General features: G+C 40.4%; 2 protein-coding genes across 3 annotated transcripts in view; one reads left to right on the top strand and one right to left on the bottom strand.

Moving 5' to 3' along the window:
• The first annotated feature begins 27,626 nt into the window (after positions 1-27,626).
• CCNYL1 (cyclin Y like 1) lies at positions 27,627-63,729 on the top strand. Of its 2 annotated transcripts, XM_040228673.1 has the most exons (10): positions 27,628-28,194; positions 39,476-39,550; positions 41,348-41,382; positions 46,715-46,815; positions 49,923-49,958; positions 52,168-52,219; positions 53,061-53,180; positions 57,034-57,200; positions 60,458-60,620; positions 61,988-63,729. In XM_040228673.1, exons 1-10 carry the CDS (start codon positions 27,969-27,971, stop codon positions 62,102-62,104), a joined length of 1,092 nt encoding a protein of 363 aa, XP_040084607.1. In that variant the 5' UTR covers positions 27,628-27,968; the 3' UTR covers positions 62,105-63,729. The 2 variants fall into 2 exon arrangements, with proteins under 2 accessions (XP_040084608.1, XP_040084607.1); XM_040228674.1 differs by lacking the exons at positions 46,715-46,815; positions 52,168-52,219 and having other exon boundaries at positions 27,627-28,194.
• A 5,185-nt stretch (positions 63,730-68,914) lies between these two features.
• Positions 68,915-72,089, bottom strand: part of FZD5 (frizzled class receptor 5) — a 7,287-nt gene continuing 4,112 nt past the window's right edge. The window contains exon 2 of the mRNA XM_040228671.1: positions 68,915-72,089. This exon is cut by the window's right edge and continues 3,221 nt beyond it. The gene's annotated coding sequence lies outside the window, so the exon portion shown is untranslated.

Genomic DNA, 72,089 nt, shown 5'->3' with positions numbered 1-72,089 from the left:
TTGGATTTGAGTTGGAAGAGAAGGAGAAATTAACAGCTGGAAGCGGGATGAATGAGTAGGAGACCTGAGAGAATTCAAGCAAGAAAGGGAGGTTTAGGCTAGATTGAGGAACACCTGGGGGTTAACAAATATGGGCAGAAAGGGAAAGTGTGGTAGTCAGAATAATCCATGCTGACCCCAAGACATCCATGACCATATATGTCACTTTACATGGCAAAAGGGACTCTACAGATGTGAGTTATGGATGTTGAGATGAGAAGATAATCCTGGTTTATCTGGGTGGGTACAATGGGATCACAAGGGTCCTTATCCAGAAGAAGAAGGCAAGAGAGTCAAAAGGAGATCTGATCATGGATACAGAACTTGGAGGGATAGAAAGAAGGGGGCCACGAACCATGGAAGGCAGGCAACCTCCAGAAGTTGAAAATGCAAGGAAATTGATCTCCTCCAGCCTCCCTGGAGGAGGGCATAGCAACCCACTCCAGTATTCTTGCCTGGAGAATCCCATGGTCAGAGGATCCTAGGGGGCTACAGCCTATGGGGTCACAAAGAGTTGGACGTGACTGAAGCAACGTGAGAGTTGGACTGTGAAGAAAACTGAGTGCCAAAGAATTGATGCTTTTGAACTGTGGTTTTGGAGAAGACTCTTGAGAATCCCTTGGACTGCAAGGAGATCCAACCAGTCCATTCTGAAGGAGATCAGCCCTGGGATTTCTTTGGAAGGAATGATGCTAAAGCTGAAACTCCAGTACTTTGGCCACCTGATGTGAAGAGTTGACTCATTGGAAAAGACTCTCATGCTGGCTTGGGGGCAGGAGAAGAAGGGGACGACAGAGGATGAGATGGCTGGATGGCATCACCGACTCGATGGACATGAGTTTGAGTGAACTCCGGGAGTTGGTGATGGATAGGGAGGCCTGGCATGCTACAGTTCATGGGGTTGCAAAGAGTCGGACACGACTGAGTGACTGAACTGAACTGAACTGAAGTGAAGCAGCTAACAGCGGAGTCAGAGAGAATACAGCTCTGCCCACACCTTTGATCTTAGCTCAGGGAGACCCATGTCAGACTCCTAACCTTTACAGCTGCAACCTTTATCAAAGCGTGTTGTTTTAGGCCACTAACTCTGTGGTTATTTGTTACAGCAACAACAGGAAACTAATACAGAAGAGAAGTAACATTAAAGGATTCATGCAAAGCACTTCACACGAATCCTTTAAAAAATATTCACAACATCCTAACAGAACTGGAACTACTCTTACAGTTATTTTACCAGAAGGAAAGTGAGGCTTGGAGAGGCTGTGAAAATGCTATGAGTGTCTCATACATAGTAAACTACAACTTCGCCCCAGGAAGGATTCTGAATGGAGAAAGGGAATTTGCCCATGGGTAGGGAAAAAAGAAAAGGGGCTTCCCAGGTGGCTCAGTGGTAAAGAATTTGCCTGCCAGTGCAGGAGACACAGGAGATGCGGGTTCAGTTCCTGGTTGGGGAAGATCCCCTGGAGTATGAATTGGCAACTCATTCCAGTATTCCTGCCTGGAAAATTCCATGGGCAGAGGAGCCTGGCAGGCTGCAGTCCACGCAGTCCCAAAGAGTCAGCATGACTGAGCACGCATGCAGGCACCCAGGGAAAAAGAAAGGTTTCTCTAAAGAGAGAGAAAGACAGACGGGTGTGTGTGTGGGGCGGGGGGAAGGGGGGGCGGCGATCGGAGGGGCGGGGGGGAAGGAGTATGTCCATGTGGAGGTGTGTCTCTGTATGCATCTTCATACTATTTTACCTAGTCTCTTCAAGGGGGGGATGCTTCATGCCTTTAAAGAAAGTCTTTAGTTCTACTTTGGCTACAGCAGCTAGGCTCAGATGGGTCCCTACCTTGATTGTCATTACCAAAGGGCCTTGCCCCAGTGATTTGATCTAATCACTTTTCTTTCCAAATGTTAAATGTGCGTTTCCTTTTCTTTTAAACAAATCTGTAGAACTATTGAAAATGAAAATTCTTTTTTCACTGTCCTGTACCATGTTAACTTATATGCAGAGTACATCATGAGAAATACTGGGCTGGAGGAAGCACAAGCTGTAATCAAGATTGCCGGGAGAAATATCAATAACCTCAGATATGCAGACCACACCACCTTTATGGCAGAAAGTGAAGAAGAACTAAAGAGCCTCTTGATGAAAGTGAAAGAGGAGAGTGAAAAAGTTGACTGAAAGCTCAACACTCAGAAAACTAAGATCATGGCATCTGGTCCCATCACTTCATGGCAAATAAATGGGGAAACAATGGAAACAGTGCTGACTTTATTTTTCTGGGCTCCAAAATTACTGCAGATGGTGATTGCAGCCATGAAATTAAAATATGCTTACTGTTTGGAAGGAAAGTTATGACCAACCTAGATAGCATATTCAAAAGCAGAGACATTACTTTGCCAATGAAGGTCTGTCTAGTCAAGGCTATGGTTTTTCCAGTGGTCATGTATGGATGTGAGAGTTGGACTATAAAGAAAGCTGAGCGCTGAAGAATTGATGCTATTGAACCGCAGTGTTGGAGAGGACTCTTGAGAGTCCCTTGGACTGCAAGGAGATCCAACCAGTCCATCCTAAAGCAGATCAGTCCTGGGTGTTCATTGGAAGGACTGATGTTGAAGCTGAAATTCCAATACTTTGGCCACCTGATGCAAAGAGCTGACTCATTTGAAAAAACCCTGATGCTGGGAAAGATTGAGGGCAGGAGGAGAAGGGGATGACAGAGGATAAGATGGTTGGATGGCATCACTGACTCAATGGACATGGGTTTGGGTGGAGTTTGGGAGTTGGTGATGAACAGAGAGGCCTGGCGTGCTGCAGTTCATGGGGTTGCAGAGTCGGACACGACTAAGTGACTGAACTGAACTGAACTGAACTGAACTGTACCGTGTTAAAAATGGATCATTGAAATGAAATTTTTATGCTTTGTGAATTATGTGCTGTGCTGTGCTTAGTCGCTCAGTCATGTCTGACTGTTTGCGACCCCATGGACAGTAGCCAGCCAGGCTCTTCTGTCCATGGGGATTCTCCAGGCAAGAATACTGGAATGGGTTACCATGCCCTCCTCCAGAGGATCTTCCCAACCCAGGGATCAAACTCAGGTCTTCCGCATTGCAGGTGGATTCTTACTGTCTGAGCTACCTCAATTAAAAAAAAAAAAATTAGATGACTTAGCTAAGATTCCTAGAAGGAATTAAAGTAAATATTATGAACTTAACCTAAAATTAAAGCTAGAGTCACTTTTTAACCAAAGGTTACATCCTACACAGCATGTCAAATGAAAATTACTCTGGAAAAGTCCATGAATTGCCCAGGATACAGTAATATTCAGTATTAGTTTAGTCTTTACCATTTCTTAATGAATCCAGCACTGCCAGTTCTTCCCACAGGATTGGAGTCCTTCACTGTTTCTATTGTTAGGCAACAGATAAAGTTGTTGGCTTGCATTTCAGGCCTAGGTCATATGAAAACTACAATTTGAATATGCACAGTTGACTTGTCAGAATCTAAAGACATATATATGCAATTTCTCTGTATGATTCAATTCTACTATTTACTTAATACTATGTCATCTAATCCCTTTCCTCACTTCTGTTACTTTATAATTAAATTCTACCCTCTAGTCCTAGTGAACCATAACATTCCTCTGTAGATAATACATGCCCCTCCAAAAAACACAAAATCATAGTTCTTCCACATAGATATACATAACCATAACACTTTCACAGATTTCTTTATAATCATTTCTTCCATGTTTTAAACACAGTTGAGATCATCATGTATAATTTGTTACACATTTTCATTGTTTTTAGTTTTTTGATATAAATCATGCTGCAATGGACAGATATGAACACAGATATTGACCTTTCTGACTGTCCTTTTAATTTTTAGAATTTTTGAAATAGATTTAAATTTTGAAACAATTACAGAAAAGTTTTAAGTACAGTTCAAGAATTTTACTTTATTTAATCATTTGAGAGTCAGTTATCTACCTGATGCCTGAATATTTCTATGTGTGCTTTCCTAAAAATAAGAACATTCTCCCACTTAACCATAAAATAAAAACCCAAGTCCAGAATTTAACTTTGATACACTACTACCATCTAATAATTCATAGTACCCATTCAAGTTGGCCAATTGTTCTAATAACTGCTTTAGAGCAAGTTTCCACTTCAGAGTCAGGTATTATATGCAGCTGTCTCGCTTCTGTCGTGTCCTACATACTGGAATGTTGCTTTAGCCTTTTCTTGATCTCGTGGGCTTGACACTACTGTTTTTGTTAATGCCTCTCATCTCTTTATATGTGTCTACTCTGGATTTTTACGAGATTTCTGAATAAGAACCCATAAGTGCCAAACTCTAAATTTCCCACCTTTTCTCACAACTGTTATTGTCTCTTAAACAAATCCTTTGATTAAAAAAAAAAAAAGTGGGGAAGATTTTAAAGAAAGCTAGTATTTCATCTTTGCGCCACAGACTTGTTGCTCGCAGCCCCTTGCCTTTTGTCTCCCTGTTGTTTTCCTGCTTCTCACACACAAATGTGTGACCCTGGACAGACCCTCCTCTTCAGCCTGAAGCAACGTAAAGAGACTTCATGGTCTTTTCATCAGCTGTGGCTGTCGTTGTTTAGTCGCTAAGTCATGTCCGACTCTTTGAAACCCCATGGACTGTAACCCGCCAGCCTCCTCTGTCCATAGGATTTCCCAGGCAAGAATACTGGAGTGGGTTGTCATTTCCTTCTCCAGAGGATCTTCCTGACCCAGGGATCGAACCTGTGTCTCCTGCATTGGCAGGCAAATGCTTTACCCCTGAGCCACCAGTGAAGACTTTTCATCACCTAGCTAGCCCTTCTGATTTATTTGTATCATTTTTATAAAGTAATAGGGCAAAAATAAAAACTCAAGCAGAGTTTGGGGCTAAAATAATGACCAAATAAGAAGCTCTAATTGAAGGAAGCAGCTCAGTTTCCTAAATGCTCTCTAATTATGTTTTTCATTTATTGTCAAACCAACAGCGACCATAAATTGAAGTGCTATAGTTAGAAGGCACATTTCTGATCAAACAAATCATGAATCTAAGTCAGCCAGTCAAGTCATAGCATGCTCTTTCCCCTTTTTAGTCATAGTAAGCAATAAATGATAAAGACTCACATGCAATAAAGCTGTTATCAGACTGTGAGAAAAAAAATCCCATATATATTAGTGGCTACATTATAGCTTCGCCAAGCTAACAAAGTCAGATGCCTTTTATATGCTGGGATATTTTCCCATCACAAATGAAGTACCATGGAATGTTTGTCTTTCCAAAGATTTGTCACAGTCATTCCTACCATTCCTGCATGAATCACCCTGGCTCGTCTGTTCTGACTGAGAAGATTGCAGCCAATGGTCAATATAATCGAAATGATAAATGTGCAGTTGGCTCGTGTGAAAGCCCATGTGGGTTGATTTCAGGAGTAACGGGGAAGATTTATGGTGAGAAGGCAGTGATATGTGTGGGAATTTCAGCTGCTGTGGAGCTGAGACGCGGAGGGGTCAGAATAAGAGGGTGAAACCTCATTCTGGTCTGAGAGAAGTAAAGTTTAGAAAGAATTGCTGAATCCAGATCATAGCTGCAAAGGGCAACTTGAGTCAAGGAAGGTGTCAGGTCAGTGCTAATCTAGATGCCCCAGGTTTGCCCGGGAGACACCAGAAGGTCTTCAGGCAGCTTCTGCTGTGAGATGAATAATAACTCCCTTTTCTCAGAGGACTCTCTTAAAGCCAATGAGATGATGCTTGACAAAAAGAGCTTACACAAATCTTGGTGATGTCCTATACAACAAGAAACAAATTTTATATCTTTTTTAAAAAGATAATTCCTACCATTACTCTCTGTTGAGGCATCATATAATTAAGGAAAACACATTTTAGTGATCCCCTGTGGCTCAGCTGGTAAAGAATCTGCCTGCGATGTGGGAGATCTGGGTTCCATCCCTGAGTTGGAAAGATCCCCTGGAGAAGGGAACAGCTACCAACTCCAGTATTCTGGCCTGGAGAATTCCATGGACTGTATATAGTCCCTGGTGTTGCAAAGAGTCAGACATGACTGAGCGACTTTCATTTCATTCATTTTAGTGATGTAGCTAAAAATCAGAACCTACTAGTCAATTGCCCTTGAGTTGTGCTTATCTGTATCCAGCCCTCTCAAATTTTTCATCAACAACAAGGAGAACTTGGGTGCAAATAGCAGAATTCTCAGGAGTGAGAGTGGCTACTGGCTACTAGCCACAGACAAGAGGTGTGGGTGAGAGGTGCCCCATTACAGTAGCTTTCATTTTCCTCTTTGGGGCTCTTTGCCTAAGCTCAGGACTAGACTTGCGGTGAGGGAAGAAATGCAAATCATTTCCCTATTATGGTAACTGAGCAACTATAGCATATACTTAACCAATTATGTTTAATTTGGATGAAACTTCACTTTGGAATTTATCATAAGAAAAATCTTGGGAAAAGACACAAATAAGTATGTCTAGTTCTCTTCTGGTCATCATGTTCAGTTTTAAAGAATTACCTTAACCATGGTTTGGTGTTGAGGATGTCTTCAGATGATGCCTAAGAGAACGGTGAATACAGTCCAGAGTAATTTCTTAGCTTTTTTGCCTACTTCAACATACAAAAGTGACATACTTAGAGCATTTCTACCTACTAAAGAATTTAAACTCGATGGACATGAGTCTCAGCAAGCTTTGGGAGTTAGTGATGGACAAGGAAGCCTGATGTGCTGCAGTCCATGGGGTCACAAAGAGTCAGACATGACTGAGCGACTGAACTGAACTGAAAGAATTTAAGGAAATGAAGGTCATGTGATCATACACGAAGAGCTGTGAAAATTGAAAAAGTTAGATGCTCTAACTGTTGTTAATGACAAATCTCTAGTGACTTTCCTCAAAATGAGGGCGATGCACCAGCTGTGTTAATTTAATAATCTTGAGATGATCTTGTCCAGAAAATCTCTTGAGAGATCCAGCTGAGACAACTCTTCCCCTTTTAGAGTTCCAAGAATCCCACAGATCTATAAACCATAGGATTTCTGGATAAGATGCAAAAAAAATTTAAAATACATATAAGCTTGAAAAGGAAATGCTGAGGCATCAGAACAGAAGATAGAAATCAAAACTAGAGCAATATGTGTATGGGATGACATCCAAGCCCCTGGGGCACTGGGGCCAGACACATGTCCTAATGGCTGTGGGCTGGCATCTTAGCAACCATATAGGAATAAAGATCATGATTGAGGGCTCACACCAGGTGGAGAACTGGAACCAAGATTGCTGCTTCAGAGCAGAGTCCTAGACGTCTGGTCCCTCTGTGAAGAGAGTGTTAGACACAACACACCAGTGGCCTCAAGGAAGCTAGTGCCCTTGGCACTTTGTGCATAAAGAGGAGTCTCCACTGAGAAATTAAAACCCCAAGCAGAGATGTAAGATCTGAATTGATATTGTCCATGAGGTATGAGAATCCCAAGCCCAGAAACCAGTATGAAAATGTATCATGAGTGGGATGGAATCTCTGAGAGCTAGACCGGAAGCAAACGCAAATCTTTCTTTGAGGCACTTTTATAATGCAAAGCACGTGGAACATCTGAAGAACCAATGTACCTGCTAAAGACATGCTCACAATTAAAAGTTACAGACTACGTGAGGAAATGATCCACTGTAAGGGAGAGGCAGTCAGTTCAATTCAGTCGCTCAGTCATGTCTGACTCTTTGCAACCCCATAGACTGCAGCATGCCAGCTTCCCTGTCCATCAACTCCCAGAGCTTACTCAAACTCATGTCCATCAAATCAGTGATGCCATCTACCTTTCTCTGACATGAAGTTGATGTCATCCCCTTCTCCTCCCACCTTCAATCTTTCCCAGAATCAGGGGCTTTTCTAATGAGTCAGCTCTTCACATCAGGTGGCCAAAGTACTGGAGTTTCAGCTTCAACATCAGTCCTTCCAATGAATATTCAGGACTGATTTCCTTTAGGATTTACTGGTTGGATCTCCTTGCAGTCCAAGGGACTCTCAAGAGTCTTCTCCAACACCACAGTTCAAAAGCATCAGTTCTTAGGCACTCAGCTTTCTTCATACTCCAACTCTCACATCCATACATGACTACTGGAAAAACCATAGCTTTGACTAGGCAGAACTTTGTTGACAAAGGAGAGAGTCAGGAGACAATAAATGGGAGAATTAGCACTCAAGGAATTTGAGATACAGAGAATAAAATAATCAAGGAAAGAAGATGAGATGATGGATTATTTAGTAAAAGAAATATGTTAGAATATGATATAAGCACACATATTCCTATAAAGTCACTAGGTCATAAGGGATACAAATGGAAGCCAAAGAATTAAGAGTAAATTTGACATATTTTGATCATTATACTTCAGAATAGATTACCTACAAGGATAAAAGAAGCTTAATTATGTGACTCTCATAGAATTATATTAAAATCATCAAATAGGTTTAGTTTAGATTATAATTACATAAGCTTTTCATTGATTTTTGAGTTGGTGTATGAATCAATTTTCTTTCATTTAAATGTTTTTCTAGTTTTTAACTCTTTTCTCACTATCACAAAACAATTCATCTTCATATTTGAGATAAATTCTGAAATATGGGAAAGAGGCAAAAAAAAAACCCCACCACATTCTAATAGTCTCACTACCCTGAAAATATTTGTACTGAACTATAACTTAGCAGGCCCTTGGTTTTATAAATTAAACATTATATCATAAGCATTTGCGCATGTTCTTTAAAGTTGTTATAAATATAGCTTAAAGACTTGCATAATATTTCCTCATGGATATACCATTTATTTTATAATTCTCTTATTATTACCCTATTAGATTGCTTCCAGTTTATTGCTATGACTCTTCAATAAACATTTGTGCATGAATCTTGCTTTATGGGGTTATGTCCTGAGGCTATATCTATGATTTTTTTGGATCAAGGGACCAGTCTTGATTTCATAATTCATGTTTTCAAATGTATTTTTTACATTCAACAAAACTTATTGAATATCTACTGTGTGCCAGATAACCATACACTTAATTACTATGTTTTTTTCCCTAATTGTCAAAATTATCATCTGCACTGTAGAAAATTTGGCAATTGTACACACATGTGCAAGTGTGTGTGTGTGTAAAAGGACAAAGTAGGAAAGAGGATGTATAAGGGAATTCACCTACTTCTTTGCATCTAAGCCAGCAAAGAGAAAACTCCAGTTAGAAGAACATTTGCTCAGTTGCTCAGTCATGTTCAACTCTTTGCAGCCCCGTGAACTGTAGCCCACCAGATTCCTCTGCCCATGGAATTTTCCAGGCAAGAATACTATAATGAGTTGCCATTTCACACTCTAGGGGATCTTCCCCACCCAGGAATCGAACCCAAGCTTCCTGTGTCTCCTACATTGACAGGTGAATTCTTTACCACTGTGCCACCTGGGAAACCCCAATCTTTCGAATATATCTGTACTACAACAGGTAAATTATATTAGTTCCTTCCCAGAATTTCTCCCATCAAAACCCTAGGATTTGATGAAAACTTTTGTAGCTACATTCAAAAATAATATTAGCTTATCAAGATATCTGTTCATCTGAAGCATACACCTATCAGAGCCACATATATAAACTCTAAGCTTTTCATTACATTTCAACTCAGAGAAGCAACACTAACCTAATGTGATAAAATGAATCAAATTTATCCCAGAGCAAGAACTTCCTGAAAAATCCAAATTAAAAAAATTAAGTTGAACCTCTTTCAAATAGGCCAACACCTGAATTTCTGTCTTACACATAGGTAGATATATTGTTTTGCTTGTCTGCTCAGGTTCTGCATTGCAAAGAAAAGAATTTAAAAGTCAGAATGCTAAAATCTGGAAATAAGGTAAAGGATTATGTACATAGAGCAGGGGCAAAAGAATCAAAGGACAGTAAATTCTTATTATTAAATTATCTGCTCCAGTGCTGGATTTTTCTAGTGTTTAATTGGTCAGTTGTGTTTGACTTTTTGGGACGCTATGGATTGTAGCCCAGCAGGTTCCTCTGTCCATGGACTTTCCCAGGCAAGAATACTGGAGTGACTTGCTATTTTCTTCTCCAGAGGACCCTCCCCAGCCAGAGATTAAATTCATGTTTCTTGTGTATCCTGCATTACAGGAGGATTCTTTTTACTCGCTGAGCCATCAGGGAAGCCAGAATTCTTCTAGCATGGAGCTCTAACTTCAAGGGCACTACATGTAGTTATGCATTTGTGCACTGAATATTCCTAGGGGGTGCCATTCACAGTGAGCTCTGGTTGAGGACTCAAGCTCTGTAAGTCTATTTGTGTCTATCTGTCTATGTATCTGGGTTTCCCTGGTGGCTCAGTGGTAAAGAATTCCACCTGCAATGCAGGAGCCACAGCAGACCTGGATTCCATCCCTGGGTCATTAAGATCCCCTGGAGGAGGGCATGGCAACCCACTCCAGTATTCTTGCCTGGAGAATCCCATGAACAGAGGAGCCTGGTGGGCTACAGTCCATGGGGTTGCAAAGAGTCAGACAAGACTGGAGCTACTTAGCATGCACACATCTATGTATCTATCTATATATAAAAACAACATTTTTATATTACTTCAATTTGTGAATATATATTATCTATTAAATATTACAGACTGAGATGACTTCAGAGAGAAGAAATGACAAGGTTTATTGTACGAAGGGACTAATTTCTGAAGAAACAAAGAAAAGTTACAATTCTGCACACAGTTCAGGAAAGTGAAACACCTTTTTGCAAGGGAAGTGTCTTTTTCACAGTGCACCAGGCTGAGCTGGAACCATCACCAAATTTTTGAACAGTGGCTGTCAAAAGCTAAAGCTATGTATCAGAAAGATGGATTCTGTATCTTTATATATGTGATTTTATGTGCTGGGAATGTAGATGCTTGCCCTTTAGGATAGTTTTACGTGGCATAATGAAGTTCCAAATATGCTGCTCATATTGATTACCAAATATTTCTCAAACACCCACTTTGTGCAATATAAGATGTGAAGTTCTATAAGGATTAAAAGCATGAGTAAGATATAGACCTTGAATACATGTAGCTTGGAATTGATTTGGAATATAAGCATATAAGAATACATACAGTAGAAAAGCACAAGATATTTTTAAAAATAGCTTGAGGCTATGAACCTATGTCAGAAGAAATTTAAGAAAATAGAAATTACTGCAATTTAGTACTGAAATATTTCCTCAAACAATGTTCAATGGTAAGGAAGAGGAAGCTCACAATGAATAACAGGAAAAACTACAAGCTGAAGGTTTTCACTCGACAAGAATAGCTTCGCTTATGTCTCTACTCCCCACCTGTGACTTACATCTTTTCAAACCCACTGGCCTAAACAACCAACTCAAAAAATCTGAGAAAGGAGTGGAATCAGGACCCACGAGGGTAGATTCTGACCCTGTGTCTCTCAGCCTAAGCATGCCCATAAAAAGTCTGGTTTGCCTCGAGATTGACGGGTGCTATGGAGCACTGGCTGCTGAAGATGAGAGCCTCTTTACTTTCTGTTTCTGGGGCCAGCACTTTCCTTGCGAGTCAGGTTAAGACTGGGTTTTAAGCACTGAGCAAGTGCCTTCCTTTCTTCATCTGAAAAATGAGCAAACAATGAGCTCCTCAAGGAGAGACAGTTAACACATGAATACCATTTGATACAGTGGCTGGCACACAAGAAGTTCAAAGAAAATATAGCAGGTGCTGAGCAGCTGCTTAGTAAGGAAGAGCTGCTGCTAGACAGATGGAGTTGGAGGCTTGGTTATGTCACCTACAGCTTAGTAGCCCTGGGCGCGTCACTTCAACTCTGTACCTCAGTTTCCCCATGAGGTACTTTGTGGGAAACTGTGAGGAATGAACTTCCCTGGTGGCTGACAGTAAAGAACCTGCCTGTAACGTGGGAGACCCAGGCTCAAACCTTGGATTGGGAAGATCCCGTGGAGGAGGAAATGGCAACCCACTCCAGTATTCTTGCCTGGAAATCCCATGGACAGAGGAGCCTGGAAAGCTACAGTCTATTGGGTCACAAAGAGTCAGATAAGATAGAGCAACTAACACTTATACGTAAAAACATCTAATACATGTACAGTGCCTGACACACCATAAATTCTCAATAAAACTCAGCTATTTATTGCAGTGAGCCCCTGGTGGCTCAGCTGGTAAAGAATCTGTCTGCAATGTAGGAGACACAGGAGACATGAGTTTGATCCCTGGGTCGGGAAGATCTCCTGGAGGAGGAAATGGCAATCCACTCGAGTATTCTTGCCTGGAAAATCTCATGGACAGTGAAGCCTGGCAGGCTACCATACAAAGTGTCGTAAAGCGTAGAATATGTCTGAGTGTGTGCATGCCTGTGTGTGTGTGCACGTGCACACACACACACACACACACATACACAGTAGGAATTAGTAGATTATTTTACCTATCTATCAAGGTTGTTGGAAGGTTAATATAAGGCCATCCATAAAGGTACTTATCAAAGCTTCTAGCTCGTGCTAAGTACTCAATCAGAGTTGCATATTACTTCAGTGATTATTATTACTACAATTATTAGTATTGTACTATATTGAGTACATTGGAGAAGGAAATGGCAACCCATTCCAGTATTCTCCCTGGAGAATTCTATGGACAGAGGAGCCTGGCAGGCTACAGTCCACGGGGTCACAAAAGTTGGACACCACTTAGCTACTAAACCACCACCACTGTATCGAGTAGTATAAAACAGATTTTTACATTTCTAATGATATATTATTCATAATTAATGAATGAATAATTTATTATTCATTCATTAATTAATGAGATGGTTGGATAGCATCACCGGCTCAATGGACATGAGTTTGCGTGGACTCCGGGAGTTGGTAATGGACAGGGAGGCCTTGCATGCTGCGGTTCATGGTGTTGCAAAGAATCAGACACGACTGAGCAACTGAATTGAACTGAATTAGGTGCTATCATAAGTCAGTAAAAAAAAAAAAAAAGGTAGTTTTTCACAAATGGCTAAGAAAAGATATGAATGAAAAGGGTTATAATAATATAGTTAAGGAAAGAACAAAATTGATTTGCCTTCCTGGAAAGGTCTTACTTTACTACCTTCCAGCTCTTTGCAAGATAGATTTTCTGAGTTTTTAATGTTTAGCCATCTGAGTTAAAGATATATTTATTTCCTCCGCAGTAATTCGAGTCAGTCCTCTGGTATTCAGCTAAACTGAACTTGGGTATTTTGGAACGGAATCTGTTGACATGAATATATTTGGCATCACTAGGGAATCTAAAACTACATACAGACGGTGTCATGATCCCTCACACTCAAGATGACCCAGTATCATTATGAAATAGAAGGAGTTGCTAAAAAGTTTCATGCTGTCATTTCTAATACTGAGCATAAAGGTATGCTAGTGTCTGGTTAGCAATGGTAGTTACAAAGATTATAGTTTTGCAAACATATTTAATGATATGTATTAGATACTTTTTGCTATTTTGCTCAAAAAAGTACAAATGGGACTCTGGTAAGATACATGAACAGACATGTAACCGTTTACTCGCCTTCTATCTGATTTTGAGGTGACTGTGTGTGGTAGGAAGAGTTCCCTCGCCTGCTTCCTCCCAAAGGCATATCTGATTCTAACTCAACTTGGAGGAGACGGACGCACACTTGAGATTTTGTTTTGGTCTTGCCTAGATATTTCCAGTCTAGACAATTCCCTGATGGCTAAATTTAACTAAAAAGCTAAGAATTCTGGAAACAAATTCTCCTGGGAAGAATATTTGTGGCTCTGGGTCTTCTGCAATAATGTTTTATTTTTCTAAGTAAAGAAGTAACACGAGGAGGCCCTTAGTGCTGAAGGACCAGACTTTGTCACCTTGCCTTGGTTTCAGGTTTTCATGGGGCCTGTCAGAGGTCAAGACAGGCACAGGCCACTTCCATATTAAATCAAAACAAAATAAAAAAGAAGGAAAAAGAAGGAAAAGAAAAGCAAAACAGAGTTACAAAAGTTGTGATATATTTTGAAAGTCAGTATCTAAGGAGTGAACTGTTTCAACCCACACATGCTCCCGTGTATTTATTCAGTTCAATATAATTATGGCATTCCCAAGATGATTAAAGGAGTTATTAGGGGATTTATTAAAAATATTGATTCATGATACACAACAGATGTGGCCCAGTAATGAGACACAGAGGTAGGTTGAGCAGTTATGTCTTCTTTCTTCAAACCTGCCAATGCTTCTCTGTAACCATAGGTACAACTGGATGGCATTGAGGCTCTTTGTGACAGAGAGGACCAGGGCCAGTGACCCTCCTGGTGTTTCCCTTCCCTACAGGCCCAGGGCATCTGCACTGGTGAATATCCAGCTTATATATCCACCTGTTAATGTCAACTCTCTCCTGTGGTCAAAGAGATTAACCTTCAAGTCTGGGCTGCACAGGCACACTTAAAAATAGAATCTGTTTTTTTTCCAGTTTTATGCGTTTATTGTGCTTTGAGAAAGGTGATCTGTTTGATCCTTTATTTTCAATGAATAACAGTCAAAATGTAGCCAAAATACAATGACAAGTGTACACTGATGGAGTCAACAGGCCTTGGGTGGGAGGCAGTGGAGTATATGGAAAGACTTTGAGCAGGAGGTAACAATAAACACACATATTCTTAAAGGAAGTTACTGATGGGGCCTCTTTCTATGAGAGAGCACCCCTCAATAATGTAAGAGGAGTCTGGAAACTGATGAAAACCTCGTGAGAGTGCTCAGCACACTGATCAAAGTTCAGTCCAACCTGCACTGTTATTGCCCATGCAGCTGTTACCTCTGGTTTGTTAGAAAGGCCCAAAGTTTCCAACTGGGTTGAGTAGCTGTGACTTCACCTGGTGATTGTCCACTTCTGTGAAATTTCATTTGCAGATATCAGAGGTGGCTTCCCTGTCTCCTTTTCCCAGGAGAAACTAGGAATGAGGGAAAGAAGGAGGAGGAAGAGAGACAGAGAGAAGAGTAAGATGGAATCTTAGCAGATGGCAGTTGGTGCCCATGAGCTAAGAGGTTTGAGTTGGTGGAGGGAGCCTGAGGATTGGGATCCTGGGTGTGATACCTGGTGAGCAGGAACAGACATCAGTGAAAGAAGCAACCAGCAACCAGTTGGCCTCAGCCTGGGGGCGGAGAGGCCCCACATTATGACTCTGTAGAGAAGGACTCATGGCAAAATCTGAGGCTGGTTTACAATGACAGTTGATACAGTTTGTCAGATTGGGGAGTGAGGTGCTGGGGGGGTGCAAGGAAGGCTTAGGGCTTGGGGCCAATGTCCGAGAAGCTCCTCCCCGTGCTTCTCATTCCTCTTACTAAGATGCACTGATAAATCATTTTATGAACTCATAAAAGGATTACAAGGACATCCCTGATGGTCCAATGGTTAAGATTTTGCCTTCCAAGACAGGGGGCAATGGTTCTATCCTTAGCGGTTGGAGCAAAGATCCCACAATGCCTAGGGGTCAAAAAACCAAAACATGAAAAGAAGCAATATCACAACAAATTCAATAAAGACTTTAAAAATGGTCCACACACACCCCAAAAAAACTTTAATAAATTTGGAGAAAGAGGCCAGAATGAAGTGGGAGGGTATGACCCCTGTGAAGTCTGAGGACCACAAGGGCCAAGGCTTGGGAGCTTGAATTAGAGAAAAGCAAAGGCCTTTGGGGTCCTGAGGGAGGCTGAGGGGAGAAAGGAGGTCAGAAGAGGCAGCAGGGCCCCACTGGGTCCTAAAGCACCCCGCAGACCTCAGAAAGAACTTCAGATTACACTCTGGGGGAGCAGGAAAGCACTGGAGGACAGTTGGACCTGACCTTTTAACAAAGGTCCTTGGCTCCTGAGTGGAGCCCAGATAAGATGTATCAAAAAGTTTGTAACGCTTTTATTTTTTAGTTTCCTGGGGGCAGCCATGACAAAATACCACAGACTGGGTAGCTTCAATAATGGAAATTGGTTTCCTCACCATTCTGGAGGCTGAAAGTCTAAGATGAAGATGCCAGCAGGTTGGTTTCTTCTGAGAGCTGTGAGGGAAGGATCAGCTCCTGTTCTCTCTCCTTGGCTTACACGTGGCCGGCTTCTCCCAGTGTCGTCCTCCTATGTGTCGGAGTCCAAATTTCCTCTTCTTGAAAAGATCCCAGTCATAATGCATCAGGGGTTACCCTAATGATCTCATCGTGGCTAATCAGCACTCTAAAAACCCTACCTCTAAATATGGTCACGTTTTGAGGTACAGGCAGTTGGGACTTCAACGTACAGATTTTAGGGGGCCAGTTTTATGGAACCGTTAAGCCCATAATGGGCTTCCCTGGTGGTTCAGTGTTAAAGAATCTGCCTGCAATGCAGGATAAGAATATACAACCAGAAGCATTTCTCCCAGTGGTTTTTTTGTTGTTGTTTTTCTTTAATAAGCATTTTACGTGGGCTTCCCAGGTGACGCTAGTGGTAAAGGACCTGTCTGCCAATGCAGGGGATGTCAGAGACATGTAAGTTTGATCACTAGGTCAAGAAGATCCCCTGGAGGAGGGAATGGCAACCCAGGCCAGTATTCTTGTCTGGAGAATCCCATGGACAGAGGAGCCTAGGGGACTACAGTCCATGGGACCACACAGAGTCGGACAGGACTGAAATGACTTAGTATGCATTCACACAAGCCTCTGATCGTGGAAGACTCCGATACATCCAAAATAGTGTCCCTATTAAGTAGCATACATTTATTGTCCTTTTTTTTTTAAAGGTCATCTTCTACCTCAGTGTCAACCCTAGAGGGCCAAATTCTTTGTTTTGTAAATCGATGTATCCCTAGTGCCTAGTCGGAAAGTAGCAGGTCCCCAGTAAATATTCATGAAAGGATGAATGTATATTACGAAGCCATTACAAATTACTCTGCAAAAAACAATGACAGAGAATGATGTTCAAGGTATGTTAAATGAAGAAAGCACACTTTAAAAAGCTGCCTGCTTAGCACGGTTTCATTTTAAAATCATACACATATAATTTATCTTTATTAAAAGAAAGCTTAGAGAACAAAAATAAATAAATCTTGGAGAGATACACAACAAAATACTAATAGTGGGTGGCTCTGGAGGTGAGATTTAGATTTCTCATATATGTGTATTTTCTAATTTCTCTTTAGTGAATATGTATCACCTCTGTAAGAGGAAAAAGACAATACATTTATCCAAAGTTAATAGAACATATTTTCCCATAACTTGTAACTGACCGTTATGTTAAGAGAGAAAAAAAAATACATAATTTCTCCTTTTCACTGGGGAGTGGTAGGAAGTGCCCATTGGTAGGAGTGGTAGAGACTGCCCATTCACTCTCTTGGAGCCCCGTGACTGAGAGCACAGCCCATGGAATCTGCCCAGCCTGAATTCAAGCCCTCATGTGTCACTTTCTAGATCTGTCATCTCCAGCATACTTGCCAATTGTACTGAGTCTCAGTTTCTTGTCTGCACAATGGGCTAACAGCGGTACACACGGGGCTTGGAGCTGCCTTCCATCTCTGGCCCAGGCTGGAATATGATTCTTTTGAGCTCAGTGATTAGACACCAAAGGTCAAGGACCAATCCAAGGATCTGACTCTTCTTTAGTCAAGAACAGGCCAGGCAACATCCAGAGTACCCCATGCATTGCTTCTGGGCCAGGGCAGGAACAGGCAGCAGGAAATAATGAGGCACTTGCTGCAAGTGCCGAAGTTTTAAGGGGACCTCAAAACACTCACTGATCAGGAGAAATGATATTTGGATGGAATATTTTTAATAAATATATGTTTAAAAAATCTATAATGAACAAAATGTCAACAACTTTAATAGAGACAGATGAGCATTACTAATTCCTCCTTTGTTTCAGGCTCCATTACAGCTCAGCATGGCACTGTTCCCAGCCCACAGACTGAAGGTGGGGAATCTTCAATTATTCAAATCATTATTAATTGCTACTTAATTATAATTAATTATCTAAATTGTCCTCAGTCTCAGAACGAGCATTGCTCTTTCTGTGATTGTTTGGCCCTCAGTCAAGGCCCTATAAGGATACCTCTGTGTGTGTGTGTGTGTGTGTTCAGTCACTCAGTTGTGTCTGATTCTTTGTGACTCTAAGGTAGGGAATGTGTATTTTTCTGATCCTATTTATTTCTTTCTCCTCAGTAGATACTTCATCACAATTGCTACCTAGACACAACCTTATCTTGTTGAAGACCCTGAGGGGCAAGTTTCTTCCTATTCTTTTATAGAAACATAAAATGCCAGCAAAGCAGGATTTCTACCTAAAAGAGGGCTAAACAGAATTTGCAGATGTTGCAAACTCCTCCCCTGATGCTTCTGGGGAAGGGCACACAGACCTTGGCATACACCTTGTTTCAAAAACAGGCAATCGCAAACAGCATGTTCATTCCACCTACTTCCCTGGAGAAGGGAAGATCCTTATGAGATAGGATCAGATGGGCCATTGGTCCCAAGTGGACAGTTTCCCTGAAGAGCTTTCATATTACTGTATTATGGGGGTGGTTTGTGGATATTTGTTTCTGCATATCAAACACTTCACAGTATACATTCACATGGAAATCGCTAGTTAAATGTAGCAGCTGTAGAGCTTTCCCGGTGGCTGAGTGGTAAAGAATCCACCTGCCAATGCAAAAGACAGGAGTTTGATCCCTGGCCCCAGAGGATACCACATGCCATGGGGCAACTAAGCCTGTGTGCCACAACTATTGAGCCTGTACTCTATACCACCACAAAGAGAAGCCCGTGCACCACAACGAAGAGTAGCCCTCTTAGCCACGATTATAGAGTGCCTGTGCAGCAATAAAGATCCAGCACAGTCAGAAGTAAGTAAAGGAAAAAATAGTAGCAGCAATAATAATGTTTGGAGTTTTGTTTTCATCAGTGGTTTCATTTACAGGACACTTTTTTTTTTTTTTTTGGCTGAAACCATAGATTCTAAGTTGCTCTGTCAAAGTAATCGCTAGAAAAATAAGATATTCTTAGCATATAAACTTTAGGAAATTTCTCCTACTACTCTTCTCCATTTAATGCACTATATGTTGTTTTCAAGGAAGAATCTGCCTGCAATGCAGGAGACCCAGGTTCGATCCCTGGGTCAGAAAGATCCCCTGGAGAAAGAAATGGATACCCAATCCAATATTCTTGCCTGAAGAATCCCATGGACAGAGGAGACTGGCGGGCTACAGTCCATGGGGTCGCAAGAGTTGGACACTACGGAGCGACTAACCACCACCACCATGTTGATTTCAAGCACATCAGGTGAGACATCACAAGATGAACATAACCTCTGGCAGATTTGTTTCTGCACAAATCTGTGTTCTTTCTAGCTACCGAAAAACTCAGAGACCAAGCAGGGAAAGGAATTGTTTGAATGGCAGGTAGTGCATAAGACTTAGATTTGGTTACAGTATCAGTTTAGCATAATACATTATAAGGTGATGGTCTGGATGGACTTCAGAGGTTGATGAACTTTGGTGAATAAGTTAACTTTGAGTTTTTTTTTTTTCTCTCTCTGATTTAAGGAATGTTGCTCAACATACCCTTCCCTTCCTCCTCCATATTTTCAGATTAATACGCTTTCTAGGGAAGCAAAATACACTGGGATTACATACCTGCATCCAGTAAGAAGTCTGACTCTCCTGAGGCCACCATGACGGATGTCCAGCTGGCTCCAGATGTCCCAGCCTTCATAGACTGGGCCCCTGACAGGAGAGTGAGGAACCCAGCTGACAGCCAGAACAGACACTCCAGCTGTGTGTCCCTGCACGAACCATGTCCAGTTGCTAGATCCACTCCAAATGAGGCCCGAACTGTTCCGGATCAGAGAGGAGTGGTCCCCACTGTGCCCTGCCCATGGGGACCCACAAAATTGTGAGCATTAGAAAATGACTTTTTAAAATAGATTTTTATTGGAGTACAGTTGCTTTACAGTTATGTTAGTTTCTACTGTACAGCAAAGTAAATCAGTTATATGCATACATATATCCGCTCATTTTTGGACTGCCTTCCCATTTAGGTCACCATAGAGCACTGAGTAGATTTCCCTGTGCTATACAGTAGGTTCTCATTAGTTATCTATTTTAGACATAGTAGTGTATATATATCAGTCCCAATCCCCCAATCCATCCCACCACCTCCCCTTCCCCCTTGGTGTCCCTACATTTGTTCTCTATGTCTGTATCTCTATTTTTACCTTGTAAATGTAGTCATCTATACCATTAGAAAATGACTATTGTTTTTAAAAAGTGCTGTAGAGGAACAGAAACTAGAAGCAGAGGCACACACACACACACACAAAATAGAGAAGGCTGAAAAGTAAAGAATAATTGTATCAGTTCTCAAACTGTGATTGCTGGTACTCTCAGTCCAACTCTTTCATTTTTCCAACTTTTATCATTCATTTATTCATTCAAGAAAAAACATATTGAGACTGTTGCAAGCCAGGCATTATACTTCGTGCTGGGGATACCAAAAAGCTGAATAAAATAGCTCTGCCCCGAGGGGAATGGCTAGTTTAATTAGGATGTCAAGCAATTACCATACAAGGGGATACAAGGCTGCTTTAGAGAAGGAACTGATTGCACTGAAGATGGAGAGTTCCGTAGCTTTAATAGTCAGAGAGTACTGCAGAGGAGGTTCTGCTTGAGATAAGCCTCAAAAGAATGAGTAGAGGTTTACCAGATGGCCAAGGTGGGACTGGGCAAATTCTATGACTACAAAGAGCAGTGGATTTATTTTTGGACAGTAGCTTCAGCTGCTCCTGTGGTCTTGATTTTTCCTTGCCTCTCCTGGGCAAAGCATTGATTGCATAACCAGAGTATTACTTTCAGATGAGTATTTGATTTTTTATCTGCATGGTAAGTATGACTGGAAAAACACAGCTCATGGGGTATATGGCCTTACTCAACCTAGGCTTGTCAAACAAATGCCCTACATAAGCTAAACTTACTCACCAGAGGGGACAGGGCTTTAGCCCCCCTCCACACCCCCACCCCCAATGTAACCTGTGTTATTGTTGTTGTTGTTTTTTTTTTCAAGTGTGCTGTCTATTCAAATCTGACTCTTAAGACAAGTTCCCTGCCCCTACCTCCTTCCAGTTTGCTGTCTAAATCCCTTTTGATAGAAAAGTTCTCGAAGTACTTCAGGGTGAATGCCATGCTATGAGGATAAAAAGTGATTATATGAGAAAAATTTCATGTCCTAAAAATCCATGAGCTTTGTTTCTAGCAGACAAACTTCAAACTTTTCCCTACTGCCGAGTTTAACAAAACTCCTTTCTCTGCAGTGTTTCTAACACCAACTTTGTTTCAGGAGGCCGTTGTCAAAAAGGCTAGGAAAAACTGAGGGGAACATGGTGAGCCACTGCAAGAAAACGGTTCTAACTTCAATAAGGCAACTTGGCCAAGAATTCCATTTTAAGAGTATAAAATTAAATGGAAGTGCAGAGAATAAACATCCTAAATACCCTAAGATAACACACAAAGGAAACAAGTGGAAATAGTGAAATTTGGAAATGCTGGAGGGAAAGGAGCGTTGTCATGATTAAGAACAAACAACTGAAAGCATCTAATGTGTGTGTTTTTAAAAAACATTCTGCCTTGTTCTAAGAGGATTTGGCAGTGAGTTATTTCCTGGGTAAGTTATTTCCTGGGGAGGAGCTCTCTTATGAGACTAGTTAAGTATAGACCACATACTGTTACAGTCTTTAGAGCTGGGAGCAGAGCTGGCACCTGGTTTAGAAAACCAGCATCCTGAACAAGGCACTTTCAGAAGACAACGGCTCCTCTACCTTCACTCGGAGGTGATCAGAGGAAGCACTGGTGGGCTGAGAACGATCTTAGATTTCCTATCATACTTAGACAAATGGAACTGGAAGTAAATAAACCATTAAATGGCAGAGAAAAATAATGGCCGCAAAAAGGCAGAAGGAAACCCCTCAACTCTTCTAGAACTGCAGACTTTTCCTAGAACTTGTCTGAGAAAATGCCTCAATATTTCGGATTGTAGCCACAGTGGCTTGTCCAGTGGGCATTCATTGCCCTGATGGTATGGGAAACTAACAACTTTTTCATTTTTTTAGAGTATCATTTCGACTAAATTCCCATTCTCATCTCAACAGACTCACTTGGCAGAAGGAAACCTAGATGGTGTGAGAAGAGAAAGAAGGTGGGAGAACAGTTCAGAAGGAGTAGGGAAGGAAGACAGCTGGAAGAGACCCAGGGTAGTTTATTACAATATGACTCCCAGTACTGTCTAAGGCCCCACTTACTCCAAAATCTGGATTATAATGTTCTGAAGTCGGGAATGAGAGAAGTCAAGTTGTTCCACATGAAATCAGGTATAATAGTAATTCTCAACTTTTTTGTTCACATACGCCACTGAGAATATGATGATAAGGGTAGACTCTACATCCAGAAAAAAAAATGTACCTATTATAAACAAAATCCTCTTCTGTAAGACCAACTAGTTGTAATACTCAGGATAGAATCCAATTACTCACAACACACATATAATATATAACCCTGCTTACTTGACCATTGTAGACTCTTTCTTGCATCTGACCTAGTTTCATTCTACAGTTTTTCTTTCTCCACTTTTTTTTTGTCCTTTTAGCTTAAGAAAAGATCATTACAGAACTCCTTGTATAACTTTTTCAAATATGCTTACAAAAGGCTATGAAATTTTATCATGATCATTCTTGCTTTAAGTTGAAATTTCTCTAATCTTTCCTTACAGATTGTTCCTTACAGAGTGCTTTCAATATCCAGTTTCAATGTAGAGCTCTCCCTTCTGCATTAGTTACTCAGCTATATAATTACATTTTCTGAGCCTCCCTTGCAGCTATGTATGGCCATGGGACTAAGCTTTAAGCCAATGATATGTAAGCACTGTGCTATGTGGATTTCTGAAAAAATCTCCCTTCTCTTCCTCTACCCTACTGTCTAGAATGAAGACACAATAGCTGTAGATAAATAGACATCCTGGGCCATGAGTTTGAGGGGTGATGGATAAGACTGGTTTGTGGACTCTCTTATTAGAAGATAAATTTCATGAGAGCAGGGACCTTGTTTTTCTTGGTCAAAGCAACCTAAACCTGAACCTAAAAAGTGTGGCCTATAGTAAGGGCTCAGGAGTGCGCATGCTATCTCAATTATATCTCACTCTGTGGGACCATGTGGACTGTAACCCGCCAGGCTCCTCTGTCCACAAGACTCTCCAGGCAAGAATACTGGAGTGAGTTGCCATGCCCTCCTCCAGGGGATCTTCCTGACCCAGGGATTGAACCTGCATCTCCTGCATGGGCAGGCAGGTTCTTTACCACTAGCGCAACCTGGGAAGCCCAAGAGTTCAGATGCTGTGCTTAATTGCTCAGTTGTGCCTGACTCTGAGGCTCCATGGACTATAGCATGCCAGGCTCTTCTGTCCACGGGGATTCTCCAGGCAAGAATACTGGAATGGGTTCTTTGCCCCAACCCAGGGATCAAATCCAGGTCTCCCACATTGCAGGCAGATGTTTTACCTTCTGAGTCATCAGGGTATTGAACAGCCATTAAATGAATAAGTTGAATTAATGAATGCGTTTACTCCAGATCCATGTAAAACAGGGAATGTTCATACATCAGTTGGCATATGCAAATGTCAGGTTCTATCACAGAATCAAACTCTAGCTGAATTCAAACGTCATTACTCCTCTGCTTCCCTTTTCTCTCCCAGATTTGCCGCTGCCATAAAAGGATAAGGTTTTTCTCACTGCCCTCCAATGTTCTTTTAAAACAAAATATTCTCAGATCTATTAATACTTTCATAATGGTGCTTCTGAATATTTTTTCTGCTTAGCAAGTTTAAAATTCTTTAATTTTCAAGGTCATGCATATCTATTTTTGTATGTGCCTGATGTTAAATGCAGGCACTATTTTGAAACTTAATCTTGGGCGTTGTCTCAAGTCTATAAGAATCTTCCAAAATGGTAGCTGATGACATTCCTAGGACTTCAGACAATATTATTATTGTCATGGAATGTAGTCACTAGGTCCTAAGGATTTAATGAGATGTTGTTCACTGAAACTGAACTTCCTTGAATCCTTTCCCATTCTACCATGGTTTCCCACATTTCAATATATTGCCTGTTTTTGTATCCAAACCTTACTTATATCTTTTAAACAATTAAATTAAAAATTAATTATCTTTGCTTCCTTGATTTTTGAGGTGACCTTTCCATCCTGGTATTCTTGTAACATAGGAGAATACTCCTTCTGGGTTTTTTTTCCTTTCCTTTTGGTCTCATGTGTGATTAAAGGGTTTGTAAAAGTTCACATGTTTTGCAATTACATGTCATTTCTTAATTTTTTAAACTCTTCCCCCTTCAAAGTTGTTGCTATTTCTTTTTACTATTTGGAGGAACAAATGTTCCCATCATCCACTTTTGTGACATACCTGTTTTATACCTGAGCTCCTTGGTTTTTTGCTCAAATTTATTTTCAACTTTTCCAATTTTGAGGGAAGCTATCATTTGCTTTTTATTAGGTATATCAAGCTTTTCTAATGTTTAAACTTCTTTACACATTATCCTCGCTTTCCTGGAGTAGCTTTCCAAACAGAAGCCTATTATAACAGAGAAAAATAGAGCTCTTTTTTTTCACGTCATCAGATGAGCTCTTCCTAAACCTCTTATCTACCAGAAATGTCTCTATTCTGACAGACCCAGAATAGGCGTCTGCCACCCAGGTCCTGTTTCCTTCCTTGCTTTTCTCTCAATCCAAAGCTAACCTATGCCTGCCCTGGAGTACCATCCATTTCTGCCTTCTTAAGGACCTTGCTCTGTCAATTTTCCTATCTCCTCTTACCTCAAACTCCAAACTTTTTTCTCCATCGGCTCATACCCTTTAACATATAAATATACTCACATTTTTTCCATCTTAAAAAAAATTATTAACTGTACATTTCCTTGTAATGACTGGCACGTCTCTCTTCTCAGCCAAATGTTTGGGAAGAAAATCTTTGTTTCCACTTTATCACCTCCTATTTCTTTCTTTTACTCACTGCTTGCCTTCTAGTTTGCACCCATCCTCAGCCATCCATGTACCAGTCAGTGGTCTTTGTAACTTTCCTGCCCTCTGGACAACACCGGACTCTGTTTCAGTTCAGTTCAGTTCAGTCGCTCAGTCGTGTCCGACTCTTTGCGACCCCATGAACTGCAGCATGCCAGGCCTCCCTGTCCATCACCAACTCCCGAAGTTCACTCAGACTCACGTCCATCGAGTCAGTGATGCCATCCAGCCATCTCATCCTCTGTCGTCCCCTTCTCCTCCTGCCCCCATTCTCTACCAGCATCAGAGTCTTTTCCAATGAGTCAGCTCTTCGCATGAGGACTCTGTTTAGGAAATTACAGACAGAGCTTCTACTGGCCAGGTACTGTGCTGGGTGCTCTGATTCAGAAAAGAGAATCAGATGTGATTTCTACCCTCATGGAACTCAGCTGATCAGCCATTTCTGATTAATACACAGGTCCCTTGATTTCCACTACTCACTTTGGCAGGTTTACTTAAATGCTATTTAAATTTCCCTATTTTTGAAGTTCCCTCTCTCCCTCTCCCTCCCTCCGTCCCTCCTTCCTTTCCTTATTATACACGTCTTCTCAAGGCACTTCTACACCCACAGCTTCAACTACTTTGTATTCCAATGACAATTTTAATATTGTTCTCATTTAACAGTTTTATTTTACATAGGACATGTCATTTACTAAAACCATAGATTCCAAGTTGCTCCATGAAAAATATTATAGTCTTAACTGTCAGCATTAGGGGATTTCCCCAATTACATTTAAAAATGGATTTAGTATGTGTTATTTTCAAAAACATAAGATGGGATATCACAAAATGGACTTAGCCTACAGAAGTTTACATTGAACTTTCAACCTGAGAGCTCTACTTCCATGCTCCCATTAACAGAGCCCCAAATGATCTTCCTCCTCAAACCTCGTCCTCTTTCTGCACTATCTAGGAAAAAGTCACTGTGCTCTTCCTAGTTCCCTAAGTTAGAACCCTAGCAGCCATTTTTGACTCTCTTTTCCCCCTCTTGCTCCATATCTGGTCACCAAATGACCTCAAATCCTTTTCCACCACACCAGTCTCTGCCACTGCATTTAGTTTGGACTCTCACTCCCCTCTTAGATGAATATAAAGTCTCTTAATCGGTCTCGTTTCTTCCATCAATCCTCTTTATTGTCCAGAGTGACCTCACTAGAAACCATCTGATTGTGACTCCCTAACGTCACAACATTCAAAGGCTTTCATGTTTCTGGGGTGGGGGGGAAATCAAGCTCTTTACCCCAGAACCTACTTTGGGGTTAGATAGATCTAGGTTTGAATTTCAGGTTCAAGTACTTGGCAGCAGTGTGACTGACCTCAGACAACTGGACTTTCTAAGCCTTTATTTTCTCTTGTGCCTGACTGAGCTCATCGAGGGCAGGGCTATTGCAGGAACACAGCGCCTAGAAAGTAGGAGGGACTAACCAATGTTGAAAGAAGGGAAAGTATTTTTAAATCCACTTCAAAAAATTGTTCTCCCTTAGAGAAAATCCCTTGCCACTTTCAATCAAATTTGACTTCTACCTTTATTTTCTGATAAGCACTATAAGGTGCCTTTGGGGATCCACACAATCGGAGACCAAATCCTGGCCATACCCCTGAGCAATCATGTGACCTTGGGAGCATATCTTTACCATCATCTTCATTAAATCAAATCCGTGGTACTTCACTTCGTGACTCTCAGTTTTGTATGAGAAAAATCGTGCTTTGTGCTTTATGTTACACATAAAGTAGGGTGAAAGTAGGGAAACCTGGAGACTCGTGCCGTGGAAGAGAGAAACGGCGAGAAAATCGAGCTGCTGAATCCCAGCGTTTCAGAGTTGGGAGGGAGGAGTTCGGTCCCTAATTTACCGATGAGGAAGTGGAGGGGTGACGTGTCCTCAAAACTCATTCAAGACACGGACACAGCTCTTTATTGAAGACCCGGGGGATTGCTATGGTTAAACTGAAGGCGGAAACCAACACTTTCGAAGTCAGTTCGAGAGGAGCATTTAGTTACAAAATACTCAACGATTCGGGTGTAACTAAGTTCGTTGAGCAATGCATCAAATGAGTCAGCTGTCAGACCCGATGAAACCGAGTTGCTAACGGAACTGACTCGTTACTAACAAGCCTTCTATAGAGCCCACTGACTCAGAACAGCTTCGATTCACAAACTCCCTCAACGCTTCCCGAAGGACCGGAAAGCTCCGAGTGCCGCACGATGAATGGAAACGGGAGTCCAGGGCGCGACACTCGAGGGGCGGAGCAGCCGCGGGGCGGGGCGGGGCATTGTGAGTCACGTGCCTGCTCTCTAAGGCGGGCACTGGGAGGAAACTCTGTGTGTGATTGGTTCCTCCTAACCAGGTGACCGAAGGACGCGTTCCGGTTGGCAAGGGCCAGCCAGGCGAGCGCCTTTCAGTCGGGAGGCGGCGGCGGAAGGAGGAGGAGCTCCGACCGCGCTCTCTCCCAGCAGTGGCTGCGCGTCTCAGCGCTTGTCGGGTCCCCACCCCTTTTAAATAAGCCGGGCTGGTCGCCGCCTTCACAGACTAGTTGACTCCAGGGAGGCGGCGGCGGCGAGACAGCGGGGGTGCGGCCGGGGCCGGAGCCCTGCCCCGGGCCCGGCGGCGGGGCGGACAGGCGAGAGGCAGGCGAGGCCGCGTCTACATGCGCGGCGCAGCCCCGGCATAGCCCGGGGCTGCCCGTGCGAGCCGCGCCATTGTTGGGGGAGGGGGCGGCTTCTGAGCTCGGCGGAGTCGGGGGCCGAGCGGAGGCGACGGCAGCGAGGAGCGGAGGCGCCCCATGGGGAACACGCTGACCTGTTGCGTGTCCCCCAATGCCAGCCCCAGGTTGGGCCGGCGCGCGGGGCCGGCGGAGCCAGACTACGAGTCTGAGGTCTACGAGGCGGCGGCCGGAGACGCGGTGGCAGTAGCACCGGCGCCGGCTGCCGTGGAACCCACCGAGTTGGATTTCGGAGCGGGTGAAGGCCACCACCTGCAGCACATCAGCGACCGGGAGATGCCCGAAGGTAAGAAAGCGGCCGGCGCGCCTAGCCCCTCGCGGGGCCGGCACCGTCTGCTCTCGGGCTTACCTCTGGCCTCCGCCGACCCCCGGGTCCCCCTGGAGGGAGCCGCCGCCTAGGGCTCCTTCCTGCCTGGAGTTGGCTCTCTCGGGGCTGGGCACCGGGGACGGAGGCTGGCCCTGCCTGGCGTCCCCACCCCTTATTCTTTCCCCGTCGCGTCCGGCCAGTCAGTCTCTCTCCCTCTTCTCTACCCGAACGCCCAATTCTTCCCCCATTCCCATTTCGCAACCCAACCCGAGACCCTCAAGTCTGAGGCCCCTCCTGTTCGTGATTCTATTTAACATCTCGTGGGACTTTGTAAAGACTTTCTGATGTATTCTCTCTTTTCTCAATGAAAACTTAAATACTTCCAACTTCGGCGATATCCATCCCATCTCGCTATCCTTACCTATCCAGATGGTACCTAAGTGAAGGAACGCGGAAAGGATCTAGATACACTTCCACTTGTTAGGATAGTTGATACTCGGGACAGTTAAGACAGATTTTAGGATTTGTTATTTAAAATCAAAACTGAGATCGACAGTTAGTGTGGCGTTAAGTAAAATTCTGTCTAGAGTTGTTCTGATTGAAGCGACCTTATTCTAACTGTAACCTGAACACGATAGGAAAGAAAAAGGTGAGAGTGGGGCTTAAAATAACTGTAAACGGAGTGAAACGTTACTGCAACGGCTGCAGGGAATAATTTTCTTGTTTGTTTTTACCGAAAGACGACCCCACGGAGCTCTGATTAACAGTCCTACTTTGACACAAAAATGTCTTCAGTTCCCCAGCTTTAACCACTTGCATGTTGCCTCTTCTAAGGGAGGGATGGGGGTGGTTCCTGAGACTGTTGGTCAAAAGTTTCAAAGGAGAAAAAAGAAATTCAGACTTTATTTGTAATACAAAGATTTGGCAGTTAAGATGGCAGATCCTGCAGAAAAGTTGTCTCCATGGCTACCTCTCCTTCCAACCCCCTTCTGCCAGTGGAATCCTATTCAACTTTCAGAATGTTCAGGTAAAATTCTGAAGAGGAAATGACTGGGGGTGGGGGTGGGTTGTCATGGAGCAGAGGAGAGGAAATGTTTGATTTTTTTCCTCTAAAATTTTGAAACTGGACTGCTCTAGCTTTTTTAAAAAAAAAAAAAGATTCTGAATAACACTGTGGCTCATTAATAAAGACTGTGTTCTTTAAAGTAGAAAACATTGTGTTGTGAAGATGTTAAAGCCCCATTGGCCCAATTGTTTCATTTAAATGCCAGAGAGTATTTCTTTATTTCATAGAGAAAATGTCTTATAGCTTTTCTATTTAAATTTTATTTGGGTTTACTTAATTTCTTTCAAAGTTAAAATAAGCCTGTGAACTCACCCATATGATGGATATGGCTTTGTAAGTGAAAAGTACTCCCTTTTCAGACACTGTCAGATACTAGTCAGATACTGTGAAAGAATAAATTATGTAAATTAATTGTAGCTTTAAAAACAAAACTTGTGCATACTTGTGAAAACTGCTCAGTTTGTTGCTATAAGGTAAGCCTCTAAGTGATTTTAAAAAATAGTAGTAGGCTAGTGTAGTTGGACTTTTGTATAATTCTTTTAAGATTTACAACATATTTTTGGGTGTATTTCACTTGACCCTTCCATCTATAAATAAGACCTGTGAATATTCTCCCTGTGTTGCCAATGAAGAAGCCGAGACTTAGAGATCTGAAATAACTGTAACATAGCTACTGAACAGAAGAGACAGACTTGAGAGTGGTAGATACAGCAAATTCAGTTGTTGGGTGCTCAAAAAAAACTGGAATGCACTTTTTATTTTATAATTTATCTGTAAGATAGGCCTATCTCAACTTCAGTTTTGATTATTTCCATTTGAGTTTATTGTTCACAACTCAGAAGCAACATTTGCCTCTCCATTCTATATACATTTATTACAATGGATAGGAATAAAAGAAGTCATGAAATAGCCTAAATTTACCAGTCAGGTAAACATGTTGGTATATTTTAAAGAGTTTGTTCTGCTGACCTCGAATTGAAGCTGAGAATGCCCTGGACAGAGGGACATTCGGAGAAACTGATAAGCAGGTAGGTAAGGTATGAAGCATTTAGTGAGGAGGGGTGCTAAGTCGGGAACTAGAAAAAGAGAGTTCATGAGTACAGAATTTACCTTTTTGTGTTTGACATGATTGTTAAAATTTTACTTAAATTTGTCTCTCTCTTTTTTGGCATTCAATAAAGTGATAAGAGAAACCTCAACTTGAGCATTTGCCTATTATTAAGTTTCCATAGAAACAAGGTCAGAACACTAAATGTAAAGTGTAAGCACATTGGAAGTTTGCTCTTAATGTTTTTATTTCAGATAATTTTATATCAGTTTCCCTGGAAACTGAGAAATACATTGATACAAAACATTTTGGCTTTTCTGCAGTGAAGAATTATTTGGTTACTTAGACAAAAATCAAACATAAATGATGCTGTGTCTTGTTCTTCAGAAACCTTTGAGAAGAACATGATTTCTTCAAGCTGTTTCAGTTAACTCCTAAAGAACCTAGTATAAATATCAGATAGACTCAAAAGAATTTTGTTGCTCCCTTGCCTTTAATAGTGTTATCTAATTAGTGTCAATAATAGAAAATAAGATGCTAAGGTCCTATTATCTGATTTTATTATTATGCATCAACTTTTCAAACAGCCTTTATATTCTGCCCTTAGGAATTTTGCTCATTTTCTGGTGCAAGGTGCTCTCTCAAATGATTCCTTCCTTCCATCCTCCAAGGAGTGGATAGGGAAGGAATTGACGGCGTAATGGGGAAAAAACCTCTGAGCAACAAGTCTTTCCTCTTTTCAGTAGCTGTTATAAACACTTTTTTTTTTTTAACTTTTTTGATAACAATAAACATTAGAGGTAAAAGATTTACAAAATCGTGAAAAGTAGTTCACTCATACTCAGAATATCGAGACTTTTTATTAATATTTCGGTGTTGATTCTTCCTGAGCCTTTTGTGTACATATAAACAGAACATTGTGTTTACTGTATGGAATTGTTCTCTGTGTGCCACTTTGTAACTTTTTCTTGTAAAGTGAAGACAGGAAGGAAGCTCCTGGAACCATGCTGACACCTGAAGCACGCTCCAGGATGTATTTCCATGCAGCTGTGCGTAGCTGTACAGTCTGCTTTTTACCGCCTGTTTAATGGTTGGAGCATCATTCATTTACCCACCCTTTATGGTTGTCTTTTATAATCCCATTATATTGCTTTATTCTGGGCACAGACATAAAAAGTGATGTGATGTACTTCCCTGTAGAATTCTGGTAGTACACTTTGTCTTATGACTTAATTCATAGGGTGAGTCATTTTGTAGTTAAGGTATTTTAACATTAAATGTTCTTTCCCCAAATTAAAGTTCCTGTTGATTTTTCACTGAACAGTAGATTTCCTCTCTTAGGTTTTTGAGGTTCTTGGTAACCTGTCGGTATCTTTGATTCTGAGTAACTAAGCTACCATGCTAAGAGATCTGAAATTAATGCTGGTCTTAGGTGACAGACACATCAAAGGACAGCATCAGAAGGAATCTTAGATGATGAAGGAAAATTGGGAGAAGCATAAATGGTCTGGGGTACATTGAAATGGATGATTATTGGGCACCATTTAGGAGCAGGACAAACAGAGGTTATACAGACAAAACCCAAACCCTAAATCTGCTCTTTACTTCCTAGGGGTACCTGGGGGCTGCTGACACAGGAATAATGTTAAGTAGCGAGACACTGAGAAGAAGAAAAATGCTGGTCACGCACGGACTGGGGAGGAGGGCGGTGTTACTGGGGGTGGCTTCCTCAAGTGACCAGTGAGCGTCCTAGGAGTGCGGGGGCCATGTGAGGCCCTCCGAAGGGAGCATGCTTGGTGTAGGCAGAGGACAGGAAGAGGGTGGCTGGCTGAGTGAAAGAATGCCAGGAGTATCAGGGGATTAAGGCCTTATGTGTCTAGTAGGCCTTGACAAGAGAAAATAATGGATTTTAGTCTAATTGTAATGGGAAACCATTGAAAGGTTATATGCAAGGGAATGATAATTCTTAAAGAAGGAGAAGGAGGTATGGGGAGGGGGGCGGGAGAGCAGACCAGCTACTCTAATGTGGGCAGGGGTAAAATGAAGCAGGGAGACCAACTAGGAGGCTGGCGTAGCACTCAGCTGAGGGCCAACAGTGGTTTGAACAAAAAATCAATAAGGGCCTAAAATAGGCTGACTTGAAGAAACTGAGTGAATCTAAAAGTAAGGCTAACAATATGAATGGGACAAGTCACAGAAAAAGAAATGCAGATGGCTTTTAAACATATCCTCACACATACGAGAAATGAAAATACAACTACTGTAGCTTCTGTGGGGAGAAAATTCAGAAACTTGGCACTGCATTCTTTGGTGACACTGAAGAAAGTTACATTCATATATTGCTGGTAGAAATGGGAAATCGGTCAACCCTTTGAAGGGGAAGTTGGCACAGTCTCACTTAATCCAGAGATCCTACTAAAGGAATTCATTCTGAAGGTATAGGCCACATATGTTACATTATCTTCAGTAACAAAATACTGGAAATAATTCAGATGTCCAGTAAGGGACTGGTAAACTAGCACATCCAGACAGTGAAGAATTAGAGAGCTGTGAAAGAGCTCTCTCCACTGTTAATGACTTCATCTCCAGGGGATGTTAACCTGAAAAAAAAATGGGGAGAGAATATACACTAATCTCCATGACAGAAGCAGGAGAAATGATATGTATTTGCTTATTAAAGAAGAAAAAGGAAGAACAGTAGGAGAAATGCCTCCCCTTGTGTACTCTTATCCTCTTTCCTTTAGTGGGTAGCCTGACTCAATGACATGAGTTTGCACAAACTCAGAATCGAGCAGGACTGGGAAGCCTGGCTTGCTGCAGTCCATGGAGTTGCAAAGAGTCAGACACAACTTAGTGACTGAACAACAACAAAGCACTGTTTATTTAAGATACTATTTGGCTGAGGGTGATGAGTGGAGATAAATTTTCCTGTGAAATGCTAAATGTTCACTTTTGGCTTTTAGTTAATTTGTGAAAGCTTTGATGTGTCATTTATTATGCTTTATAAAGTATATCCCCCTCATGGATCGCAGCCTTGTCATGGCAGAGGGGCTTATGTAACTCAGTGAAGCTATGGTGTATACATTGCTCTTGAATTTCATTTGATTCTCATCATGTTCTGAGTTAGGCAGTGTAGAGATTCTTCTCTGAGGTACAGAGTTGTCCAAGGTTTTATTCATTTTTAAAACCTTGATAGATGAGGACTGTAAATTCCAAATACATGATATATAGGAACAGAATTTATTGATGTCATTTTGTGCTCTGCTTTGAAATACTACCTTTTTTCTCACCCCTTTTTAAAAAATTGTTTATTTTTAGAGTATTAAAGTAATAAAACTTTAAGAGTTAAAACAGTAACATTGCATAATGTGAAATGAAATCACCGTAGCTTGCAACCCAGAAAGGTTCTTAAAAGTCCAAGAAGCCTAAGTACTCTTTAGAAATACAGAAAACCAGGTATACTTACCTGTGTATCATCTCTTGGTCATGATTATTACAACACTGATTGAGGATTAAGGTAAGGCAGAACTGAGAACCAAGTTAGAGGCAAGTTCAGAAGCAGTCTGGAAGCCAGAGTGGTCAGAAGCTTGGGAAGCAGGAGCAGCAGAGGGGCCTGCAGGAGCATGCTGTGGGCCCCCTGGTGAGACAGCCTGGTTCAGCATCGGCGGCGAGAACCAGTTGGCTAGGGTGGAAAGTGAGGGCTCGGATGAAACACTGGATGGTCGTAAGACATGAAATGTATTATTAGCCATAAAACTAATAGATTATACTACTAGGGGTGATAGGGCAGTTCAGTAAATGGAGTAAACCTTTAAGTAAACTGGAGCCCAGAATTTGGCCCAGAAAATGCTGACAATCCTGTTTAATTGCAATATATTAAGTGAAGATAGCATATTAAAAAGCATGAGATAAAAAGCAACCTAGACAGCATATTAAAAAGCAGAGACATTACTTTGCCAACAAAGGTCCGTCTAGTCAAGGCTATGGTTTTTCCAGTGGTCATGTATGGATGTGAGAGTTGGACTGTGAAGAAAGCTGAGCACTGAAGAATTGATGCTTTTGAACTGTGTTGTTGGAGAAGACTCTTGAGAGTCCCTTGGACTGCAAGGAGATCCAACCAGTCCATTCTAAAGATCAGTCCTGGGTGTTCTTTGGAAGAACTGATAACTACAGCTGAAACTCCAATACTTTGGCCACCTCATGTGAAGAATTGACTCGTTGGAAAAGACTCTGATGCTGGGAGGAATTGGGGGCAGGAGGAGAAGGGGATGACAGAGGATGAGATGGCTGGATGGCATCACCGACTCGATGGACATGAGTTTGGGTAAACTCTGGGAGTTGGTGATGGACAGGGAGGCCTGGCGTGCTGCAGTCCATGGGTTTGCAAGGAGTCTGACACGACTGAACGACTGAACTGAAGTGAAAAACAACTAAAGAGCCTCTTGATGAAAGTGAAAGAGGAGAGTGAAAAAGTTGGCTTAAAGCTCAACATTCAGAAAACTAAAATCATGGTATCCAGTCCCATTACTTTGTGGCAAATAGATGGGGAAACAGTGGTTGACTTTATTTTTCTGGGCTCCAAAATCACTGCGGATGGTGATTGCAGCCATGAAATTAAAAGACGCTTGCTCCTTGGAAGAAAAGTTATGACCAACCTAGACAGCATATTCAAAAGCAGAGACATTACTTTGCTGACTAAGGTCCGTCTAGTCAAGGCTATGGTTTTTCCAGTGGTCATGTATGGATGTGAGAGTTGGACTATAAAGAAAGCTGAGCGCCGAAGAATTGATGGTTTTGAACTGTGGTGTTGGAGAAAATTCTTGAGAGTTCCTTGGGCTGCAAGGAGATCCAACCGGTCCATCCTAAAGGAGATCAGTCCTGGGTGTTCATTGGAAGGACTGATGTTGAAGCTGAAACTCCAGTACTTTGGCCACCTGATGTGGAGAGCTGACTCCTTTGAAAAGACTCTGATGCTGGGAAAGATTGAGGGCAGGAGGAGAAGGGAACAACAGAGGATGAGACGGTTGGATGGCATCTCCTACACAATGGACATGGGTTTGGGTAGACTCTGGGAGTTGGTGATGGACAGGGAGGTCTGGCGTGCTGAGGTTCATGGGGTCCCAAAGAGTGGAACTTGACTGAGTGACTGAACTGAACTGAACTGAAAGTCAATATGTTGGCATTAGTCTCCTGTCAGATGATTTCTTGGTCACTACCCTCTCTTTGATATTTTCACAGGGAAAAATCATTTACTGACAGTTTGACAGCATAATTTTAACACTTTTAGGCTTCGGTAATACATTTTGTTTGTTCTAAGTTGCTGTTATTTTCACATCTTTAACATCTGCAATTGAGATGGATCTCACAATTGATAGAATGTTAGGTTGGAGGAAAACCAACCTAACAGGAAGGCCCCACCTTCTTCGTTCAGTGACCTGGTATTTTACAGGTTTCCTTCTGGGAGTGTTTATATTAAGACCTGAGCTTAATTTTTTTTAGTCATCCTTTTTCTTCATAAGTCTATCATGCTGTCAATTAAGTTGCAATTTAAATTGGTAATATAAAAGTGATGGGTCTTAAAATATAACTTTAATGATAACCCCTAATCATGAGCTCAAGAATATTTCTCCTGGGTTAAAACATTCTTAAAGATTGCTAAAGAAGTAATTTTAAGAAGAATTCACATATAAAATGCACAGTAATTTCTCAAAATATCTCAACATTACTGTATGTGCTTGTTGTGGGAGAGGGGATGAGGGGAAGGGTGCTTCCTAGTTGACAGTCTTACCTTTGTGACAGTGAAGAGTATGGTAGATTTTTTTCATCGTCTCCTTAGACTCTTGGCAAAACAGTTAATGGAGCGTGCAGAAATAATGTGTCTATGTATGAGTTTACTGTCTAATGGCTTACCTGTCAAGTCTATAAAATAGTGATGTAGTTTTCACTGGCAAAAAGTGCAATTTGTATAGAAAATTGTTACATAGGCTGTAAACAGAAGATTAATATTTTCTGAAAACCTCATGCAAATTGGGGCTTCCCTGGTGGCTCAGATGGTAAAGCATCTGCCTACGATGCGGGAGACCTGGGTTTGATCCCTGGGTCGGGAAGATCCCCTGGAGAAGGAAATGGCAACCCATTCCAGTATTTTTGCCTGGAAAATCCCATGGACTGAGGAGCCCGGTAGGCTACAGTCCATGGGGTCGCAAAGAGTCAGACACGACTGAGCGACTTCACTTTCTGACAGCAGTAGGGCCCTAATATGTTTAGTACCTATAAATGATAGGCAGCTCACCAAAGTGGAAATGACACTGATAATTATGGGAAAGTGGTCAAAACTATGTAATCAAAAGAAATACAGATTAGATCTACAGTGCTACTCCTTATTTCTGTTAGTAGGACTTTTTCCCCTGCAACTATACAGAGCAGGCGTAGGAACTAAAACTGTCATGATTGGTAGCATTATACATTAATGTGGCCCCGGCTTCTTCAGGAAGCAGTTTAGCACTGTACCTTGAGCCATGAAAATGATCCAACCTTTTGGCTTAGACATCCCACTTTTGAAGATCTTTGCTAAGGAGATAAAACCATTATTTATTTAAAAAGCTGTATAACAATAGATGAAAAGTTTTCTCATCAAAGAATAGAACGTTGTAAGTACCTAAACCCCAGCAATAGGGAATTGGCTAAGTACAGTATAGGAATAACACTTGCTGGGCTGTTTTGTGGTCACTAAACAGTAAATATGCAACAGTCAGATGTAGAAGGGTTGTTAGTAACAAGAAGGCATAAATAATACACTAATTAGAGCTTTTTCTAATGTATAAGGAAAACAACTAAAGGGTTGTGAATCTGTGGGTTAATTTTTAAATAGTGTCACTTTGGCTCGTGCAAATTTTAGTTCATGACATTGTTAAAGGAATGAGCAAGTGACTTTTACCTTTCCCCACCTTCAGTGTGATCATCAGTACTGCTGGTTAACCAGGTCTCTTTCAGTTGCAAGTTTGAGAAAATGTCTCAGAATAGCTTAAATTAAAAATATATATATATCGACTTTTATGTAACTGGAGTTGATAGAGTAGATTAAGCAGTACTTGACCCAGGAGCTCAGTGATCTCACAGCCTGTCTCAGTTCTGCTCTCCTCTGTTGATCTCTCCTGAAAAGCCTTTCCCTCATGATGGCAAGAGGAGTGTCCAGCAGCTCCAGATTGGCTAAGGAGCCTAGGGTACCGCTCTGCCTTTTTCTGCTTCTTGGGAAGTCCCGGGAAAGCTGCGATTGATCATCCAGTTCTAGGTCATGTGCCCACCCTTGAAACCTCTAGGGTAGGGTAGGGGGAGTGCCAACTCTTTTCTGGTCACTTGGGCAAGTTTACCTTTTTCCTGCATGTTGTCATTTCTTTTACCTCAGCCTTCTTGCTTTCTGTGTATAGATCCTTAGTAGCACATCATCGTATACCAGTAGCACACGCTGGTTTGGCAGGGCGGAGGTGGGGCTGGGGTGTGTGTGTGTGTGTGTGTGTGTGTGTGTGTGTGTGAAAGCTTGCTTCTCTTTGATCCTGACACTTTTCCTGGACTTCCATTGACTCTTGTTAAATTTTACCATGCCATAAACCCTGATGAAAAATATGGCTACTTTGCAAGCATTTCTGCTTATTTTTTAGATTCCAGCGTAGCCTGTTTACTTTCTGGTACAGATAAGAAGTCATGAATCCTTTCAGAAGCCTTAGGTCAAAAGACTCTGCCTGTCAACTTTGTGTACAACTGAAATAATTTATTTTCTCAGTGCCCCATTTTTCAAATATGTAGGGGGTAAAAAACTTTTAAATGATTTTATGGGTCTTTTACATAAAACTGTTGAATATTTTCTCCAAAAATAGCTTAATAAACTCCAAACGCAGTGAAGGAATTTTCATGAAGAACAAAGCAGTTGGTTTACATTTCTAGTGCTGGCAGTAACATTAAAATTCCCATTAAACCAGGAAGTCCCAAATTACTGTTCATGCAAAATTCTTTCTTTGGGGAAGAAAAAGGTTTTAGGTAGATAACATTTGTGAAATGCTGGGTTAGACTGAATTCACTACTGGACTGGTTAGTTTTTATTATATCAATGTATATAGTCTTTTGATTCTCAGGGATAACATGTAAATCACTTTGACCACCAAACTCAGCTTTAAAAATAGGCCAATTATTATGTGGTTTGGGAAATATTGCCTTAACTATTACTCTTTAAAAATCTTGGTCCAGTTTCTTAAAAGATTGTTTAATTGGTTTGAGGTGGACTTCACTGAGTAAATGCCCATAGGGCTTTTATGTTTGTTTTAAACAACAACTTTACTATCCAATGTGGCAGCTTGTGCTTTCTTGATATTTCTGCCTAAATAGAAGACTGTCCCACCTTGGTGCAAAGTGAACTGCCAGCAGACCCACCTTTTTTATGTAGGTATGGGCAAATTTTTTTTCAAGCAGCCCTTTGATGTGCTCCAGGAAGTACTCTTATTGAAGCCTTCTATTAATCATGCACCATGAAAGGGAGAAGTGAGAGTTTAGCTTTGGAAATAGAGGGCAAAGTTAAAAATCACTATCCTGGAAGTGTTCCTATGGATCAGAACATTGAACTCTTATGTATTCCTCTTAAATCTGCCTTGATGAATAGCCCCTAGATAAAGGGCAGCCAACTGTTGAGTGGAGTTAGAATTAGCCATTGGGTTGTCTGAAGAACATTTGCCAAAAGCAGCTTATTTGGTTATAGCATATTTGATAGATTGAGATGGTATCTGACAGTAATTGACTGCAGCATAACTTGCTTCTTGAGACTTCCTGAAATGTGCCAGTAATATCAGCTTAAAGAGAGGTGACTGAATTTTTAATCAATAAGTAGGAGGGGAGGCACAGGTTAGGTGCAAGTTAAAAAAAAAAAAAGCCTAAGACATAGCCCTGGTTTTATTCCACATGTATGGAGAATTTCTACAATTTTTCTATTTCCCAATAGAATTTTTATATTGTTGCCTTTATTAGTTTCCTTCTTGCCATTACTAAAAGCTCTTCTTAAGGCTATTAAACGTGATTAAAATCAATGTGTAGCTGTTTTAAAAGTCATGGCTTTTTCTACTCAACTAATTGTCACACCTTTCTCTCTTCTTCCTGTGCAGACTTAGCTTTGGAATCAAACCCATCTGACCACCCAAGGGCAAGCACAATTTTCCTGAGCAAATCTCAAACGGACGGTAAGACAGTGTCCCCGCCGCAACCCCCGAGAAAAAGATTGAAAACTGTCTTTGTGTATTTTAGGAAGATACAGAAAGACACTTAGAATAGTTTAAATGTTTTATTTTTTCATATGTGATAATATTTTAATATATGATATTTTAATATGTGATGATACACTTTTCCTTTAGTTGTCACTGTTTTAATGAAGAGAAACACTTAGACCATCTGTTTATACACTCTGCTACTTTATCAACACAGTCAGCTTGCCACATGATTTAGTTGTGGTCTGTTTTTCCATGCTACTTTGTCCTTTTCCTCTTGCTCCAAGAGCAAATGAGTTAAAGATGAATGATAGGGTTTAGGTCACAGTTAGGTTTTCATTTAATTAAAAAAGAATCAGTTGTTACGTATGGGAATCGAGTCTTGTGATTTTGGCACCGTTTTGCAGTGCTCACCCAGATGAACCTCTCTCACATCGAGATTCATGTGAATTTTTAAGTTCTTTTAAAAGTTCTTGTGAAAACTTTTAGCTCTTCAAATTTCTCTCATCCTAATGTAGTGCTGGGCCAGGGTAATCAGAGCAACGTGCCTGCCATATGGGGTTTTCTAGAAGGTTATCCTCAGTATGGGAAACCTTGTATAAATTTCTGGTGTCCTGCTTAAGATAAGAATCAGAACTGGAAGTTTTTGCACCCCTGCTTGTCTTCCTTAATATATGTTAAATCCTAGTTTATTTGCTAAAAAGCCATACATGTTCAAGTTTTTCGGTGGTTTATGAGAGCAGGAATACAAGAAGTGAACGTTCTATAATATTTGAAGTAATGCAGCACAATATAAAATAGAGGGTTCTTTTTCTCTCTTATTTTCATTAGAGTACCAGTTTTTATCAAAGGGTCTGTCTCAGGAACAGCCAGAAGGAAGAGGGCCCGGCGTGAGGGCGGGGCGCCGAGAGCTCACCATGCCCTCCCCTGCACCACCTGTTCTCCTGCCTGGGGGCGCCTGCATTTTCTTAAAGTGTGTGTACTTTGTTTTGAGGCAGTTATTTCTAGTTAGGATTACTGTATTTCTCAGTCTTTTCCAGAGTCATGAGCTGCTCACACTGTAGAGAGACGGTGGAGAGAGTAAAAGAAACACAACCCCACGCCCCCGTCTCCTCAGCCTAAAGGAATCCGTGCTTGTGATGCCGTGGGAACAAGTGTGGCCTAAGACCCTCTTTGAGCTTATATTCTTCTGGCCTTTGTTGGAGCAAAACAGTTCTGTGTATTTTCGATGTATGTTCAGTGAGGTCAGCACACATGTTAAAGATTATAGATTGCTTTCCAGTGGGTAAAGACCCTGTATTTTTTAACTTGGGTGTTTGAGTAGGTGACCAATAAGTGGTTCAGGATGCTTCCAGAGACATGGGTGCTTGACCAGAAGCTGGTTCTTAGAGTTGTCATCTGTTAATCCTGGTGACTAAAGTACACGTAGAACTAGAAAATACTACATACTATGCAGCTGGTAAATTTTTTTATTAGCTAAATATCTCACTGGCCTAATTTACTTTGTCCTTTTCTTTTGTAAATGGAGAGTCTTTGATTTGTACCTAATACAGAGTATCTGTTAGGTCAAATAGTAAAACTAAGTTTTTAGATACTATTTATAGGATTCATTTTGCTGGGTGATTTAAATTATATGTTTTGTTGGAAATCATTTTAAAAAATAGAATGAAATTTTAACTCATTGTGTATATTGGTAATCCATCAGATAACTAGTGACTTATTTTTCTATGGTATTTGTATTGGAATTCATCAGTTAATTTTTTTTATTCTTAGTGCGAGAAAAGAGGAAGAGCAACCATTTAAACCATGTAAGTAAATAGTTGAAAAGTTAAGAAATCAATAGTTCCATTAAAAGCGTGTCTGCCATGATTTCCTAAAAAGTATAATGGATCCAATACTGTTAGCATTGACCTCTTATTTATAACTTTTCTGACTCTCTGGTTCCTAATTATCAAGTATATTCAGAAAGGTTTTTGACTTAGTAGTTCCCTTTTTTTTTTAAGGGTCCTGACATTTAAGTTAAATTTCAATAATATGGTTATAGTATAAAGATGGACCTCAAATTCTTTTGCCTTAAATTTTTCATCTTAGTTTTTAACCAAAGTAATAAAAGTGTAATAGGTAATTTAATTTTTAGCACTGTTCATTGACCTCTTGGCATAGCAGGTGACATCTTAACTTCCTCATCCACTGTGATTTTATTTCCCTCCTCCTGTTCCCTTTACATGCATCAGTTTTTATTAAATCAGAATCACTGTTTACATTATTATGACTAAGCAAGTATTGTTCACTGCTGAGCCATATAGTTCTCTGTGCTGCCTCCTTGTGCACCTTTCATTCTTTTTCTTTAATATTAATGAAATCTAAGCACTTCTGCACTTCTCAGGATGATCCAGTTCTGCTTTTTCTAGCAAACATGATCTCACACAGCCAAACACGGTTGAATAGCTCCCTGGCCAATCTCTCTGTTTTCACAGTCTTCATTTTTTTCTGTGGAATTAATTTCCTGACTATATTCACTTGCCTGTTTTTTAACAGTTATTTTTTCCCCCAAATGTTGTAACATTTGTCACATGCGTATCAGAAATATTTTCCATCCACAAAACCACATCTGTTCCATTTCTTCTTGGAGACACTTTTTGCCGGCCTTTTGTCTTCCTACCCCCTGCATGCTAGTGTTTCCTAGACGGGCTCTGTGCCTGTTTTCCTGGGATGTCTGTGTGAAGTCACCTGGGATCTCACACCACTGCTCTCTTGTGTTGGATCCCCTATGTCCTAGATTCTGTTTCCCTCTGTCTTGTTATACTCCCTTGTTTTCCTGGAGCATGTTTTCCTGGAAAAAGGCACATGGGCAAAAATTCTATCAAGACCTAGCCTCTAAGAGACTCCTTATATTTGATAAAGTGTAGAATTCTAGGTTGAAACTAATTTTTGCAGTAACAGAGAGGTTTCCCTCTTGTCTTCTGATTTACAGTGTTGCTCTTAAATCTGTTGAATTTGATACATTGTATATTACCAAATTAGTCATTTCTCCATTCCTTCCTCCTGTGGAAGCTTCTGTGGTTGTGGGGTTTTGAAATTTCATAATATGGCTTGATATAGACCTTGTCATTCTATTTGGGACCTTTAAACTTACAGAACATCTCTTCTAGTGAATTCTTTTATGTGCATCTTTGGTATTTTCTTCTTCTTCTTCTTTTTTTTTTTTTTTTTGATTCCTGACAGTCAGATGTTGAAAATTTTAGAGCAATATTTTTGCACAGATTTTTTTTCCCCTCCTGTTTTCTGTTTTGTCTTGTCCTACTTCCTGGAGGTTTCCTTGACTCTGCTGTAATCCTTCTACTGAATATATTGTTTTGTCTACCTTATTTTTATAGAGTTCTCTTCCATCCTTTTATTCTTTTTTTCACTGATGCAATTTCTCATCTTTCTGTAGATGTTGAAGATTTTTTTTTAAGTTTTTATTTGCTCCTCCATTTTTATCATCCCTATCGATTGCTTCTTCCTGTTTTGATCTCTGACTTCTTGGAGGTTTCCCTCAAATATGTGATGGTCCCTCACTGTCTGTTAAGATCTAATTGGAAGCATCACTTTGCGAACTCATTAACTGATAGACCTCACTGCAAGGATTTGGTGACCATGCCTCTGAATTCTGAACCTGCCTTGGGTTCTGTGAGACAAATTGGTTTTGTTCCCATCCCAGTTACTCTGTAGGTTCCAAGGTTGTGCTTCCTCCGTTCTGCCATGTCAGTTACCACTCCTTTATCTAGTTTTTTCATCTTTCAAACATCAAAAATCATCTGCTGTTTATCCTGTCTTGGGTATAGCTTTTTAAAAAAATACTTTTATTTCTAATGAGATGGTATCTCTGAAAGAAGGGGGAAAGGAAGTAGATTTGTGGTTAGTCCACTCAAAGTTGGATTTATACTTTGAATATAAATTCTAAGTTTAAAAGTTTTAATTCAGTATAATTAACGATACTGATTCAGACAATACTATTATACCTATAATTAGAATACTGTACATTTCTACTAAGGCCTTGATTAAGAATCCTATTCAAACTACTCATCCTGCCACATTGTCCGTTAATGTGCAGTAATGTAGATGGAGTAGTTTGCACTAATGCACTTGTTGTTTTAAAGTCAGACATGACTCTTTTGCAAGCCCACGGACTGTAGCCCACCAGGCTCGCCTGTCCATGGACTTTTCCAGGCAAGAATACTGGAGTGGGTTGCTATTTCCTTCTCCAGGGGATCTTCCCGACTGAGGGATCAAACCCACGTCTCCTGCATTGGCAGGTGGATTCTTTACCCGCTGAGCCACCAGGGAAGCCCCACACTAATAGAGTATTACAAAATTTTAGGTAAAAGTCTTAATAATTATTAACAAACACATCTAAAACTTGTGGAAAGGGGAGGAAAAAAGTGAATTTCAGCTTAATTTTTTTGATGGGTTAAACTCATAGAGGCAATAGGCAGGATGGGAAGATTCACTGGGTGGGGGCAGAATTTCAACAGGTGCTTGACTTTTGATGATAAGTTTTTTGGGGGGATTGTTACTTATTAGTCTTCCAGTATGATTATTTTCTAGTCCCTGCCATTAAACCTGAAGTTTACTAAGTAAGCCTTTTCCCTTCTTGTAAAGATTGTAAAAGTCTCATCTGTTCTGTCCTTAGCTCTGAATGATGGTAAATACTCTTTGTTCAGTGAACATTAAACTATCAGTGGTGGGTTTTGCTGTTTGATTTTTATATTTGCATTTTATATCATTAATCTTTGTCAGTGTAGTTTATTGAGGTTTTGAGCCAGTGATGATAAGGCTTTAATCATAAAGGACAGTTAACTTAAATTTTAAAGTGAGATGAGAGGAAAGTAAGCTGTTGGCAGCTAATATATCCAGGCTTTGCTCAGAGGCTTTAATTCTGCCATCCTTTAGTGAATAGTAGATACCAAAAGTTTGAATCATTTCAGGAGTAGGCCTGGAGAAGTGTTCACTGTTTCTTTGGTAGTATCTAGCCAGTAGTCTGTAGGTTGCTGATAGACTAAATGAGCCCCCATAGTCTGTAGGGCCACGTCTAATTAAACTTCTTAAATGTTTCAGCACTAATACTTCCAAAGATAAACAGATATAATTCATAATATAGAAAAAGTTTTAATAGAGAAAAATGGGATAAATATCACCCAAAGCCAGAGCTCTACCAACTAGTATGTATTTTGATGCATTTTCTTACTATTTTTATTCCCCTCATAGATTTTATAGTTACTATGTGTAGCGCATCATACTCTTAACAGTAGTGACCTTTTAAAAGATAACTTCATTTAGAATATAAGCATTTGAATAAATGTTCAGTTTTCACGCTGTGTCTCTTTGGAGATTCTAAAATTACACATTAACCAGATAGCTTAAGGAATATATGAGTTTCAGTTTAAATCATTACTAGCTTGAAGGAGAAATTCCTCCAAATAGTGGTACTTTTCAGGTATGTTCTGTCTAGAACGTTTTGTTAATGAAAGAGTAAGTGGCCTTGCCATAAAATACCTAGAAGAAGCAGAATGGTGGTTTATACACCATTTGGATAGTTCTTCTTATTGGCTACTGGCAGTGTTTATTTAAATGCTCTGTATTTTAAAGAAACATCGACTAGATTTTCTCCTTGTTTTGCCTTTGATGTATTTGTGGAGGACACTGATAGAGTGTGACAGCATGGTGAAAACTACTTCATATTAATAGGAGGAAGGAAGGCTCATCTGAATTAGTAAACAAAACCCAACAAAACCAAGTGTTAAAATTGTTTGTGTTCTGTGGTATTCAAGAATGCTATTACTTTGAGCTACTGACAGTGACTGGGATTTGATTATTGGCCTTTGCTTAAAGGAAGAGAATTGTCCTAACATAGTTTAGGCTATTTTAGTATTTGACTATGGCTGTATTCTTGGGCTCTTCACAAATAAATGGATACTTCTAAAGTGTTTTAAAGATAGCTTATTCTCTAGAGGGTCTCACAAAGTTCTTTGTCACCTATTCAGCACCACTGCAGATAGTTCTAATGTGTGTCATTAGTATGATTTACCTTCCAGTTGTAATTGATCTTAAATAATTTGTCAAGCGCTTGCTGAATCCTAATTTGTCCCAGATTCTGTGCTCAGCAGCGGGAGTAGGAGGAGGAAGAATCTTCCGTAACCTGGAGGAGCTTGCTTGCTTACTTAGGAAGGGGATACCAAGCAAGCAGTTGAGACCATGTAGCAAGTGGTGAATTAGATGTGTAAGTGTGCAGAAAGGGAGAAATTCGGTGCTGTGGCTGCTGGCCGAGGTATGCTGGAGGTGGATGGGGTCAAGTTTGCTGGGACCAGGAGGAAGAAGAAGCCATTGCAGGCACAGAGCAGCATGCGCAAGGCAGCAGAGTGCCATGATGAGTGTCAGATAACACGTAGAGTAGAATTAATAAAACTGTGAAATGAGTGGGAAGTATTCTCTGAGGCTCTCACTTGTCTAATATATGGCAGTCTTACTTAAACATGAAATGAGAAATTAAATTCTCAGAGCTGCTTTATCTGTGTGTTGGCTGTGAGAGAATCTTAAAGCTGTACCCTTTTGTCCTCCAGATAAGGAAACTGAGGCCCAAAGAGATCTATGGCCTCCAGGTCGCGAGTGATAGAGCAGCCCTGGCATGCCCAGACGCTTGTTTCTCACACTGTCTCCCAAACTATACATTTATGATTGGCGTTCATTTACTGCAATGAAATGCTCTCACATCGATATTATATAAAGCAGTGCGTTTTATTGTAGTAAATGAATAGAAATAGAAATCTCCCCTGCATTTCATTGCTTAAGGAAGAAACACTGAAATCTTCCTATACGCTTTCTGCATTATTATAAAGGCAATTTATAATAGGTGCTTGCCAGGTTCATTTGTGGGTCCTGTATCAAGGGCAGCAGTTTATACCACATTTCTCAGATCTTGCCTGTGGAAGTTAGAGTGCAGAGGTTTCCCATGGAGCTGCACGTGATGCAACACTCAGCAGTTGATGGAGTGTAAGGAAAATCTTAATGCTTTCTCGTTGACATTTTAACCAAGGAAAAAACACACTTTTATAGGTTTAACTTACTGTGACATTTTCTTCTATCTCCCTTCCCCTTCAGGTATCTCCAGGGCAGCTTACTAAAAAGTATAGCTCATGCTCAACCATATTTCTAGATGACAGCACAGTCAGCCAGCCTAATCTTAGAACCACAATAAAATGGTGAGTACAACTAGGTTGCCAAGGGCTGAGTGACAGACCCCCTTCTTGCTGAAAGCATCCTAGCCATACGTAATTTCATTCATTTGATTTGTCCTTTTCAGTGATCAGGTTAAGAAACTGGTGTCAACTATATGTTGGTTTCAAAGACCTAACTATGAGTCTTCAGTTTCCATTTTTATCATAGAGTACATTATAGAAGGGAAAGTCAGTTAGCAAGTAAGAAATCCCAGGAAAAATGTAACTCTTGTTTGGTGCATTTCTGTTGTTAAGATAGTGTTGAACATAATGAGAAAGAGAGGTACCTTTTTATTGTATGTTTCTAGAAAAAAGTATGTCTTTATGAGTTGGGAGTGTCCTATAATGAATACTAGTTTGAAAGCTAACATGAGAAGAAGGAACAGCTTGTCCCCTACTGGCACCAAAGCAAATCTGCAGTTAAATTTAATTGGACTTGGTCAGATTTATCCCACCCTGCATTTTTTTCCTGCAGTGTTTCTGTATGAAGTTTTACTTCTTCCTCTCCCCCAAAGAGGGGGAAAATATATCAAAACTGCTTTAAGGGGGGGGGCATACTCTCAAGCTTAATTTCTCCATAGATGAAATTTGTTCAACTGAGATTTTAACTTAATAGACACATTTAATTTTTGTTTATATATGTGTATCTCCGACACACTGTATCAATCAAAGCAGAGAACAATAAAAGAGATGAAGTTTCAGAAGCAAGGCTGTGGTCAGGCTTATACTTAAGAAGACACGAACAGTGTTATGATGACAAAAACTATTCCTCCATTTCTGGAAGCCCCTTATAGTCCGCAATTGGAGATGCACAATTCAGAACGCCCTAATGATGGGGAACGTTCAAGTTTATTTAAGAGAGAGAATTAAAAACCCAACAGGATGCAGACCTTCCTGCCTCCGTTGGAGTTGTCCATTAACTAATGTCTCCTCAGCATATGAATGTTGACTTTCCAGAACAGTTTGGGAAATGCTACTTGAAAATATTAGTATCCTTATCATTAATTTTACTTCTGTGTCTTAAATATATAATTAGCTTATAAATTTAATTTCATTTTTAATGTGCAAGGCTTTTTATTTTTTAGCTATTTAAATGATCAGTAACTTCTAACTTTAATTAAAAACAACCAGTTCACAATCATAATAATGTAACTTTCTTATAATACTAGTTTTGGTCAAATCGTGTTTCAACAAAAACTGAGCCCCATTGCTCTTCAAAGTCCTGAGTTTTGGCACTTCTCTCGAAATAACTGAGTGTTTTTATTCAGCCAAGACACTAAATCTGTGGGTTAAAAAACTACTCTCACTGTGGCTAGATTCACAGCTGCTTTTGAATTCAAAAGAGCCTGATATTCCAGTATATAATTCAGAAGTAGTTTTAAAGATCAACCTTGCTCAGATGAGTAGGTTTCATGCTTTTTATTCTCAAGCTAGTCTTAATGTTTGGAAATACAGTAAATTTTTATCTGATTAAGTTTTAAAAATGACCACTCAGCACATTCGTTATTGGTGAAATAAAGGTTTACTGAGAAAATTAGGGCAAATTGGCTTTTAGGAATGATTTTGAAAAATACCATGGGATTAGTTTTCAGTGGGGTAGGTGAGCCTTATTAGAATCACCTATGAACTTTTTCAAGATGTATGTCTCTGAACACATGAAATCCACCTTTCCTCCCTACCTCCAAGACACAGAGTCTGTGGGTCTGTCTGGCTCTCTGTCTATCCCTGTGTCTCTTTCACACACATGCACACACTCCTTTTGACAAGCTGGGGAATGATGTGTGAGGCATGGTTTTATAGACAAAAGCATCCTGAGAGATTCTGATCTTAACCCTAACTCATTCATTCCTAAACTTGGCTGCACGTTGCAGTCACCTGGGGAGCTTTAAATACAATCCTGTTGCCCAGGTTGTACCTAATGGAGTTAAATCAGAACATTTTGAAGCAGAAGCCAGGCAGTGTTTAAAGCGTCCTGGGTGATCCCAGTGTGCAGCTGAGCTTGGGGACCACCCTGTGCTTCGAGGGTAGGAGAAAGAGAACTACTTCTGATAATTCGTGGGACCTTGAGTAAGTCAATTTTTAGCCTTGATTCCCTTATTTGTAAAATGAGTTAAGTGTCGTATAAGGTTCAGTTGCCCTTTTTATCATGTAACTTTTAATTCTGTGACTTTAAAATCAATTTGAAGAAACTTTGAAGCACTATAGAAGTATCCATCTTTGATGCTAACAGTGTTACAGGCCTTTCTGCAAATGCTGAGATTCTATAGACTAGTTACAAAATTCAGATTTGCCTTCTCTCAATTATTTTGAGTTTCATTTTAGATACTGAGAACAAAGGGAAGCAAATAACTTAACCAGAGAACCCCTTAATTGCCTAATACACAGCATCTGTGAATAACTTAGGGCTATAGTAATGTAAAAAGTATCTGAGGACTTGTATCTATTGGTTAGTTAATACTTTATTTAAAGTAATGTGGAAATACTTGTCATTAATAGTGTACTGTGCTGTATTGTGCTGCCTTATTAGCAGTGCTTATTTCAGGATAACTAGGCTTATCATCAATTTGTGACTATAAAATTTTGCTATTAAATTTTCTAATAATTATGTGTGAAAGTGATTTAAAATCCATTTTATTTGGTATGGAGCACTTATATTACTTACTTTTAGAGAAATAATGGAAAACACACATGTTAGGGGGATACTGAACTAAATCAACTGAAATGTAGTGCTTAACAAAAAGCCACAAACAAAATCTGCTGTGCATATTATATTTAACCATGTGGATAGATGATATAACTTGTATGGGATGAAAGATTCTGTGCATAGAAGGACAAATGACTGGGGAAATATATAATAATTTAATCAACCCAAACATGTCTTCTAAGAGCACATCTAGCATTTTGGGTCTCCTAATTTTGCTAAAAGCCAAAGAACCTAAAACATGGGGGATAGCACCTATGGGTACTGCTCTGAATTAGAGGATGTGGGGGCCACTGGGCATCTGGAAGGTCTTACCTCTCTGCCACCCCTTTTGAAATGTCTTCAGGCCTAATGTGATAAAAATCAATTATTATATTTTTTTCCTCCACAGTGTGACCTTAGCAATATATTACCACATAAAGAACAGGTGAGCTCTTTTAAAACCTATCTTGTTATTCTAGCTAATTAATTTACACAGTATCAAGTTTAGTGTTAAGTAATAACTATAGACAGTATTTAGAGTAAGCTTTTACTGTTAGAGTGCTTTTATTAGAGTATTGAAGTGAATCATTTATTTTTATTTTGGGACTCTTAATTCTTTAAGTTTTATGTGGTTTATATGGATATTTACTGTGTTAGAAATTGAAATTTAAAATTTAAAAAATTAAGTCCATTGCATGTTAAACAGGCTTTCCTTAGCACTATTGAAATTTTGAGCTGGATGAAGCTTTGTTGGGGGGTGCTGTCCTGTGTGTCGTAGAGTATTTCACGGCACCCCTGGCCTCTGCTCTCTAGGTGCCAGTAGCACATTCCACTGCTTTCCACAGTAGGACAATGAAAACTGCCTGCTGAGGGATGAGATCCCCATCTGGTTGGGGACCCGTGTTTACCATAAGTCATTTTTTTTAAATGAAAAATAACCATTTTCCACAATAAAATAGTGGAAAGAAAAGTATCTCATTAATAGGAGACAGTTGATTCTCATATCAACACTGTCTTCAGTCATCTGCTTTGAAGAAGCAATATGAAGATCCAGCCACATGCAGACATATAGGTGGGAAAAGGTGAATTTTTAAAGCCTTGAGATAATTTGGCATATTCTCTGATACGGTCCCCCAAATCCACATGTGCTAGTTCATTAACTTAGTTAAGATGGAGTTCCAAGTCATTATCAGTGAACTTGAAGTAGATACTATGTTAAATCAATGCCCATTGATCTGTCGTGCATAGAGTGGATGTTTTTATCTGTACATGATTTTATATTATACATTGTCATTTGCAAAGTATTGGTTCACATTCCTTTAGACAGTGTCAAAAACTCACTCTTGTTAGTATCACCACCAATCTTATCAGAAAAGTCTTTAAGTATTGAGAAATCAAGCTCACCATAAATAAAACTCACGCTAGAAGGTACACGTTTTCCAAAAATCCTGGTATTTTTAGTTTGATGGTTTGAATTTTATCATTGGCAACAAATAGTTTAGAGTTTTCTTTGAAGTGACAGGCTCACTTTATTCATTTTTGAAAAAATGACTGTCGGTGTTTCATGAAAAAAGTGGTTTAAACATGGTGTTCTAGGAGAAAAAAAGTGACTTACCAGTAAGTTACAAGTGTTCTTCCTTAACACAGCCATATTTCAGTATATACAAGTGTTTAATGCATACTTTACACTTACTCAGAATATGAAAAAGAAGAGTAAAGGTTTAAGAACACTTAATTTTTACTCTTTCATCAAGGATGTTCTTGAGTGAAGCAGATTTTTTACATGCATTTGGCCAGGAATAACTGAATGACTTCTAATTTAGTTTCATACCACTGCCTTGATTGACACTCAGAAAGGAGCAATTTTACCTACTTTTGCTTTTATACAATCATAGTTAAGTGTCACACAGTGTAAAGGCAGGTGATGTCTTGGTATTCTTATAAAAAACAGTTTTGACTTCTTGGACTTTCAGGCTTTCTGAAGAGGGGCCAGGGGAGATTCCCAGAGGCCTACAGACCACATTTGCAGAACTGCTGTTTAAATGGGCACAGTGTAGTAGTGTGGTGGAATTTAAAATAAAAAGTCTGGTTTCTCTTAAAAGACAATTAACATTTTTAACTCAGATTATTTAAAAGAGACAAGAAATAACAATATAAATATATAATTATATAGATATTTATATATAACTTTATATATTATATATAATTTATATGTTATATATTATAACATGTTATAATAAATATAAAGAACAAAAGGGGGGAAAAAAACAAAAAGTATGAATCTCATATTTACATTCATTGAAGTTAGAAGACTTTATTGCCCACTACGGCCACTTTATAAAATGTTCTTGTATATTCCAGTGTGAGGTTAGTGCAGTGAAAATGTATTGGTCTACTAACATTGCCTGTTAGAAGGGGTCTGTGCAGGTAAAGGCAACTCTGGCTGATTGTAGAAAAGATTTCATGCAACTTGGTGTGCTGAGTGTAAAATATGTCAGAAAACCTTTCTAAGGGCAGAATCCAGGAGAATATGTAAAACTGTTTGCTTTATTGAAGGTTAAGCTTCCTCTACTCCTCTCTCTACTCTTAGCAGATACTTTACTAAGCCAGTAACTCCTGAATTAATTTTTAAAATACACATTCTTATTTTATAGAGATGCCAATAGATCCTTGGATATTTTTGATGAGAGATCACATCCACTCACAGTAAGTGTCACTTTTATTGAAGTTGTATTTTTCTCTTATTACAGTTGTGTTTATTTCATGCTTATTTGCTTTGAAATTACTAGAAGAAAATTACTGCCTCCAGCTCGAAGCCAAGATTGTCTTCCTTTTAAGTTTTCCTCCCCCACCCCATGTTATGTCTAGTCATTTTACCAAAGGCATGTTGTGTCAGGGGTGTGACTGATAAAAACCAAGTTGCGCTTTGTATGATGAGTGAGCGGGTAAGTAAACATACCCAAGTAATAGAAAATATAGCTTTTTAAAGGATGATTTTCCATAGCATCACATGATATAAACATTTCCTAACAAATATGTAAGACTTCTAAGGAGAACATTTAAAAAGTGTTTTAAATTTTAAACTAATTAAAATGACAGGGTTTTAAAATTCACTTCTTCAGGTGCTCAGTAGACGTGTGACTGGTGAGTGCTGTGTAAGACAGCAAACTCTTAGAGCCTTCTGGTTACAGGACACTGGAAAGGTGTTTTCATAGTTGACTGCAGAAAAGTATGATGACGTGCAATGATCAGCAAGATTTTTGAGCCTAAAAATAGTTTGCATTTGGTTAGAATTCTTTGGGAAGAAGGTGAAAATAAATTTTCTGAGGTTGTGCCTGCATTTTTCTTTAATGATTGGTAGTGAGTACTGAATCACTATGGTACTTTAGGATCCCACTGTTTATATTTAAAAGACTACAAAACATGTCACTTAGTCAAAATTATTTTAAGTAGCACGTGGGCCCACTTATGAAGATTGCTGTATTGAGGGTTACTTTTAAGTATTTTTCTTCATTGGACACTTATATTGTGTTTTTTCTTCTTTCAGCGAGAAAAAGTTCCAGAGGAGTACTTTAAGCATGACCCTGAACACAAGTTCATTTACAGATTTGTTCGTACTCTTTTCAGTGCCGCACAACTGACTGCCGAATGTGCAATAGTGACTTTGGTAATATATTTTTCTCTTTAGTATAAGAATCTCTAGAAACTTTTTTCTTGTACAGAAGGCATAGGCTTGTTTTTCAGATGAAAGTAGGTTCCTGAAATAATCATCAGAACTTTATTAAAGAGAAATGTATCAAAAGGAAGTAAAATGTACAGATTTGAGTTTTAGTAATCATAATGATTTAAAATGTTGCCACTGCTTTTCTCATCACAAAACAATTGGTGTTAAAGGCAGCAGGAGAGACTTCTGGTTTCTGCTTCCACACCTCAGGACTCATGCACACACAGGGCACAGAGGTACACACTGACAGGGTGTGCCGGGTGGCAGGATGGAGGCAGTCACTCAACTTTCTGGGCCACGGCAGGTGCAGATTCAGTGTGTTTCTTGTCTCAGGCTGTGTTGCCTAGGCAGTTCTAATGTGTGTCTTGATTGAGACCGACTGCCTTCAACTCCCTTTTCTTGGACGATAATGTTAACCACTACTGTCCTCTGGTGCCTGCGTGTGAAGGTACCCAGGATTGGGGTGTTAGTAGTGCTTGGAAAAGCTTTACTCAAGTTAGCCTGCCAAGCTCCAGCTGGGTAAGGACCTTTGTGTCATCCATACTGAATTCCTATGGTAAGATTTTATCATTTGAATAATGAGAAATAATCATATTCAGCTGAGAGGTAGTTGGGATTGCCTAACTCCTCCCTATAGCAAACCTATAGGGGAAAGTCAGCTGCATGGTCTGGAGGGAAGGAATACGTCCACCACTGCCTGCTCCCCTCCAGGCAGTGTAGGAGAGGCAGCTTCTCCTTTTGCAGAGAGACCCCTCATTGGGCACCACATCAGACACAGGCCTTTTCTTGGAGCTGCAAGCCACTTGCAGTACTTAGTTAGCATGTGCTTGAGAGAGGCAGGAGTGGCGCTGGCACGTGGAGAGCTGGGAAATGCAGGAGGAGAGTATGTGGGTTGGAAGAGGGGCATTTCTTTGTAGACAAGTTAAGCCCGATGGACCTGTGAAACAGCAGAGTGACAGTGTCTAGCAGTCATTTGACTGTATGGGATTGGAGCCTGAAGCTGAGCGAGAGGCAGGGAATTACGTATAGCTGTTCAAATGCAGAGAAAGTACATTAAATAAAAATTGAGGAGATAGATCTGTGGGGACCATCAGCACTTCCGGACACATCCCCAGAGGAGTGGCTGGAGTGGTAGGCAACCCAGGAGAGAATCAGAAGAGATGCCAGGAGAGATTGAAGGAAGAGAGCATGGTGCACATGATGAGTGCTGCCAAGGAGTTCCTCGGGGCATAAATATGCACCAAATACCTACCTGCGTCACGTTTCTAAGTGCTGGGGATAGAGGAGAGTTCTTGCCTTTATGAAGTAAGTATAGCAGACATAAAGGGTGTTTGTTTTTTGTGTGTGTTAAGTTTTTATTGGATTATGGTTGATTTATAGTGTTGTGTTAGTATCAGGTGTACAGCAGAGTATAAGACTTTTTTAAAATGAGTATTTTTAAAAAGATGACTATTTCAAGTAGTAGTGAAAGCTAGAAAGAGAAAGCAAGGTAAAGGGATAAAGAGATTAGAGAGGCTTCCCTGATGGCTCAGATAGTAAACAGTCTGCCTGCAGTGCAGGAGACCCGGGTTCAATCCCTGGTTTGGGAAGATCCCCTGGAGAAGGGAGTGGCAACCCACTGCAATATTCTTGCCTGGAGAATTCTCCATGGACAGAGGAGCCAGACGGGTCCATGCGGTCACACAGAGTCGGACACGACTGAGCGACTTAACGCATGCATGCTAGAAAGACCTGGAAGAGCCTCTTCACAGAGGTGAGATCTGAACCAGGACCTGGCTGGGCTGAGGAAGATGAGGGGCGCTGATCCCACAGGCAGAGGGGCAGAGCACAAGGCACTGAGACAGGACCAGCAAGGTGGCCACTGTGATCAGAGTAGGGAATGAGGGAGAGCACGGGTGATGAGGTCACAGGACGATGGCATCTCACGCAGGGCTTCGTAACGTGAGGCCACAGACATTATCTGTTTGATGGGAAAGCCCTGGCAGATGTTGAGCAGGCCTGGGAAGTGTACTTAATCTAAGAGGCTCTCCTGACTGCTCTGGGGAGAACAGACTGTGGTTGGCAGTCAGTGGAAGCAGAGAAGTGAGGAGGCAGCGGCAGTGATACAAGCCAGAAGAGACGGACAGGAGGGCAGCGCCGTCAGGTGACCAGCGAAAGCAGAGATAAGCATTCCCAACAGATTGGAGTCAGATAGCTCAAGTGGAGGTTTTTGGTCCCGGCAGCCAGGCGTGTGGCAGTGTCTTCAGCTCTGAGGGCAGGCCTGGGGAGGGGGGCGCTGTGATGAAGAGCTCTGGTGGTTTGTTACGAAGGCAGCAGTGACTCTGCCTGAGTAGTTTCGGTGGAGCAGTGGTGGCCAGGGGCAGACTAAAGTGGGATGAGGAGAGGATGGGTCATGAGGAGCCAGCCTCAGGACATTTCCTGAGGGAAGTGTTCTAACGGGGGGTGAGGGATGGGCTGAGAATATGTAAGAGAACACTGGAGAAAATCTCTTGACAGAGAGGGGGTTGTTCAAGAAGAGGTGAATTGTGGGAACAGTGTTCTGCAGAAATGAGATATGGGACTGACTTGATTCATAGAAGAGTTAGCTTCAGGAAGAAGAGATGTCACTTCCCCTGGGTCTCCCTTTAGTAAAGGTGAGAGGAAACTGAGGGATTGCCCCTAAGCTTGAACTGCCTCTATTAGTGCCATAAAGTAGAGAGGTGGACCCTGTAGGGAGGTTTGTTCTTAGTAGTGGAGCATGCTGAGTTCTCTGGGGAACAGGGGCAGAATTTCACTAAGGGTATATAATCTCAGTAACCATGTTTGAAACACAGTTGAGTTTGGAGAGCTTTGGCAGATTTGAGCTGTCAGTCTGATAACATTCTGATAAAAACTGGACGTTTTTCTTTTTGTCAAATGGCATATATTCTCTTCTGCAGAGATAACACCATCACAGCTTATGTCTTTAATCTTTACTCAGCTGTTAACTTGGTCTGGTTCTTTATAGAATAGCCATTTGACACATATAAAAGAAGCCATGAAGTCATCCCACAAACTACCTGGCAGGTTTAGAGGAGCCCCAGCGATTTAGACACTGGCAGCTCTTAACCACCTTAGAACCACACAAATTGACTAAGTTGCAGAATATGTAAGACAAATGAATTATAAAATAATGGAGATGTGAGAAATAGGGGATATGAAAAAAAAAGCTCTTTGTATGCATGAGTCTTCCTTTGAAAGGCACTAAATGTAATAATGTAAAGCTGCTTTGTACTGCCTGTCCTGCTGTGCCACACAGCAGCCACTGGGAGGCTCTCTTCACCAGCCATCATCTTCAAATTCATCCTCTGAAGAGAAGATAAAGAACTGCTCAGTCTTACCAGAGTTTTACATACTCAAGCTTTATGTAAAATTACCACGTACCGACCACCAGTATGGTAGGTACATTGCACACGGTATGCACTCAAGCATTTACTGAACGGTTGAACTGATGCTGGGCTATATGTGCTGCCTTTTACAAGTGGGAAAGTAATAACACAATGCCTGTCTTTAGAATGCCCTATGCTGAGACGTCCTTTCATTCCTGTGACCAAAACTGGGTTGGAAATTCACATGGGCAGAGTAGAAATACCAGACTAACAGAAATATCTGCCTTACAACTGTGACCTGGCCTTTGGCCTTGGCTGGCCGAGCAAAAGTCTGTAGAACCAAAGAATAAAAGACATGTTAAAAACAGATGAAATCTATCATTCCTAATAATTCTTATCACAGCCCTTAAACTGAACTAAAATCAAAGATCAGTCCTCTACTTTTGCAGGTTTACTTAGAAAGGCTTTTAACTTATGCTGAGATCGACATTTGCCCCACTAACTGGAAAAGAATTGTTTTGGGAGCCATTCTTCTTGCCTCCAAGGTTTGGGACGATCAGGCTGTTTGGAATGTGGACTACTGCCAGATCCTCAAGGACATTACAGTTGAGGACATGTGAGTTTGTAAGGTTACGGTGAACTGTCTAACCATTTTCCAATACCTCATTTGCTCCCATAAAGTTGACATCTTAAGAAATGTTACATTTTAAGAAAGGTTACATTGCGCAGAGAGCTGAATTAGGTATAAATATAAAATTAGACTTCTGTCTAGCTGTAGTATAACCATTTGTATTTCCCATCATTAATTAGTTAAATCTTGGTGTGTGGTTATTGTAATATTCTGCTTGATAAATTGAAATTACTTTTCTGGTGGTTTTTGCCAAACATTTTACAAGCTCACTACCAGAAGAACATGATGCAGTAAATAATTTCACATCTTTCTTAAAGCTGCCTACCAGGTCCAGTCCGTTTTAAGAGGCACATGTCTGGCCTTGGAAGTTAAGTGGTCACTGCTGAGGTCTTAGCACCTCCAGACTACTGAGAGGTTATAACTTCAACTTGAGTCACACATTGTACGTTTGTTTTTGCAGGTCTTTTCTTCTTTTGTAATCTGAGGTTGTATCTAAGGTTCTATTGTTACAGAAACCATGATGTACAGATAACCACACAGAGAGGTTTCAGATCTCTGTGTTCTGTCTCCTCAGCTGTTAGGAGTGTTCCCCGTGTTTAGAAATAGAGGTCTGCTGAATTAGAAAACTCCTTTGTTCAAGTACCCCAGGAAGTGTCACTGGGGCCTTACCTGGGGCACTCAGGAACCACAGCAGCACTTGATGGGGTCTTGAGTTAACTTGGGGAGTTCCTTACAGATGGCATGCTCACATGGGCATGAAACATCAGGCTTCCAGTCTGGCTGCGGGGAAGGCCCCGAGGGTGGGAGGCAGCAGGAACCAGAGAGGTATTTGCAGCAGACTCTAGAAGTGCTCACTTGACAGCGAAAATGTCCTTGTGGGTGGCATTTAGGAAAACGTAAAGGGGTACCTCTTTATTATGGTGAACAGCAGAGGACGATCAAGGTCATGGCAGGCAGTGGCAAGAGTTTGTTTTTGTTACCTTTGCCCCTGACTCTTAATTCAGAATTACCAAAGTGCATATTTACAACTGAAGCAAAGAAGCCTGTGACTAAGAGAAGGGACCAGTGATTGTTGGTAGCTGTCAAAGTGACTTTTAGTGAAAATGTCCACTTTGGTGATAAAAAGTGTCATGGTGATGTTGCTGGTAGCCACTTTCGTATTACGGCAGATAATTCGAGATGAGTAGAAGTACTTTTGGAAGTTGTAGAAACTAAAGTGACATTGAGCACCACTATCATCCATCTTTAAACTGGTTCCTTGAAGGAAGGAGAATGTGTAATCATAAGCACCAGGCCTGCCATGATGGCAGCTGAAATTTTCTCAGAACCTACAACTAAGCTGACTGGGGCTCTGGGTCCAATTACAGCATCAGAGAACATGCAGGGAAGCATGTGGGTGTTCATAGCTGTGAGCCCAATAACACTGATGGCAATGTCTAGCTACAGGAAGAAGCTAATTGTAAACAGCACTTTTCTGTGTAAAACAGAATCACCAGGAGCTGTGTTCGTAATAGGCTGCTTTTGTTTATGATCTTTGGAAACTGGAAAGCATTACAACCAAGTGTTCAAATCACATTTGTCTCATCCCCCTGCTGTTGGCTGCTGTTCGTAATGGTCTCATTTTGAGTCTAAATTGAAAAATTGGCATCTATCAGCTTTTCCTTAAAAGTTTTCTAACATCCATGTATCTTGTTTGAATATATTTCCCTTCAAAAGAATAAGTTAAACTGAGCAGCTGCTGTTGAGAAAATTTGCTGCGCCTATAAATGGCATGCTCTTCAGTCATCTAGTCATTTAAACAACAACCAAAAACGCAGAAGATGCGCATTCTGTAGGCCTAATGCTTTTCTCTTCAGTAAGTAAAGCTCTGTTAATAGACACGTTAATCCTATGAAGTACTGTATTTCCACACAATTAAAATGTATTAGTGGAAGAGAATATAAAAGGGATAGTGAAGTGCATTTATTCCTGTAGTAAATTAAGTCTTGATTAGCTGATTATCAAAACATTATCTGATTTACATTTCTATAGACTTATGGCTATATGAACAGGAAATTAATTTTGGAGGTAGGTTCAGTTAGGTTTAAAAGTTCAACAAATGAGAAACCTCTTTTCTGCTCACACTCTGCTCTCCACACAGGAGAACATCAAGCATTTGATGACTTATCCAATGGATAAAATATTAACACTTTAAAACCAGGAAACAAATATATTGATAAATAAGTCACTCTCATTTATCATTTATCATTTTTATGTAATTAACTCTTTAAAGTGATTGCTGTGAAACTGGTAAGACTTACTCTGATTTTCTTTACTTAAACATTAGACAAGCAAATGACTGTGTATGGTCCCATAGCAAAGACCTGGCTCCCAGCACCCTGCTTTCCCACTTCATTGAATTCACCCCCTGCGTGCATATGCACCTTCTGTCCTAGCCAGGGGCGACCGATTGAGCACAGGGGAAACTGCTACATCAGAGATCATATGCTCAAGTGCATTTAATCTAGCCAAGACGTCTGTTAATCCTGCTGCCTCCCATAGCTTAAAAAGTGTATCCCATCCTGTCCCAGGAACACCTTCTCATCCTACAGGGGTTAAGAGGAACAGAAACTTGCATTCTGCCCTTTGCCACAGTCCCCTGCACTGGGGCAGGGGGAGGGGATTCCCTTTCCCATCGAGTGTAGCTTATTTATTTATCTGAGATGAATCCTTGTTGCCTCAAGAGTCTTCTCCCTTCAGAGATAATAGCAGTGGCTCTCCATGGCTCCATTTGTTGCCGTGGTGATGTGCTTACTCCTTTTGTTGGCGTGTCTCTACTTCAATAAGCCCCTTCCTGTTATCGGCCCGGTGAAAATGTCTGCAAGTTCTCTAGAGCTAATAAACAGCATACATCATTCCTTTCATCTCATGACTATAGCGGGGCCTTGTGAGTGAGTGTGGAGCATGAATGCACGACTGCACTAATGGAACTCTGAAGAATGAGCCCCCGAGTCAGCAGCACGGGTGCATAAGAGGGCCATAACCTCTCCCCCCTTGTCCCAAACTCAAAGTGCCAGGATGCAGAAAGAACCACAAATAGCTGTACCTTGTTTGAACATTAGTGTATTAATCCAGCTGGGGAGCCATTATTTGTTTCAAAACAGTATTTAGAGCTGTTGTAGTGGCTCAGAATGGGGTTTCTGGAGATAGCCCAGTTGACTAAAATTGTCCTATGTTGGTTTTGTCTTGTCCTCCTCCCCCAGGAATGAGATGGAAAGGCACTTTCTGGAGCTCCTTCAGTTTAATATTAATGTTCCCGCCAGTGTTTATGCCAAATACTACTTTGACCTTCGCTCCTTAGCAGATGACAACAACCTGAATTTTCTATTTGCTCCTCTTAGCAAAGAAAGAGCACAGAACCTAGAGGTAAGACTGTGGAATCACTAACTGGGTTTTCTGTCAGCCACCAAAGCCAACATCTGTGGCTAACTTACACTAAGCAGTGACTATTAAAATGAAAAGCTGTTAAATTAACAGTTTGAAGAGCTTATTAACCCGTTGGCATCTTATTCCCTGTGTCTTTTATGGGTTAGGGATCTCCCATTATTAAAAAAAAAAAATTAGATATTCTCTCTTCTGGAACCATAATTCAGAATGTTTTAAATCAGGTTTAATCTGTTCTTAATGGTTTTCCATTTGAATCTCCACACTTACTGGAGAAGGGAAGAAGGGAATGGCAACCCACTCCAGTAGTCTTGCCTGGAGAATCCCATGAACGGAGAAGCCTGGTGGGCTACAGTCCACGGGGTTGCAAAGAGTCGGACATGACTGAGCGACTTAACTTTCATTTACATATAACCATACAGGCATAATTTCTTTATAATTGTATCCCTAAATCATATGTACATTGATAATCTACTTACCACTCGTAACTGTCTTAGCTTGCAGAGAGTGTGTGTGTGTGTGTGTGTGTGTGTGTGTGTGTGTGTGTGTCACAGTTCAGTCCCATGAGTTTGTCAGACTGTGTGTGTGTGTGTGTGAGTCACAGTTCAGTCCCATGAGTTTGTTAGACCAGAAGCATCAGTGGCTAACCTGCGAGACCGGTACTTGGAAATTACAATGTGGGTTCAGAAACTGGATGTACAAAGTACATGGGTTTTTAGTGGAAATGGGTAACATACATGGGATGAAGTAATTTGTAGTGGTGATTTGAAGAGTAGTTTGAAGTAGCTTGTGATTTCTGGTGGGTATACAGCAAACTGAAATGAATACATATAAAACTGACACTTTTTCTGGTACCTTGGTACTTTAGAATAAGATGTTTTTCCATGTTAATTTACATGCATGTGAAATAGCACCTTGTAGTGCTTCATCATCAGACCTTTCTTGCCTTCAACACACATCTACCTCATTAAAATTTTCTTAGAGTGTGTAGTAAGTAATGAAGACTGAATAGAAGTTGAATAGCTGGGTAAACACTGATTTTGCTCAGGTGTGTTCATTATGTTTAAGGATCTAGTATACAGGTAACATCATATTGCTGTTAGATGGGGCCAATTTTGGGAACGCAGTTTTTAAGTAAGTTCCTCCCTGCCCCAGCAATCTCATCATAGCCCTTCAAGGATATTACCTTAGGGGAATCAGCAGTGTAGATACAAGCTATCCAGAGTAGCAGTAACTGTGAGCCTGAATGAATGCAGATGTGTGGTTTATCAATGATGCTTTCTTTTTTTAAGGTTGGAACTTTTTTTCTCCCTAATTATAGCTATGTTCTATCTGATTGACTTTTTTAGGCCATCTCCAGATTGTGTGAAGACAAATACAAAGACTTATGCAGAGTTGCTGTGAGAAGGTCTTTCAGCGCTGATAATTTCATTGGTATTCAGCGCTCCAACGCCATCCTCTCATAAACAGAGAGAGGTGAGGAGTTGTAACATCATGAACCCCTTGTAACAATGACTGGAGAAATACCACCTCTCCTACTCAGAAACCAGCAAAGTTAGTATTTTCACCTAACAGAAAGACACCGAATTCAAGAGACTCACGGACAGCAAAGATTATGGTCATAGGAAAAAACTGGACCTTGTCAATGCAACACACTCTTCTGTCCTTTTTAATGTAAACAGAGTTACAAAAACCACTCCAAAGCTAAAAGCTCCCAACCCACCCACAGATATTTGCTTACTATGTAGGCCGATAACTGTGAACTATGTGAGGGTTTTTTTTAATAGTTTAAATTTTTAGACTTTTAAGACACTATGTAACTTTTACTTTTTCCTATTTTTCTTGCCCATATTGCTGCATATTCCTTTAGAATCAATGCAGTATTACTATTCAAACATGGGACTCCTAACAACTCATAAAGCCACTTAGGAACAGACTGTTGTAGCATTGTTAGGTTTTGAAGGATTCTTCCTCCCTACTATTTCATTGAAGCTGCTAGTCATTTTTGGCAATCAGTTTAAACCAAAAAGCTGCTGAATAACGTTTGTCATTCAGATTTTTTGCAAGCACTACTTATTAGCATATTAGCATGTTTGGGATCATAAGCAGAAAGTATGTTGTTACCTACATCTATTGGGTCCGTGCTGCGTTTCTTAACTCTAATGGTGCTTCTCATTTTCTGATGATTTTCCTCTTTGTTAAATACTTGTATTAAAGGATATTTTCATAATTCCAGCCAACCTGTTAGCCCAGGAATAAGCAGATAGTGAAATAGAAGGTGTCCCAAAAGTCTTGGTGCAATTTTAAGCTTTAATACAGTGTGCTTGGACACTCCAAGACACTGCTGCAGAAGTATAAATGCTACAGACACAAAACATCACTTGAAAGTTTACTTGAATTTCTTCTAAACTCATTTAATTTTGTAAATCTTAGATGTTAAGCTTTTAATTTTAATTTTTTGTTTCAGCCCCTCTTGAAGATGGCAAACAATGGGCTGAAACAAAAAACTAAAATTAAGAGCTTAATGTTTAAAATTTAAGGTTGGAACTTTTTTTCTCCCTAATTATAGCTATGTTCTATGTTCTATGTTCAAGTAAACTCTCAGGTGATGTTTTATAAGTTTGTAGCATTTATACTTCTACAAGTATCAGAGCTTCAAATTGCACAGAGACTTCAGGAGGATATCTTGTATCTTTATAGACCTGGCCGCCTCTTTTTAAAATAGTCCTTTGCGTGGCTGGGCTGTTTATCTGCTTGAGCACCGAAGTTTCTTTTTTCTAGGTTTGGTAAAGGAATTATGAACAGTAGCATTAATTCTCCTGTAATAAATTGGAAGGAATTGGACCCTAATAGTAGTGATAGGAAAGTGAGTGATGTGAAACAGCGTTTCTATGCTGTGTGTTGACCTGGCTATAGGTGTGTTCTGTTACTTGAGGAAAGATAAATCTTAGGAACCCTTACCTCAGGCTGTTTAAAACACAGGGTACCACTTAGCCACCAGGAAGCCCATTAAAAGACAGGGAGGTCCAGTAATCAGTCTTTTAGGAAATTGGTAATGATGTCACCTAAACTTGAAACATTAAAAAAAAAAGTGTTCTCAACTATGTAAAATCTTTCTCCTCCCACCTTCTCAAATGTAATCCTAGGAATTTTGCCTGTAAACAAAGCATTTCTGGGCCAGAAATACTTTCTCTTTATAGCAAGGCTTCGCATTATATTGAGTGCCACAGGTTCCATCATTTTTAAAGGACAGAGACATAAATGATAAATAATGGATATAAAACATTACAATCTACCACCTCAAAAAAAACTGTTTATGGAGCTTGGAGATTCAAGTATTGATTGCAGTTTTATTTTGAAAAGAATGCTACAACTTATGTGGTTTTTCTTCCTCATGTTTATATTAAAAGAAAAGCTAATAAACTCTATTTTAATTAAAATACATGGGTGCTGTGTAACTTCTCACTGTTCACATAATATTACGGTTCTGCCTAGCTCAAATGTTTTCAATCAGCTCTGACAGGCCTTAAAGCGTTTTCCGACTGATCATTCAAAAGTTGTTTTGACCGTTGCCTTTAGTTAAGAGGTAGGCATTTATTTCTTTGGCTTATGTTCTTTTCAACCAGAAGATAATTTAGTACACTTAAAACCACTGGCTGTAGTGCTCAGTGGTATAGTGCATTAGATGGCACTTTGGAATTGTGTGTTATTGTACCAGAAGGAAAAAGCACATTGGAAGATAAAAGGTAAAACACAGAAAGAAAGGAATTACAGAAATACTGTTGAATCAGAACATGAGTTATTTGAGGATTTCAAGCCATTGAACAGGAAAGAAAATGGAAGAGGAAGTAGAATTGCGGTTATAAAGAGGGTGACTTTTAAACAAGCCATGTAATATACCAAATCACCATGTTTCTTTAAGACCCTAGTCACTGCACTTGAACAATATTCCGTCACTCCTGATAGTATTGCTGTGTTTTCATCCACCTTAATTCACTACCTAAGTTCAGATCTTTTAACTTTATTCTTGATAAGCTGTTGATTAGGAGAAATGATCTGAATTAGTGCAGAAGGAGAAAAACTATTGCAAATCACTGTTACTAAGATAGTTTGTACCGTGTAATAATATGCCAGTTACTAGGCAGAAATGCTGACATATCTTGAGTGGTCAAAGGTTAAAAAAAGTTGGGGTAGGAACATTGCTTGGACATGACTGTAGCTTTAAGACAAATTAGTAGAATCACTAAAAATTGCTCTTTCAGTGTTAATTCTAGAGACAATAACATGGGGAAAACTTAAAAGATTTAAACATCACTGAAAGTAGGTTCTCATAAATACTATAAGGCATGGAAACTAGTTCCTAGTAGGGACAATAGGGTAGTTTTGAGATTTCATACCCAGGAAGGGTTTATTCCCTAAAGTACTAAGACTATAAAAGAAAACCTCAACTGAAATTTATTTTCATTTTTAGTTTTTGGAATATACTGACAGTGCAATTTTAACTGGAATACTGTGAACTGAACTTTAGAAGGAAAAGACCAAAGGTTTCAAATCTATGTTTGACCCAAATGAAATTGTCTTTTTTCTACATTAAATTCACGTGGTTCACCCTAAGACAACTTAAGGGCCCAGTGTTTCTGAGAAGTTTTTTCCATCCTGTATATCTATCATGACCCTATTCTATTACATCTATTCCTAAAGTACCCTGTATGCCCACTATTGAAATTCAACATTACTAAATCCTGGTTTTATAACAGCTCATTTCATTTGTTTTCCCATTCTATAAAATATACCATTACTTGATTTTTTTAAAGTGCTGACATCAGTATTTACTGGAAAATGATTCACTCTATATTTTAGGTTATGCAATGTTTTTGGAAGTGTTTACCTACAGCATGTAGGTTACCTGAACTCTTTCATCACACAAGCCTTCTAACCACATGTAAATGACTAGGACTGTTCCTCACTCAGAAGCTGTAGTCTTTGAGTACAGAGCTACTTGGTAAAGCACTTGACAGCTGGCATAGCCTCTCTCAGGCAAGTACTAGTTTCTATGCAGAATCTGTAGATTATACCTAGCATCTATCAAGGATTAGATCACCTAAAATCTTAACTGTCAGCCACTTACCAACCTGGCCAGCCTGACACTGCCAGGAAAAATAAAAACCGAGCAGCGCTTCAGCAAAGTCTGGTCCCTTGTACACAGGTGCAGTCTGTATGGTTTCTGAGGCAATTTACACTAGTCTAACTTAAATAAGTTTGGCAGATGAGAGAACATTTAATGTGAAACAAATTTTAAGAATACCAGTTTGTGGTTTAGGATCTCTAGGATGCAGGAGGAATCCAGAGTCAAAAGTGGTTAACATTCTTTAAAAAAGGCCCAGGTTAGGTGATTATTGTAAATGTGAAGGGAGCTAGTAATTTGAATATTACAAAAATTCAGTGACAGCCTCAGAACCTAAGGTCCTCAAGAATGTGTCCATATCTACTTGGATTGTTCTAACTTTCTCTTAAAACATCTATTCCTTCATCCTAGCATTCTCATTTCCAGCCTTTACTTCTGGCTCCCCAGACGGTGGCCCTATATTTCCTTACTGTGGGAACTGACTCCTCCAAAGGCAGAGATTCAGTGTTTGGTCACTTCCCACTGGCCTCTCTCAAGAGGATCATCTCAGCTTTACCCTCTGACTTTCTGCTGGTGCCCAATGTGGCAGTGCTTGATGCTGGTTACTACTATGATCCATTTCCAAAGCCTGATCAGCAGGTTCCAGGAAATACAGGACTTACATGGCTCACAGACTGACTGTTCCCTGAGATCCCCTTTAATCAGCTACTTGGGCCCTCCTCAAGGTGCCTGTTCCCCATCTGCTGCACTCAGTCCCCTGACCTGCCCACAATTCTAGATGTGTCTCCTCAGGCTAAGCAGCAACCCCACATTCCAAACCCCACAACTTGCTTCACATCTGGTAGGAACAGATGCCTCTCTTAAGGTAACCCCCCTCATCCAACGGAGGCAATTCCATCCCAGCTCTTAAAATCAAACTTCTATATCCACCCCCATCCCCTCCCCTCACCAATTTATTCCGCTTCAAAACTGCATTCATCTTCCCAACATGAGGATAGGGCAATTTGACCTTACTTGGTCCTTTACGTGTCCTAGTATTTCACAAGATGTGGTCCCTAGACCATCTGCCTCTCCTAGGCTGAAAGCCTGTAAGAAATGAATAGAATCCTGGAACAGATAAAGAAACTGGAAAATCTGGTGAGATCCAAATGAAGTCTGGAGTTAATATGATAATCTTGACTTAAGTTTAACAGAAGTGCTATGATAGTATGTTCATATTAGGGCAAGATGTATATATTTTCACAACTTCTCTGTAAACCTAAAATAATTCTACTAAAAACAAGCAAACAAAACAAAAAGACCCACTTCCTGGACCCTAGACTAAATGAATCTCAATTTCTGGAGCAAAGCCAGGAAATCTACATTTCAAATAGGAACCCCCAATGATTCTTACACAGACCCAAACTTGAAAACTAGTCTTTTTCTCTTCCATCCCATGCCTGAATGGCTGCTTCCTCCTCCTTTTATTGATACTTACCTTAACCTGGTTTAATCCTTCAGATCCTCTCAACTCTATAAATACTATCATTATCCCCCTTTCACAGATGAGAAAGTACTAAGATGAAAGTACTAAAAAGTTAAGTAATCTGTCTAGGATCAAGCAGCCCATGATCGATGGAGCTGGAATTTGAGTCCCTTGTCAGTCTAGCTCCCAAATCTATGCATAGAACAATTCTACTGCCTCTCATTCTGTTGGATGTGACCAATTAAAGAGCTCTGCGAGTAAACCACTAAAAAAGCATTATGACCTATTTCTCTGGCCACCTACTCTGCCCTTTTCTACTGGTGGGGAAGAAACAACGAGAAAGCATTGGGAAGATGTGTCAACTACAGAGACCTGTACGGGGAAGGCACAGTGGCTTTTCTACCAGGATCCAGCTCTATTCTCTCAAATGCCCTAATGTGTACCAATCTAACAATGCTCATCTTATTCACTTTGACACTACATTCTCTCAGGTTTGCTGAGCATCTGTCCATATTGTCAGGGAAGTGGCAACTTTAAATCAACTTATAATAGGTCCTCTGTATCCACAGGTTCTGATCAGTGGATTCAATCAACCATGGGTTGGAAATACTTGGGAGAAAAAATATCAAAGTTCCAAAAAACAAAACTTTAATTTGCGGCATACCACCAACCGTTTGCTTATACTTAAAACAGCTCCTTACTGAGGATTTGTATTAGATATTAGAAGTAATCTAGACATGACTTAAAGGATATGGGAAGATGGAAGAGCTGTGTGTATGTTATATGGAAATATTGCACCATTTTATATAAAGGACTTGAGCATCTGTGGATTTTGGTATTTGCGGGAGGGAAAGTTCCTGAAACCAATTCTCCACAAATACAGAGGGAGAATATATATCTGCTTATCTGGGCTCCCTGACTGGTGTTTAGACCTTAATGAAAGTGTCAGTTGCTCAGTCATGTCCAACTCTTTGTGACTCTATAGTCCAGCTCTATGGGCTATAGCCCACGAGGCTCCTGTTCATGGGATTCTCCAGGCAAGAATACTAGAGTAGGTTGCCATTTCCTTCTCCAGGGGATCTTCCAGACCCAGGGATTGAACCCAGGTCTCCAGCACTGCAAGCAGATACTTTACCGCCTGAGCCACCTGGGAAGCCTGAATACCAAGTTGTAAATCTAATGATAAAGTTTGGGGAGTTCATGACTGCCAAGCAGGCACACGGAACAGCACCACTTCCATCCAACCTGCTTCAGCAGAGTCTAGGCAGAGCTGACAAAACAGAACACAGCGTCAGGCAGTGTTTCTCTTCTTGTGTATTTCCCTTCATTTCTTCAAGTGAATCATAAAACAATCACAGGACTGGCAGGAGAAACCTAAGAAGTATATTCAAGTAAAACATGTTTTCATTAGTTCTGCTTCTGTGATTGGAATTTGCTTGATTTTATTATCAATAAAAAGGTTGCCACTCATATCTGAGAAATCTGATAATTAGAATCCACATAGCACCTTCAGCCAGCACATGTTCATTCGTGTACAACTCCGTGAGATGCCGTGGACTGTAGCCCACCAGGCTCCTCTGTCCTTGGAATTTTTCAGGCGAGAATACTGGAGTGCTTTGCCATTTCCTACTCCAGGGAATCACTTAGAAAGCAGTGTGTCTCTTTGTAAAAGCATGAGGAGAAAAATACTTGTATAGCATCTTTTTATTTACTTTACCATTGCTTTAATGCACTTTAAAATTTATCTACATTAATTGGGAACAAAGAAACAAAAATAGACATTTCTTTGTTTTTCATAAATAACTACTCTCCATATTTGATAAAAATCTCAAACCATTATTTTAGCTTCCCACAAATATAATACATACAGATTTTTTTTCTGAAATAGTGTCAGCAAATTAAGTACCTTGAAACTAACATGACCACATACAACTGCTGTTCTACTGACTTCCAGGAACAAAACAAAAACAAAAAGCTTATCAAGATGCTCTGGGTTTCCTTTTGTTAGTGTTAAGAGATTCAGAATTATAATCATCTGCCAGTAATAATTTATAGATTTGAGTTGATTGTCTACAAATAAAATACCACTGGCACTGCTTTATGAGTTCCGGATTTGACATGACATTGACAATACCTCATGGGACAGGCAATACACATATGCGGAAATCAGAAAACGTAGTGAATGCCCTGGGCTCGAACTACTGACTCGGTATGTGCCTCATTTGGCTCAGTAATAAATTCACCTGCACCAAACCCGTATCAAAAGTCACTAAATCTCCCATATATATATTATTTATATACACCCACAACACATATATACTATACATACAGTTTGTAACAACATGAAGTAATATTGTCTTCAAATGATGTACCACAGACATTATCCTGGCTGAAATAAATCCTGTAATTGTCATCAAGCTGCTAGAAGCTTTTGAGAGTTCTGAGTCAGGTTACTTGGTTACTTTCACCCTGCCTACCCTTCACCCTGCTTTCATGTCTTGGTAGCTTTTTCTTTCAGAACCACCCTCCTCAACCCAGGCAGATTTCTTTCCCAGGATCACTTGATTGGACTTTGGAGGCAAGAAAGGGCACGCAGAGGGAGCAGGCAATTCTCAGCCACTGCACCTCACACCTGCCTAGATTTGTGATGGTCTCTGTCCTGTTGGCCCCATTCGGTGTTAGAAAGCAGTGATTCAAAGCTTTGTCCCTCCTACCCGCCTTGGTCTTTCTGTAGAGAACAAAAGTGAAAGAAGCCTCTTTAGCAGGGGTGGCAGTTCATTAAAATATACAACTACATTTCCTAGCTCTGGGGTTCCCATTCTGTACTTAAGACTGCAGGTCACGGATGTTGTTATTAAGGTTCGGTGTGGGATCCATGAGGTTTTCTCCTGGCAGCCAGCGTCAGGATTAGTGCAGCCCTAACCCAGGAGGAAAGGGCCTAATGAATACCAACTTGGAAACAGTGCTGTTGGCACATTATCTAAGCCTGTACATGCGCACGGGACACACAACACACACACGGGCCTGTCGTTGGAAACGACCGCAAGAAATTATGACAAAGGTTTGCAAGGATAAACCAATAAGGCACCAAGAGAACTTTCTTCCAGTCAATTTAGACAGCTTCAGAATGTGAGGTTACTCGTACATATTAAAAAGACTTCCTAAGTCTCCTGTCAACTGATTGACCGACAGGTCACATATTAGTTCCTTCTAAATCTTTACCTTCCTATCTGTGATGAGAGACACTGCTTAAAATTGAACCATGACAGGGACAGCCCAAAAGCTGTATATGAATGAGACTAAACTGGGCCTTAAATCCTCATTAAAATCAGAGCTAGCTGTAAAGAAGTTGCTAAACTACCTCACAACCTTTCATTTTATAATTGTTTTCATGAGTATGGATTGTCTGCCTAATGAAAATAAAAATCAGGAGAAAATCGAGTATGGGATGGAAACGGGATGAGCATAAATAGACGGGTTTCTCCGCCTGGGTAGGGGGAGGGGTGGTTAATGCAAGACTTCGGGAAGCAGGTGGGCTTAATCTTTGAGGGAAGGGAGAGCAGGGGTGAGAGAGACTGAAAATAGGCAACGATAAGAACTGGGATGAACCTAAAAAACCTCCAATGCATCACCTCTATTATTGCTCTTTGCCTTAGTATCCTTTCTCTTAACCGTCTTAAATTTTTTTTTAAAGTAAATTGGTTGTTCTCTTTAGGTTTGGTATGTTGCCAAAAAAAAAAAATAATGTTTTAAAAGTAAGAATTAAATCACTTCAACCACATCCTCTCACAACTTTTAGATAAATTCTGCATCATCTTTACACTCTTCCACACACAAAAAAAAAAGAGAAAGAGGAACAACCCAAATTAGACACAATGACTGAAGGCAGCAGAATAATCTATGTACTTTCTGGGAAGAGGTCAAGGTGATCAGAAAAGGTCCTCATTTGAAAAACAGGAGAGGAACTGGCCCTTAGGCAGGGCATCTATTTCAAGGTTCTAAGAAGCTGCAGAATAAATAGAGGAATTAGATGTGCAAAAAGTTCTGTAGCTCGGTGTACCAGGTTTTGTCAAATATACTTAAACTTAATTTTGATTTAGATGAGTGTGTAAGAGCAGTGCATTTTTATAAACATGAACAACCTTTGAAAGTTCATGAAAACTATTAACATCATGCTTCTTTCCATCAGCATAGCACTTAAATCCACTGTGGAAAATATACACTTCTTTACTTAATATCCATAAAGTAAAACCTGACCTGGGCTTAAATCTTACTTTTCCAACCTTGGTATAAATGAAGCGCAAATCTTTATACTTGTTTTCTAGAGAGGCCTTCCCAAGTTTCAATTGCATTTGCTATTTTAGCTTCTTAAATTTAGTCCCGAGTATTTTACTGGAAAATGCACTGTCACTCCCTTCCCCAGCTATAGCCTCACACTCTTCTTGAATGAATGAATGGTTAAACAGATTAGGGAAGCAAACAGCATTTTTAACAGTAAAGTGTGTGTGTGTGTAGCGTGTGTACGTGTGTATTCAACAATACACAGGCTTTCATATATGAATGACGGAACGGTTCAACAGATTAGAAAAGCAAACAGAATTCTCTAACAGTAAAGTGTGTGAGGGTGTGCTCACCAATATACTGGCTTTCTCAGAAGAGGAGGAAAAGAAAAATATATTGAGGTGGGGTGGGGAAAACAGCTTTCCTTTTGCTACACTGATCCACGTTTCAAAAGCTTAAGCAAGTGTGTTATGGTCTCATTTGTTGTCAGAGGCTGCAGAGAGCAGTGTCTTGCTGCTTTTGAAATATCTGGCTGTAATCTAGTCCAAAGTCCAGGGACATTCGTTTTCCCTCATTGCAG

The sequence above is a fragment of the Oryx dammah genome, unplaced genomic scaffold, assembly GCF_014754425.2.
Source record: "Oryx dammah isolate SB20612 unplaced genomic scaffold, SCBI_Odam_1.1 HiC_scaffold_27, whole genome shotgun sequence".
NCBI classification, from domain to species: Eukaryota; Metazoa; Chordata; class Mammalia; order Artiodactyla; family Bovidae; genus Oryx; species Oryx dammah.
Note: the sequence above shows the minus strand (reverse complement) of the source record. Positions and strands in the feature narration are given on the sequence as shown.

What these genes read in the sequence shown, in the direction of transcription:
- CCNYL1 (XM_040228673.1), top strand. Translation starts at nt 27,969, where the DNA reads ATGGGGAACACGCTGACCTGTTGCGTGTCCCCCAATGCCAGCCCCAGG. An exon ending in CGACCGGGAGATGCCCGAAG is followed by an intron (nt 28,195 to 39,475) that starts GTAAGAAAGCGG and finishes CTTCCTGTGCAG; the next exon opens with ACTTAGCTTTGGAATCAAAC. An exon ending in GAGCAAATCTCAAACGGACG is followed by an intron (nt 39,551 to 41,347) that starts GTAAGACAGTGT and finishes TTTTATTCTTAG; the next exon opens with TGCGAGAAAAGAGGAAGAGC.